This window comes from Erythranthe guttata, chromosome 11, assembly GCF_056151865.1.
Source record: "Erythranthe guttata isolate IM_541 chromosome 11, IM_541, whole genome shotgun sequence".
In the NCBI taxonomy this organism is placed as follows: domain Eukaryota; kingdom Viridiplantae; phylum Streptophyta; class Magnoliopsida; order Lamiales; family Phrymaceae; genus Erythranthe; species Erythranthe guttata.
In genome coordinates, this window is record NC_142543.1 from 12,976,966 (window position 1) to 13,037,913 (window position 60,948).

General features: G+C 36.4%; 2 protein-coding genes across 7 annotated transcripts; both read right to left on the reverse strand.

Annotated features, from left to right (window-relative positions):
* Positions 1 to 47,505: 47,505 nt before the first annotated feature.
* LOC105971154 (2-methylpropanoate--CoA ligase CCL4) lies at positions 47,506 to 49,433 on the reverse strand. Its single transcript, XM_012996001.2, has one exon. The coding sequence runs from the start codon at positions 49,366 to 49,368 to the stop codon at positions 47,572 to 47,574; it is 1,797 nt and encodes a 598-aa protein (XP_012851455.1). The 5' UTR covers positions 49,369 to 49,433; the 3' UTR covers positions 47,506 to 47,571.
* A 3,322-nt stretch (positions 49,434 to 52,755) lies between these two features.
* LOC105971142 (auxin response factor 8) lies at positions 52,756 to 59,947 on the reverse strand. Of its 6 annotated transcripts, none has more exons than XM_012995988.2 (14): positions 58,840 to 59,947; positions 58,598 to 58,710; positions 58,342 to 58,440; positions 58,163 to 58,219; positions 57,911 to 58,066; positions 57,752 to 57,836; positions 56,809 to 56,899; positions 56,512 to 56,676; positions 56,282 to 56,404; positions 55,848 to 55,923; positions 54,604 to 54,751; positions 53,613 to 54,502; positions 53,327 to 53,523; positions 52,756 to 53,213 (listed from the first exon to the last, which is right to left on the reverse strand). In XM_012995988.2, the coding sequence occupies exons 1-14, from the start codon at positions 58,880 to 58,882 to the stop codon at positions 53,039 to 53,041; spliced, it is 2,418 nt and encodes an 805-aa protein (XP_012851442.1). In that variant the 5' UTR covers positions 58,883 to 59,947; the 3' UTR covers positions 52,756 to 53,038. The 6 variants fall into 6 exon arrangements, with proteins under 6 accessions (XP_012851442.1, XP_088681535.1, XP_088681534.1 ...); XM_088825409.1 differs by having other exon boundaries at positions 58,328 to 58,440; positions 58,840 to 59,892; XM_088825408.1 differs by having other exon boundaries at positions 58,163 to 58,215; positions 58,328 to 58,440; positions 58,840 to 59,731.
* Between the last annotated feature and the right edge of the window lie 1,001 nt (positions 59,948 to 60,948).

Genomic DNA, 60,948 nt, shown 5'->3' on the forward strand with positions numbered 1-60,948 from the left:
TAAATGTTTCACCAAAGGAAAATGCAACAAAAATTTGCGGGGTTTTAATATAATTAAGAATGCATTTTTTTTATTTTATAACTACGTGTTGTGTACCGTTGAACTCAATAATATTACAAACCATATAATCCTAAGGTATATATAGAATAATAAATCCTATGGGGAATGGGATTAGGGAAAACAAGCAGACTAATTATTCAATAATAATAAAATTATAGATTATTATAATAATTATAATTTCTAACCCAACAGATCCACACTCGTATCTATGAAGAAGAACTCGATCCGGCTCAGTCCTCAGTTTTCAATCGTCCTCATCCAAGACACACTTGGCTGCCTCGTCGCATTCAGCGCAACCAGGCCGCCTTTCACTAGCCACGATCTCCATCTCACATCTCTCTAAAACCCTCAAAACCCAACCGAAAACCTCAAGCTCACGAAGCATCAAAATAAACAATCTGACCACTCTCACTCACACACAGATTCTCTCAACCCAGATTACACGTAGAACGAGAGAAATAATAGAGACAGGTTTCGATGGATTTCTTGGTATATCTTTCTCACACTGAGGAAGTATATATATGGCCACCACTCAAAACATCTAAGCGGAAAACCGGAGTCACCAGAGGACTTAGCCATGTATTCCGGCGACAGAAAAAGACCAGAAAGGAGAGAGATTGTAGCAGCGGCGAATTTTGGGTTTTAGGGTTACGAAATGGACTGAACAAAGAAAGGGGAGATAGACTTTATAAACCTGGAATCAACGGTTAGGATTAATCCCTCATATCCGATGGACAGGATTTAATACAACTCTCCTTGAAGTTGAGCTTCAATGATGGGTCGAGTCCAAGGAGAATGGGCTGCAGAGGTGGTTGGTAGTAGGACCAATTATGCTAAACTCATTTGGGCCCACATATACCAATGCAATCAATTATATGAGATTACCTCAGATGCAGGTATTCGTTGGCTTCAGATCTAAAAAAATCAGATTTGAAGGAGCAATAAACACAAGACGGTGACGTGGTAGAGGTGGATTGAAAAGAAATGGGGTGCAGAAGAAAAGTTTGTGGGTGGCGGCAGTTTGTTGCTGAATAATTCCTTAGATCTCGCTATGTTTTCGTTGCTAGCAGCACAGGAAACAAAGGCGGTGGTGGAGACAGACCAGTGACACTTCGCGGTGGTGGTGAAGATATTTTTCTTGGAGGCGGAGGTGAATAACTAGGGTTTTGAGAGACATGACAAAGAAGAAACTAGTTGGGTCTGCGAAACGTGATGTTAAAATAAATATAGGAAAAAATGTAGCTAGGGGTAAAATAGGTAGTTCATATGGAATGGGGCAATCACTAAAAAGGAGAGAAAAAAAATGGGATTTATCCAAAGACAACTTCCAAATGAGGGGGTTTTCCCTAATAATCCCATATAAAATACATATGATAGGAACTTGATATGCCTAATTGGGTCAACTCATTGGGTCTAAAATTTCTTTACCTAGTGGACCACGAGTCCAATTTTGAAGACCACTACAATGAAGGCCCAATCACCTTCAAATAAGGTTTGGACCCAATAATCTCAACTAATTAACTTCAGCCCAATGAACGAGGTATAAATAAAGATTTTAACTCATTTGTTAAGGCACGTTCAATAATCTAGCAATTCTGTTCTCTGAATTCCCTGTACAACCTTTGCAATCCACACGTCTGACTAGAGCATCGGAGGGGTTTCTGCCGGATCAACCCCCGGCTTAATTTACGTATTCAGGTGATCCAATTTACTCTTCCATCTCATCCTACCTCAACTATATCAGGTGATCTATCTCTAGCATCATCAGACTCTATTTCAACTATTTATCATTTCAGCCAATATACATACACTTTCAAATTTAACGGAATGCTCTCGTCAATTGATACGAGAAAAATTACTCGACACACGACTTGGAACTTGCCGCTGTTGTTTTTGCCCTCAAAATTTGAAGGCATTATCTCTACGGAAAGAAGTGTTCGATCTTCACCGACCACAAAAGCCTAAAGTACTTCTTCACTCAAAAGAAACTTAACATGAGACAAAGAAGATGGCTTAAATTGGTCGAAGATTATGATTGCGAAATACTTTACCACCTAGGTAAATCAAATGTCGTGGCCGATGCTCTTAGCCAGAAGTCCATGTGCGCTTTGATCATTGAACCGCCAGTACTCGAGTCGACTATCACATATGCCCAACTCCTTCATGATCAACTTCTAAAAATCCGAGAAAACTTATCAACCGATCGAAATCTCAATTTCTCGATCTCCGACGGCGAACTCTTAATATTCCAAGGAAGAATTTGCCTTCCGGCAATAAAGAAATAAACGAATTAATTCTTGGTGAAGCCCACAAAACCTCCTACTCTTGCCACCCAGATGCAACAAAATTGTATCAAAACTTGAATAAATTATATTGGTGGCCCGGAACTAAGAAACACATAGTCAAATTCGTGTCTGAATGCCTAGATTGTCAACGAGCCAAGACGGAACACCAACGGCCCGGCGGACTTCTTCAACCCAACCTCATACCCGAATGCAAGTGGGAGAGAGTAACCATGGATTTCGTTCAAGGATTTTCAAAAACTCAAAAAGGTTCTGACTCAATATGGGTGATAGTTAATCGCCTAACCAAATTCGCTCACTTTTTACCAGTCAAGACTACTTTTAGTCTCGAAAATCTAGCCAAACTTTACATCCGAGAAATTTTCCGACTCCATGGGATTCCTATATCAATCATTTTCGATCGAGACCCTCGATTCTTCAAAATTTTGGAAAACCTTGTACGAAACAATGGGGACCCGTCTAGCCTTTAGTACGGCATATCATCCCCAAACCAACGGTCAATCCGAGAGAACGGTCAAAACTCTCGAAGATATGCTCCGAGCATGCATAATAGATTTTGGTGGCAATTGGGAAAGCCGGATACTACTCATCTAATTCTCATACAATAATAGTGTGACACCCCTTTTCTAATTACACTTACTTAGTAATTTAGAATATACTAGCGGAAAACTTTTAGAAAATGAAGAGTGTGGAATGCTCGTTTCAAAAATCACCTTCTACAAATAGAAAATTACGCATAAATTTAAAATCAGAGGAAGAGTGTCCACATATTACCACATCATATACACTTAATCAATTATCACAAAAGAGGCATGCGTGACTATTAATTTAAAATATCAAGAGTAAAGAGAGGAATTTCTGACAGATTAGATAGATCAACTTCGAAAATTAATTACTCTTAAACCCTTCATGAAAAGACTTTGACATTTTAATTAAATACTCTCATATGGGTCTAAATGACTACTTTAAAACAGTTTTAAAATATAATAATCCATTTGAGAGAAATAATTAAAGACATGGAACTGTACAGTTTGAAAATCAAGAACAGGGGAGGGAGTTTTGAAAATTCTTTATAAATTTCCTACGTCTCTAAACACTACAAAATTTTGTACCAAAGAATAAACTTGAGTTAGGAACATATTCCAATTTAACTACATTGATTTGAGTAAGAAGAAAATCACATATTGATGCATGTTCTAAAATGACTCTGCATGTGTACAGCTATGGAAAATAATTCATAATCAATTCATGGCTTATCCAAATGATGCACAGGGCCTATCAAAATGACCCTAACAGAAAGAACTATGACACTGTAAAATTACATGCAATTACAAACATAAGGTATATTTAATACGTATTATCAAACAACAGGGCATAACACAACATATAACTAACCGATAAGCATTATATAGAAGTTTGGCAAAAAGAGGAAATCGTAAGCCTAATTATTATTAGATGTAATGTTCTTACTAATAAGAGCCCCAAGCGGTGGAAGAGTACGATAATAGATATCAAAGAAGGTATCAAAAGTCGTTAAATTTAAACTATATAAGTGAAACCACATGACTAAATTAAGAGGACACAAGATCCACACGCCTTCCATATGAACACATCCCTCGATCCTCGAACTCGACTCCAACTTTACGACTCGTGCTCGGGATTGAAAGTACCTACAAGTATTTCAACACCTATATGAGTCTTTTGGAATCAATGAGAATTTCCGAAGAGTATCGAATACACATAGGCAAACAAGCATATATTTATGATATGTATATATGTATATATCCCATCTCACATCGCACATATACACAATATAAACATTTCGATTTTACCTCAATCATCATTTCATTGAGGAACTTTCCCAATTTACCTTCACATTCTCGGATTACCTCTTAGACCTTCTCGTTTTACCTCTTAGACCTTATTTTCATCATTTCATAAGGAAATCCCTTACAAGGGAGTCGTCATTCTTTTACATATACATTCATTCAAGTGCTCATACAATGTGTGAGAAAAATATTTTTGTTCGGATATCCTTTGAAAAATCAAGTAAACCCATAGACAATAAGCCTTCATTTATTTGGAACCCGTTTCATAAGTGGAATCAAACCACACACTCTTCATCTCGTTTTTTTGGTACCGGTCCCTCATACCCGTGCTTATTCGATCTAAGTTTTACAAGATTTCCCAACTTCAAAAAAAAAATGTGCAAGTGAGGTTAGCATTTCACATATTCAAAGTTAGCTTAAACATACGCATATTAGGACACATCTCACAAAGGCACATATTTTTAATCACAAAATCACAAAATCACAAAATCAAGTAAGAGACATAACAACTCAAGCAAAGAGCATAGATCACATATTTTAGACATATAACAAAAGTAGCTCAAAGCATTCGATTATATATAGTTACTACCTCCAAGTTTCATTAATTAAAGTTCAAGCCTTCTTTCTCAAGAGACTTGAAGTTTTCTTTCAAAGTAGCACAAAATTTCCATTTATTTCATTTTCTTTCTAGATCTTCACATGTAAGATAAGATTAAGAGTTTTTCATACTAATTCTTGTAATTACTACATGCATTAGCAATTTAAACATTTTCCTCAAAAAAATAATTCGAACCATCAACAATTCAATCACACGAAATTCCATTTTTATTAATCTTGTTATTGGATCGTTCTTCGTATATCATCTTATTACTCCTAGATCATGAACCATGGATTGCAGGCTCCCTCAACCCGAAGGGAGTACACTTACAACCACGTAGGTCGATATATATACACATAGAAACATATACTTATATATAACACAAAGCGATTATAAATAAACCATGGATCAAGTACTTTCTTCGACCACGCAAGTTTACGAAAACCATGGATCGAAGTTTCCTTAAGATCACGCAGGTCTAGTATATATATATACATAAAAATAAAATCATTATTTTATTCTTACTTCTTCAAGATTATTTAATATAAATCTTAGATTTTACATGGATGATCAAAGCATAAATTTAACGCAAAAATTTATTTTCTTCCTCCTTTAGTTTTCGGTCATCACAATAACTTTAACAATAAATTAAAGAAAAGAAAAATACTATTGGTGTTGAAGCACCTGTAGCAAGAATTCAAAAATTCTCACCTAAATCTTCTTAAATAATTTTGAAGGGTGTTCTTTCCTTTCTACAAGGAGAAGGAGAAGAAATTTTAGAGAGCGAGGAAGAAGAAGCTTAGCTTCTTGAAATTTTCGAAAAATGAAGAAAAAGGTGTAAAAATGAAGAAAATTTTCGAAATTTTCGAAAAATGAAGAAATTTTCTTTTTATTTGTTTTTTCAGATGTAAAAAGGTGTTGGGGTTTTAGATTTTGCAACCCGCCCGCCAACCCGCCCGACCCGCTGAACCCGAAAAGGACCCGAGCCGAGCAGTTCGTAAACATAACTAGGCAGGTGCGGTTTGCCACGTTGTAAACCCGCCTATGTCGGGTCGGGTTGCCTTTTTGGCTCAAACCCGCCCAAACCCGCCCGTGTTCACCCTTCTTTCCTACACTACAAATTTCGAAAATGGAGAAGAAGAGAAGACATTTTGATCTTTGATCTTTAGGATGTGTGGAGAATATGAGAAATTAGATGAAGGCTTGGGTTCTATTTATAAAGTTGTGGGAGACTTGCATGCTTAATCAAGAATAGGGGAGTGGCCTTTTTGCAATTAGGGAAACTTAGGAATTATCTAGAGGGACTTCTTTCCAATTTCATTTAACTATCCAAAAAGAAATTCAAAAAGAAAGATCTTAATGCACATGGGCTCATCTAGAGAAGGGTTGTACTCAAGGAATGTTTTTGGTCATGTGTTGTACCATGGTCAAAATTGAGGGATAAATGAGAGGAAATTTTCTATTTTTATTTAAGCAAATATGTGATATAAAATTCTCCTTACAAATGAGTTCTAGCAAAATAAATGAGTATGATTAATCTCAAGATATAATAATTAACTAAAATGATCAATTTAAATTCGTCCAAAATTATTTTGGCCCAAATGCATTCTATATGAAATTTCACCGGTTATCACATAAATAAAATTTTAAACTAATGAACGCACATAAGAGATAAAATCATGTTAACTAAATAGATGCTAATTAATAAAAAATTAAATTATCGGAGACGCGGGGTGTTACAAATAGTTACCAATCATCGATCGTAATGGCGCCATACGAAGCATTTTACGGAATAAAATGTCGATCTCCAATCCATTGGGACGAAGTAGGCGAGCAAATATTATTGGGCCCCCGACTAGTCCAACACACCGTTGACCTACCTGCTTTAGCCCACAACGGCATTGATGCTGCCGCTTTTGCCGCCTACGCTGACAACAACAATGCCTCTATTTTATTTTAAGGCAACTCGTTGTTTTAATTTAATTGTGTTAGTCGCTACTTGTATAACAAAACAACTGTGCTTTTAATGCTGGTTCAATCATTTATTTTTCTTTTTAATCATCTTTTTGTATCTTACATTTGGGGTTGTTGGTTTTCGAAGCTCAATACTGCATTTCCTTTTTGTAGTAAAATAACTCAATAAGTGATGGATGAATATTTGTGGACTAATTTCTTTACTCATCTTCATGTATGTTGAATTTGGGGTTGTTGATTTTCGAAGGATTTCTTTCCGTACCTTTTTTTTAAGTTTCATATGGTGCAGATTTTTGACATAAATTGGCTGGGCACCGGCACAGCGCAGGGCGCGGTGCTCCCTCCACTATATATATATATATATATATATATATATATATATATATATATATATATATATATATATATATATATATATATATATATATATATATATATATATATATATGTGTGTGAAATGGGTTATACGGTCAGATATCCATATATTAAACGGGTATCCGCGCTCCATATAATAAATGGTCGGGTTCTCGGAACTAGTGAGGTAAAACCAAAAGCATACCAGAACCATGAAGGTTTGTATTTCTTATACCAAAACTATTACCAAACCCTAATGGCTTCGATAACGAGTTTTAAATGGAGTGGTTACCCACGGATAGCTAACGGTTCGGGTTTTTTTGCCATCTCAAGAAATACGTTTACTAATATGCTTATGTTAAGGTAACTTTGAATTTGTGAAATTAAAAGTATACGCTCACCTCACTTGCACGTTTTTTAAGTTGTAAAATCTTGTAAAACTAATAAGCACGGGGTATGAGGGGCCGGTACCCCTAAAATGCAATGAAGAGTGTGTGGTTTGATTCCACTTATGAAACGGGCTTCAAATAAATGAAGGCTTATTGTCTAAAGTTTTATTCTTGGTTTTCAAAGGATATCCGAATAAAAATATTTTCCCACACACCTAATCAACTTACTTGAAATGAATGTATGTGTAAAATAATGTCTCCCTTGTAAGGGATCTACTCTTATTCCTTGTGAAATCGAAATGTTTATATATATATATATATATATATATATATATATATATATATATATATATATATATATATATATATATATATATATATATATATATATATATATATATATATATATATATATATATATATATATATATGCTTGTTTGCCTATGTGTATTTGATACTTCGGAAATTCTCATTCAGTCCAAAAGACTCATATAGGTGTTAAAATGCTTGTAGGTACTTTCAATCCTAACCACGGGTCGTAATGTTGGAGTCGAGTTCGAGGATCGAGGGATGTGTTCATATGGAAGGTGTGTGAATCTTGTGTGCTTTTAATCTAGCTATGTAGTTCCACTTATATAGTTTAATTTTAAAAACTTTCGATAACATCTTATATATCTATTATCGTACTCTTCCAACCCTCAGGGGCTTTTATTAGTAAGAATAACATTTAATAATAATTAGGATTATGATTATCTCCTTTTGGTTAAGGGTAAGGCTAATCCATAAGTACTTAAGTAGCTCCATGGGCACATTTCGCCAAAATTAATGCTCATTGGTTATTTAGTTATATGTTGTATTCTACCATGTTGTTCGATAATGCGTATTAATTATATCTCTGTTTAGAACTGCATTTAATTTTACAGAGTAATAGTTATTTCTGTTATGGTCATTTTGGTAGGTCTTTGCATCATTTGGATAAGCCATGAATTTATTATGAATTATTTTTCATAATTGTACACATGCCTAGTCATTTTAGGACATGCACCAATATGTGAAGTTTTTCTTACTCAAAAGGATCCATTTCACTTGAAACAGATTCCTAACTTACTTTTCTAATTTGACATAAAATTCGGTAGTTTTTATAATAGTAGGGAATTTAGAAAGAATTTTCAAAGCTCCCTTCCTTGTTCTTGATTTTCAAATTGTACAGTTGCATGTCTTTTAACTATTTCCCTGAAATGGATAATGATATTTTAAAAATAATTTAATGGAGTGATTTAGACCCATATGAGATTATATGGTTAAATGTTCAAAGCTTTGCAAGACATGTTTAAGAGAAAATAATTTTCAAATTTAATCTATTTGATCTACCCGAAATTCCCCTCTTTACTCTTGATAATTAAATTTACTAGTCATGCATGCCTCTTTTGTGATAGTTGATTAAATTTATATGGTATGGTAATATGTGGGCACTCATCCTCTGGTTTTAAAAGACAAATTTATGCAAAACTTTCTATTTGTAGAAGGTGATTTTTAAAACGAGAATTTCACACTCATTATTTTCTAAAAGTCTTCCACTAGCATATTCTAAATTACTAAGTGTAATTAGAAAAGGTGTATCACATGAACTAACGGCGTATAAACCGCCGCTATCGCCCTCTCCTCGGTCATGACTCGATAGGCATCGCTCTCTTGGAAGCGGCGCTCAGCATCCTTCTCAACTGACTCTTTGAAGGCAGCTCCTCCAGACGAGGCAGGAAACATTTTCCCTGTCGTTTTCTCAGACTCATACTTCTTCTTCAGCAAGTTATAACACTTGTTGAGCTCATCGACCTCCCGTATACTGACTTCGAGCTCATCCACCCTCTAAGTGAGCTCTGACTGTACTGCCTCCAACTATGCGGACAGTTCCCCTTCCTTCGTCTCCCATCACACGCTCCTCCTCTTCCTTCGCTTCCGCTTTCTCCTCATGTTCCATGAGGAACCTCCAACTAGCTAGTGTCTGCATAAATACATCAACCATTAAATACTACAAGTAGTCAAGCAGCGAATGATATTCAACTAAAAATTTACTTACCCGACACATGTCTCCACTAATCAGCGCACGCAGCGCACGCACATGGGCGGGACCTTTGCCTGACATTTGGCCTTGGTCGTAATCTTTAACAAGACCCTTGGTCTTCTACATCGCCATGTCATAGTCTTTCAAATCCCATAAGGACTCCTTCCCATCCCGGTTTGCTCCATCAGTGAACAACTGCTTGCCTGCTCTACTACGAAACACAGAAGGCACCTCGGCGTCAACTCGGGGGCGCTTACCCATAACCACATATTCGACATCTCGGCTCGCGCTCTTCGCGCTTCCGACCTCTCACTCGCCATCACGACTTCAAGCATCCACGTTCTCCACACTCACGCGAGGGACCCGAGTCACCTCTTGAGGCCTACTTCCATTCGATCCCTCTGGCGCTGTGTGAACTTTCTTCGACTTCTTCTTTGAAGATCCATTCACCTTAGCCCGAAGCGCCGCGAAATCAATGCGATCACCTTCACACGATAATCAAATATTACTAGCACGGAAAAATATCATATCAATGCATAGACACTCCAACCATACAAACAGAAAGGAACATAATCACACTCAACAACATTAAAGTATATGTGTCGCTGACCATCCAAAATCAGATACATCAGACCAAACTCTACATCACACAACCCCGACTCCTTGATCTGCTTCGTCATGTTCCCTGTCATGTTAAAAGTCTCGCACGCGGGATTTCAGATAGAGGGAACTGTTGGGTTTCGGGCACGCGTACGCAGCGGAAAACAAAAATTTAATGTGAATTAAACGACTTTAAAGCACATAAGTACATGCCCGACAAATTAAAATCAATTAATTGCGTACCTTTGCGCTTCCAGCGAAATTAAAAACAACATACATGCTAAATAATTTAACCGAATTTAAATCAATTAACATGCTCGCGTTTAAACCAATAATCATGCTTGCAAAGATTAAAACGATTACACATAATCACATAAAATCATACAATAGCAAACATGAATTCATAGTTTAAACGTAAACGAATCGAAACTAGGGTTTCGTGTATTTACCTCTTGAAGCGTGAGGTAGGAGCGTTTAGCAAGTCGAGATTGCTACGGAAACCAATCCGTACAATCGGGGCAGCAGCGGTGCAGCGGCAGCAGCGGCGAATCGGCCACGGCGGCGCGTGAGGTACACGCGCGGTCTTCCGGGGCGGCGCGTGGGGCAGCGTGCGGCTTCGGCTCGTGCGCTGCTCTTCGATTCCTCGATCTTTGATCTTCCTCCTCTCGGATTTCACCTCGTATACTTCGATCTACTAAAACGTGGCACTAGACACGAAGTAGTTAGAATAAAACGGAAGAAACGAAAAGAGGAAAAGATTACCAAAGCAATCGGCCAATGGATGGCCGATTCCGGCGAATTTCCGGCGACAGCGCGGTGGTGGCCGCGGGAGGAGTTCGGCCGTGAGAGTGGGGTGAGCGGCTAGGGTTTTTATTAGGTCTTGTGTGTTTGTGCAAGGCCTATAAATCAAGTATTTATAGTCCCTTGCATAAAACCCTAACGGGCTTAAGTTGGACCGGGCCCAACAGCTTAAGCTCGTTAGTTCCTTTACTTGCTCGTCTCTCTCAATTCAATGATCGGAAAATTGCAACAATTACATTTTCGGAATCATTATAATATCCTCGTCATTACGAGTGCCAACTCTCATTTTCCAACTTTCCAAAAGTGGAAACCCTAGTTCAGTGCACTTTCTAAATTTGGAAACTTCCCGATTTAGAAAGTTCACTAATACGTTCGCCTATTCTTTTCCTTTTCTTATTCTCATTCATAATTCCAAATTACGAATGTTGGACTCAATCATATTGACTTCCAATCATGCAAAGATAAACTATTTTATCTCTGACCGTTTATTGAAAGATCTCATGTGCACGAGCAGTGTGACCCTCGATGGTTCAGGTGTAAGCTAGCCGTGGGCCCACAACTCTTTGTGGTCAAAACTCGTCCCTTAGAGTTACGATTAAGATGAAGCTCGTTTCACCTTAATCACCCAACAAATCAAGATTGGCGTCTAGCAACTACGCGTCATGATTCCCTAGATACAAATGAAGTGCCTGCAAGAACCTTCAGATATAGTTAACGTACAGTACGGTCCCTTCGATTCATATGTCCCGATCGAACTAGAGGCATTGGTTCATCGAGACCTCTTTATATGTTCGATGACGGTGCGATCGTTCTAAGTGTTGTAATCCTTACGTGCATGACTTAGAGAATCGAATTCTCTAATCATCACTTAGTCAGCTCTGGCCAGAGACTTAGAATGATTACAAACTTTCAGAACACACAGGACATCCAAGACTATTTTAGCAATCGAATCCCCGACTACAATGCACAGACCTCCCACTAGATTTCGGACTGCACGAACACTGGCCCTTGGGATGGTCCTCGGTGGAACTCAGGGACAGGTCACGATACAGCTGGTCCTCTAGTGAAGTCACGGTGATGTCTAGGTCATAAGGACTAATGGTGTACAACTATACCATAGATATCTCTACTCGATTATTGGGAACCACTTAGAGATTTCTAGGGTGAGGGAGTTCAGTGAACTCGTCAACTTACGAGCACCCACTTATGCATGCCGATATCACAATACCGTTTACTGATGAGATGCAGTACACATACACTAAGTGCTAGTCTTCATGGGAAAGGCCGATATCCTCATTAGTGGCGTAACCCTTCGACTAGGAACACGTTTAACAGTTATAATACTTAAGTAAATATCTCACGATCCTAACGATCAATTACTAGTACTTGTAATAACTGTAAGGACTATATCTATGCTTGTGACAAAGGGACAAAGATATAGAATGCCAAGATGTTTTATCATTAATACGAATAAAGGTTCGTTTATTACAATAATAAATACGAAAGACCACAGCCACAAGTTGGCTTGTTGGTCACCTACTCTAACAATCTCCCACTTGACCTAAAGCCAACTACCCATAAATCGTAATCCCATCGACTCTCGATGTTTCTCATGGACCGATCTCGGTAAAGGCTTCGTGAAGGGGTCTGCAACGTTCTCTTCCGAGGTGACTCATTCTACTTTAACTTCACCTCTATCAATGATCTCTCGGATCACGTGATACTTTCTCAGAATATGCTTCGACTTCTGATGAGATCTCGGCTCCGTAGCTTGCGCCAAGGCTCCGGTGTTATCACAGTACAACAGTACTGGATCACTAGCACAAGGAACAACACCCAACTCTTGGATGAACTTCCTTATCCAAGTCCCATCTTTTGCAGCTTCGAACGCTGCAATGTATTCCGCTTCGGTAGTGGAATCGGCCGTCGTGCTTTGCTTGGAACTCTTCCAACACACGGCACCACCATTAAGCGTGAATATAAATCCAGAATTCGACTTTGAGTCGTCCACATCCGATTGAAAACTAGAGTCAGTAAAACCCTCTAATTTCAACTCGGCACCCCCATAGACCAAAAATATATCCTTAGTTCTTCGCAAGTACTTGAGGATATCTTTCACGGCTTTCCAGTGAGCCGGGTCGGGGTTAGACTGATATCTGCTTGTGACACTCACAGCATACGCAATATCGGGTCTCGTACATAGCATGCCATACATTATGCTTCCTATGGCAGAAGCATAGGGCGTCCTTTTCATCTCCTCGATTTCACTAGGTGTTTGCGGACACATAGATTTCGAGAGACGAACCCCATGGGACATTGGCAAGAATCCCTTCTTGGATTCTTCCATGCTAAACCGTTTCATAACGGTGTCTATGTACAGGCTTTGGGATAAGCCAAGCATCTTCCTTGCTCTATCTCTATAGATGCGTATTCCTAATACGTAAGATGCTTCTCCCAAATCCTTCATTGAGAAACGTGTGGACAACCATGCTTTCGTTTGTTGCAGCATTCCTACGTCATTCCCAATGAGTAGAATGTCATCAACGTAAAGCACTAAAAATATTACTGCCCTCCCACTAACCTTCTTGTATACACAAGGTTCCTCCGGATTCTTCTCAAAATCAAACTCTTTGATAGTTGAGTCAAACCTAATGTTCCAACTACGGGATGCTTGCTTCAATCCATAAATGGATCGCTGGAGCTTGCAAACCTTTTGCTCACTTCCAGAAGATATGAAGCCTTCCGGCTGCGCCATGTAAATTTCTTCCTCAATATCTCCATTAAGGAAGGCGGTCTTCACATCCATTTGCCATATCTCGTAGTCGTACCACGCAGCTATGGCCAGCAAAATCCTAATGGACTTCAGCATCGCGACAGGCGAAAAGGTTTCCTCATAGTCAACACCTTGCCTTTGAGTGTATCCTTTTGCTACCAATCTAGCTTTATAGGTCGATACCTTTCCATCAACTCCAATTTTCTTCTTATAGATCCACTTGCAGCCTATAGGAACAATTCCTTTGGGTGGATCTACCAAGGTCCATACCTTGTTGGAGTACATGGAGTCCATTTCGGATTTCATGGCAGTTAGCCAACGTCCCATGTCCGCGTCCGATACGGCCTCATTGTATGTTCTTGGATCTCGTCCAAGATCAACATGATCTTCATCATTTTCGAGGAGGAATAACCTATCCGGCATTTTCCGAACTCTTTCGGATCTACGTACCGTAGGTTCAGGAGGTATATCAGTGGTTTGTTGTATTGGTTCGATTACTTGTTCTTGCGTTTGAACTTCACTTTGTGGTTCTTGAACTACTTCAAGTTCTATCATGCTGCCCTTTCTATCGGATAGAAACTCCCTTTCCAAAAAGGTGGCATTTCTCGAAACAAACGTCTTTGCTTCTTTGACATAGTAGAACTCGTATCCCATCGAGTCTTCGGGATACCCCACAAAATAGCACAAGTCGGATTTACTATCCAACTTATCTCCCACTAATCGCTTCACATAAGCGGGACAACCCCATATCCTAATATGTTTGTAGTTGGGTTTCCGGGAATGCCAAAGTTCATAAGGTGTGGATTTAACTGCTTTGGTGTTAACTCTATTCAGCAAATACGCGGCAGTACGAAGTGCATGACCCCATAAGTATGCCGGTAAGTTTGTGAACCCCATCATTGATCGAACCATATCTAATAAAGTTCGATTCCGACGTTCGGACACTCCATTAAGTTGAGGAGTTCCCGGTGGAGTCCATTGGGATTGTATCCCATTCTCTTTTAGATAGTCAATGAACTCGATGCTCAAGTATTCTCCACCACGATCGGATCGTAGCTTCTTAATACTTCGTCCGAGTTGCTTTTCCACTTCGTGTCTAAAATCTTTGAACTTTTCAAATGTTTCAGACTTGTACTTCATCAAGTACACATACCCATACCTAGAATAATCGTCGGTAAAGGTAGCGAAGTAGTTATATCCACCCTTCGCACTAACACTTAGTGGACCACATACGTCTGTATGGATCAAATCCAAAAGACCTTCGGCTCGTTCCATTTTCCCTTTGTAGGGTGACTTGGTCATTTTCCCTTTAAGGCAGGATTCACAAGTTTGTAGTGATTTCACGTCCTCCAAAGAGAACAATCCTTCACTGACAAAATCGTTCATCCTTCTTAAAGAGACATGACCTAATCTAGCGTGCCAAAGTTGTGCGGGGTTTTGATCTATCTCCTTATGTTTTGCTGATATAACATTAATAGGTATTTCATTTGGATTTAGTTCATACAAGTTGTTTAATAGTCGTCCTTTGCAAATTAAATTCTCATTCTTTTGTATAATGCAAATCGAATTTCCAAAAACAAAAGTAAAACCTTCAATATCTAATACAGGAATAGAAATAAGGTTTCTAATGAGCGACGGAACAAATAAACAATCGTTCAAAACAATAGGAAAACTAGAATCCAAAACATTTAAGTAAATTGTGCCAATGGCTTCAGCAGCAACTCTTGCTCCATTCCCCATCCTTAGGTAGGTCTCACCCGCTCTAAGTCTTCGACTTCTTGTCATTAGCTGCAAATCATTGCACAAATGTGAGCCACAGCCCGTATCCAATACCCAAGAAGAAGAGTTGACAGACAAATTTACGTCAATGAAATACGTACCCTTTTCAGAACCTTTCTGCTTTAGGTAAGCCTTGCAGTTGCGGCGCCAATGTCCTTTCTTTCCACAGTGATGGCAAGCATCATCAACTTGCTTACCAACCTTTGCTTTGGGGCCCCCACTACCTTCACCCACTTCGAACTTGCTGTTTGGGAAGGGAACTCTTTCCTTTCTCTTCTTTTGGAAAGAACTCTTCTTTCCAGAAGTAGCAGCAATGAGAACAGACTTCTCTTTCTTAATGGTGGACTCGAAGCTGACCAACATGTTCATCAACTCATCCAAGGGAGGATCTAGTTTGTTCATGTTGAAGTTCACTATGAACGATTCATAGGAACTAGGAAGAGACAATAGGATCAAATCCAACGAGAGCTCGGCCGGGAGGGTGACATCAAGATTCACTAGCTTTTCAAGGAGAGTGATCATTTTGAGACAGTGCTCGTGGACCGAAGTCCCTTCGCGCAGTTTCGCTGTGATCAACTCCTTTGTAGCAGCGTACCTCGATGCCCTAATATTCTCACTATACATGCTATCGAGATGAGCCTTTATATCGAAAGCATGCATGTGAGACTCATATTTCCTCGCAAGCGCGGGCTCCATGGCGGCTATCATATAGCACCTAGCATGAGTGTCATCTTTCTTCCAAACTTCATAAGTTTCCTTTTCAGCATCAGTCGCTGTGGCAGGTATAGTGGCGGGAAGCCTCTCGTTCAAAATATAGAGACGCCCCTCAACAGTTAGCATAAGCTTAAGACTACGCAACCAATCTAGGTAATTAGGGCCATTGAGTTTATTGTCGAGGATTGACATTATGGGATTCTTAGACATGATTATCTGAGACATATAGAGAAGAGGATTATTAGAGATTCGCGTTAAATGATTGTTACAATTAAATGTTTGGACTTATGTTATTTAATTGTTCTCCCACTAATTTTATCGAGTTCCACTTCCCTCTAGTAGACAAACGAGAAAACTGATTTTTCTTAATGGGCTTTAGGTCCAATAGACAAATATAACCCGTAGTTAATCTAGCCCGATTATATTTGCCCAAAGGTAGATCACAATCAATCATATCCACAATATGACCCTAAATTGATTTTCCTCACACTTGATAATGACCTAAGTTAATCTCGCGAATATCAAAATCGTCGTGTGTCAAGTCTAACCTACCAATCAAAGATGCTCATAGAACTTGATTATGCCAAACTAATGCAGTCCCTAGTTAATCTAGCCGACCACGTTAATCCAACATAACCCTTTTCTATGGCTACCTTCATCAATATGTCAATTGAATTACAGCTTACTCTACCATAGCACTCCCCGCTAACACGGCTTACTGCACTACAGTAAAGGGCTACACATAATCCAACCATTGGCAGAAGGAAAGAAATAACTCAACAGATTGGGTCATTCTTTATAGTTTGAAATGATTCTCAATTAGATTAAGAATGAGGGGTTTTATTAAAAGTTTTTTATCTCATCAGAAGGTTCGGATTGGTCTATGTGATTCCTACATCTATGTTCTCTAAAGGTATATGGAAACGCATATTGTCCTAAGAGGAACATATATATGACCTAACTATATAATTAATTACATTAATTAATTATCGGGTTTTTCAAAATAATTATAGAACCTCAACTAGCATAAATCATTCATATAATGTTGAGGTACTACTAATTAAGTTGAACTTATAATCAATATTATATTTGTGTTCTATTAATTGAAATCAATTTAACAATTTAAATCAATTTGATTAATCGAACACCTATTTACTAAAATAGATGATTGTTGATCCAATTATCTAATTGGGATTAATTGAAAATAATTTTCCAAAAATTAAAATCAATTTTTTTTAAGTTTAATTTTAGAAATCTGAAATAATATTTTTTTTTTTTTTTTTTTTTTTTTTTTTTTTTTTTTTTATTTTCAGTGAACCGGTTCGGCCCAACCGGTCTGACCGGTTCGGACCGAAGCGGTCCGGTTCTGTCCGGTCCAGCTGACCCAAATCAGTGGGCCGGGTCAGTCTGACCGGGAACCGGTCTGACCGACCCGAATCCACGTGGATTCGGTCAACTAAATCGCACACAACCATCGAACCGGCCGGTTCGACCGGTTCGATCCGAACAATTAAAAACCGATGTTTAAAAATAATTTCAGATCCGATTTTCCAATTTTAAACAATTTTAAAGCTGGAAAAATTCTAAACAATATTTCAAAAATATTTTAAACTTACGAAAACTCCCAATTACATAATACAACAATCACTACTTTAATAAATCGAACATGCATAAAATCATAGCATATTATACAACGCAATTAATTACGCAACGAGCTCTGATACCACTGTTGGGTTTCGGGCACGCGTACGCAGCGGAAAACAAAAATTTAATGCGAATTAAACGACTTTAAAGCACATAAGTACATGCCCGACAAATTAAAATCAATTAATTGCGTACCTTTGCGCTTCCAGCGAAATTAAAAACAACATACATGCTAAATAATTTAACCGAATTTAAATCAATTAACATGCTCGCGTTTAAACCAATAATCATGCTTGCAAAGATTAAAACGATTACACATAATCACATAAAATCATACAATAGCAAACATGAATTCATAGTTTAAACGTAAACGAATCGAAACTAGGGTTTCGTGTATTTACCTCTTGAAGCGTGAGGTAGGAGCGTTTAGCAAGTCGAGATTGCTACGGAAACCAATCCGTACAATCGGGGCAGCAGCGGTGCAGCGGCAGCAGCGGCGAATCGGCCACGGCGGCGCGTGAGGTACACGCGCGGTCTTCCGGGGCGGCGCGTGGGGCAGCGTGCGGCTTCGGCTCGTGCGCTGCTCTTCGATTCCTCGATCTTTGATCTTCCTCCTCTCGGATTTCACCTCGTATACTTCGATCTACTAAAACGTGGCACTAGACACGAAGTAGTTAGAATAAAACGGAAGAAACGAAAAGAGGAAAAGATTACCAAAGCAATCGGCCAATGGATGGCCGATTCCGGCGAATTTCCGGCGACGGCGCGGTGGTGGCCGCGGGAGGAGTTCGGCCGTGAGAGTGGGGTGAGCGGCTAGGGTTTTTATTAGGTCTTGTGTGTTTGTGCAAGGCCTATAAATCAAGTATTTATAGTCCCTTGCATAAAACCCTAACGGGCTTAAGTTGGACCGGGCCCAACAGCTTAAGCTCGTTAGTTCCTTTACTTGCTCGTCTCTCTCAATTCAATGATCGGAAAATTGCAACAATTACATTTTCGGAATCATTATAATATCCTCGTCATTACGAGTGCCAACTCTCATTTTCCAACTTTCCAAAAGTGGAAACCCTAGTTCAGTGCACTTTCTAAATTTGGAAACTTCCCGATTTAGAAAGTTCACTAATACGTTCGCCTATTCTTTTCCTTTTCTTATTCTCATTCATAATTCCAAATTACGAATGTTGGACTCAATCATATTGACTTCCAATCATGCAAAGATAAACTATTTTATCTCTGACCGTTTATTGAAAGATCTCATGTGCACGAGCAGTGTGACCCTCGATGGTTCAGGTGTAAGCTAGCCGTGGGCCCACAACTCTTTGTGGTCAAAACTCGTCCCTTAGAGTTACGATTAAGATGAAGCTCGTTTCACCTTAATCACCCAACGAATCAAGATTGGCGTCTAGCAACTACGCGTCATGATTCCCTAGATACAAATGAAGTGCCTGCAAGAACCTTCAGATATAGTTAACGTACAGTACGGTCCCTTCGATGCATATGTCCCGATCGAACTAGAGGCATTGGTTCATCGAGACCTCTTTATATGTTCGATGACGGTGCGATCGTTCTAAGTGTTGTAATCCTTACGTGCATGACTTAGAGAATCGAATTCTCTAATCATCACTTAGTCAGCTCTGGCCAGAGACTTAGAATGATTACAAACTTTCAGAACACACAGGACATCCAAGACTATTCTAGCGATCGAATCCCCGACTACAATGCACAGACCTCCCACTAGATTTCGGACTGCATGAACACTGGCCCTTGGGATGGTCCTCGGTGGAACTCGGGGACAGGTCACGATACAGCTGGTCCTCTAGTGAAGTCACGGTGATGTCTAGGTCATAAGGACTAATGGTGTACAACTATACCATAGATATCTCTACTCGATTATTGGGAACCACTTAGAGATTTCTAGGGTGAGGGAGTTCAGTGAACTCGTCAACTTACGAGCACCCACTTATGCATGCCGATATTACAATACCGTTTACTGATGAGATGCAGTACACATACACTAAGTGCTAGTCTTCATGGGAAAGGCCGATATCCTCATTAGTGGCGTAACCCTTCGACTAGGAACACGTTTAACAGTTATAATACTTAAGTAAATATCTCACGATCCTAACGATCAATTACTAGTACTTGTAATAACTGTAAGGACTATATCTATGCTTGTGACAAAGGGACAAAGATATAGAATGCCAAGATGTTTTATCATTAATACGAATAAAGGTTCGTTTATTACAATAATAAATACGAAAGACCACAGCCACAAGTTGGCTTGTTGGTCACCTACTCTAACAGGAACATCAAAAGTAGGATCTCTAACATAAAAAAACAGGACTTCCAGTCCCCCCATGTCGTCTTTATACCCTTCAAGAAACTAAAAGGGCGTGCAGAAAAATGGAAGATTATTCGGCTGATGTAACATGAACAACGCCTTGAACACGTCATCCATCTCCTCCACCCCGATCTGCGCATAACCGTCATCCCTCTCCCTTTCTTCAATTCGCGCTCCACCCAACATCGTTTCTCGACCACACATCGATCCATGTCAACCAGGTATCCCAAGCCAACCTCTATTCCTACAATTTCACCATGCATCTTGATGGGTTATTTTAATAAAAACAATATATTTTATCATAAAATATAATAATGACTTTGACCAATTTTATGAGGGTCATTAGACTACTATTTTGAAACCTTCAAAGTCATTATTCTCCTACATAAAATACTAGAAATTCTATATTAAAGTGAAGTTTTATGGGGGGTCATATTATATACTATATAAAGGGGGCATTATAGCTTGGTAAATGGAAGTGAAAAAAAGAGTACAAGAGATGATAAAAGAAATATTTTTTTTATACTATATACGTATACTTTGAGCTTTTGTTGTGTGTCGGGTGTAAGCTTCTTCTTCACTCGAACGTGCAATTTCGGTGAAGTTACAGCGGAGAGATAGGCTGGGCTGTTGTATCCCATAGGCGACACGATCGGAACCTTTTTGCACCTCATTAGAGAAGGGGTCGTGAAATTCATCTTAAGAGAGCGACCTAGTCCGCGCCTCACCTTGTCTATCTCCATTATATTGAGTATATTATTGTAGCTAATTATCAATTATGAAAAGGGAGAGCAAATAGAGTACGAGCTTCAAACCGCCAATTTCGTGATCGATCGTCAAAGTGCAGCCGAAGTTCCAACAATTTAAGACGAATTTCAATCCCATGAAGATAAGATTTTACGATGATCCAAAAGAGCAACCCTTGATGATGAAAAGGGAGATGATTCAATTTTATTTATTATCTTGTGTTGACTAAACAAAATTAATGATCTTATTTTTGTTGTAGGTGAATTTTTGTGCAATTCACGAGTTCATAATTTGAGGTCAGTTTCGGACCAGATAATATCCGAATTTGAGAATGTGTAAAATACAAAAGCTTTAGGCATTTCTGTTGGCTGTTCGAAATATCTTGAATCACTGAAATCGGACATCGAACGAGAGATATGCCCCAAATACTGAGCACTGTTTATCTTTCTGATTCTTCGATAAACGTATTGGGGCGTAAATGACTATCTCTTATCACATGTGATATAGAATACACATCCAAATTAAGCAAAGAATTCCTATTTGAATTTAAATGATTCAAAATAAATAGCATTACTCTACTCATATTGAAATTTAGAAAGTCGTCTTTTTGAAGATCCAAGAAATTACAGGACTTGGGGAAAACTTTGTAATCCCCCCTTCTGCAGCTGCCAAATTGTGCGCGTTTTTGAGGTATCGAAAGAATTCGTATAGAAATTCATCGAATCTGGTACGTTCTTCATTTCCAAATTAATTATGATATCTTGCAATACAATAATAAGTTTGTGATAGTTGTGTGAAGAATAATTGCATGATAAGAATAGTTGTGTGATTAAATAAGATCGAGTTGTGATGTCGAGATTCTAAATTAGACTTTGTAGAATGAAAAATTCACAAATGTGATAATACTCACGATTATATTATTGCATGTTAATTGTGTTGATGATTAGTGTGTCATATTAAAAGTAGAATATGCAAAGGTTTGAAGTACAACCATTTGCGTGAATTATTTGGTGGTTGTATAATTTGTTATATATGCTAGAACACTTCTGCATATTTTAATACCTACATGTTTCTGACCGTTTCATAATTTGTTTTAAGAAGTATAATGAGTACGCATTAACTTATCATAAAAAATAGTTTGACCAAATCTGGGAGATATGATTAAATTGTCGTTTTTTCAAAAATAATCTACTGATTTGTGAAATTAGTACTACTTGCTCAACCTTCATTTTCTAAAAAAAAAATAAAAAAAAAAAAAATTTACTTTGTGCCGTTCGTCTTTTGAGTAATTAATACACGAGTAAAGAATTAGTAATGTGTTGATTAAGGTGTAATTAACTGCATATTATGACCCCCTTGTGTTTTTTGATTTTCTTACCGTTTCTTTTAGAAATAAATTTGTTAAATAACACGCATGTCAAAATGTCATTTTGATATTACATGTATCATTTTTTTATGAGTGATAAAGAAGCATGGTCCTTTTTAGTTTTCGTTGGTTATCTAATTAAATTACTTAAATGTTTATGTGATACATGAAGAGTTTTGAATGCTCTATTATATTATTTTTGTGTGTTCACTGCATGGCTTACGTATTATCTATGAACGGCAGTATATTTACATGAGGTACTGGTGTTGATCAATGATTATCAATTATGGTGAATTATTAGAGCAATTGTTTATAAAAATAAATAATTTATTTAAATGGAGAATTATTGGGGGTGTTATAGTTTTTTCTAGTTGTGAAAATGAGCATGATATATTATATCTTGAATCTAATTCATCATGCGTGTGTTGAAACATTTGATGTGAAATGGTGGGTGGGGGTCTTAGAGAGCATGATCATATGATTAAACATTTTATGTATTGTTTAAATATTGAGATATAGTCGGGGGTTTTACCTCTACCTATATGAGCATATTATTGATTTTAACGCGATCTTTGTTTAAATTGCTCACTTTATGATTGCAACTTTGTATAGTAATAATGTGATAAATTATGTTTTATTTGCAATCTTGATTAGGCCGAAATATTATAGGCCTAAATTTGCATGTATGTGACATTGATGTGATTTACAAAGGCCTAATTGTGATTAATAAATTTGCTAAAAATATATTAGCAAATAAATTTGTGATTGGTGAAGTGAAACGTTTTTGAAAGTTTCAATATTGTTGATTATTGAAAATCTAAATAAGAGGAATTATATTCCTATTTAATTAGATTTATCACCTTGTGTGAATGACTATATGTTGAAAATTTAAAAGCCAAAATTCATATCAATTTTTGATTGATTGTTTTGACATTAACCTGTGAAGAGGTCGATTGATGCCTAATGTGATATATAAAATCCCGATGTGGGATAGATCAATGCTTTGTGCTTTGATAAATATGATTGAGAATAAATCAAATGCTTTGTGCTTTGATAAACATGATTGAGAATAAATCAAATGCTTTGTGCTTTGATTAATGAGATTGTGAAAAATTAATGATTTGTGCATTGATAGATGTGATTGAAAAACTGCAGTTGGCAAATATGAGAATCTTTTAATGGAATCCGGAACCATTAAAAGAAAATACAGTACTGTGAATATATGTGAAAATTCACGTGAAAATCTATGAGATATTACATGTAAAATTATTTGAGAATGGTTAATAAACCATTGAGTCTACGAGACTAAATGTCAGATATGCGCTACTAAATTTGTGAAATTATATTTCATATTATTCCAGAAATCATCTGAAATGCATCGAGGGGGATTGGGTTAAAGCCTAATATATTTTGTAAAGTTGTTGATGAGGATACAACCACCTAGGGACTGGAGATCCCAAGAACTAGGTTGGAGACCAACGATCTGAAAGCAACTTGATTGATTTAAAAGTGCACACTTTTATTATCCATCCCTATGGTGCGTGTGCACTAATAAAGCTCGTAGCGAATTGTGAGGTTGAGACTTTGATCTCTTAATTAGTTCTATAGCCCGGATAGGTGGGGTGTTGGAGTTACGTAAACATCCTTGATAGAATTCACCTTGTGAGTGTGGAAGTGGGGCCGCTTCCTATGAGAATTAAGGCTGTTCTCTAGAGCTCTCATGAGAAATGGGGTAAAGCGCATGGCCGTTAACGTGTTGGCTTTAGAAGCTTCGATCGGGACACTTTGAGTATTATGTGTGCAATATGATTCTACGTGCCCCAAGGGTCACTGTTTGAAGGCTAAGTCCACTTTGATTCTAGTACGAGAAACATATTGTACTAAGTGAAGGTTTGAAGGCATTTTCCACTTTCATTATGCATAATATTCCGCAAAAGCTCAAGTATATTTATATTCTTATTTTTATTAAAATAAGTGGGGGATTGTTGGGTTATTTTAATAAAAACAATATATTTTATTATAAAATATAATAATGACTTTGACCAATTTTATGAGGGTCATTAGACCACTATTTTGAAACCTTCAAAGTCATTATTCTCCTACATAAAACACTATAAATTCTATATTAAAGTGAAGTTTTATGGGGGGTCATATTATATACTATATAAAGGGGGCATTATAGCTTGGTAAATGGAAGTGAAAAAAAGAGTACAAGAGATGATAAAAGAAATATTTTTTTTATACTATATACGTATACTTTGAGCTTTTGTTGTGTGTCGGGTGTAAGCTTCTTCTTCACTCGAACGTGTAATTTCGGTGAAGTTACAGCGGAGAGATAGGCTGGGCTGTTGTATCCCATAGGCGACACGATCGGAACCTTTTTGCACCTCATTAGAGAAGGGGTCGTGAAATTCATCTTAAGAGAGCGACCTAGTCCGCGCCTCACCTTGTCTTCTCCATTATATTGAGTATATTATTGCAGCTAATTATCAATTATGAAAAGGGAGAGCAAATAGAGTGAGAGCTTCAAACCGCCAATTTCGTGATCGATCGTCAAAGTGCAACCGAAGTTCCAACACATCTCGTGCCTCTTCACCTCCTCTCACAATTTAATTATCAACCGTTTGGATTTCCCGCGTCACTCGTGATAAATATTATTTTATCTTACGAGTGCCTTAGCTAGGGAAAATTTTTACTCTACGAAAAATTATGCCAGCGAAAATAAATAAAAGTATGGTGAAGAAGCAAACTACTTGCCCATAATTCTCACGTGCGATAGTTGTTAATTGCTCCTTTTCACCTCGGATGGGATTCACTTTATATTACAGGAATTTTATATTTAAGGCTCTTAAATATAAATCCTTCTACCCAAAAAATGGGGGGAATAATAATATATTATTATTGTTATTCAACGACAACGACTAACGCAAAACTACAACACCCGATCTACTCTCGACACGATTCGGCACCCCTTTCGACTTGGCTCCCACATCGACTCGAGAGTGGGGGCTTAATGATATGCCCAATTGGGCCAATCCAATGGGCCTTCAATTTATTTACCTACAGAGCCACAAGCCCAATTTCGAAGACCACTACAACGAAGGCCTAAGCACCTCCAAATAAGGTTTGGGTCCGACAATCTCAACTTATTAACTTCAGCCCAATGAATGAGGTATAATTAAAGATTTTAACTCATTTGTTAAGGTACGTTCAATATTCTAGCATTTCTATTCTCTGAGTTCTCTCTCAACCTTTGCAAATCACACGTCTGACTTGAGCGTCGAGTGTAGGGGTGAAAGTCGGATGGATCGGATCGGAATAAGCCTTTTCGGAAAATTTCCAAAAACATTCGGAAGTACAAAATCAATTCCAATTCCAATTCCAAAATTTTCGGAATCTAAAAATTCATTCCTATTCCAAAAGGCTCGGAAATTTCGGAATTTCGGAAAAAAATCGGAAATCACATAAGCTTTAAAATTTCAAAAATTAGCCGAGATTTTCTAAAATGTTCATAATATTTCAAAAATAAGAACATTCACGTTGATAAAAGTAAACTAATAACTATTAAATTCAGTTAAAAAAATAAATAAAAAAATAAACACAACATAATATCCAATAAAACTTCTAACAAAAGTTCATTATGTCAAAATCCTAAAACAAAACTCACAGTTGTATTTTTCGGAAAAACAAGTATTATATAATATATATTATTTATAGGTGTATTTTTCGGGAAAAAATCGGATTATTTCGGAATTAATTCCGGAATTAAATCGGATCGGAAATCGGAAATTTCAAATTTATTTTATATAATTCCAATTCCAATCCAAAAAAATCGGAAATATTCGGAAATCGGAATTTCGGAAGTCGGAATGAAAAAAGTTGTTCCAAAATCGGAACTTTCCGGATTGAAACCGGTGGAAATTGAAAATTTCGTTCCAACTTGCACCCCTAGTCGAGGGGTTTGCACCGGATCAAACCGGCTTAGTTTACGTAGTCTCTGATCAACAGGTACCTCGGGACTATCAAGCTCGTGAGCCAGTGATCCGCTTTGCTCTTCCAACTCATTCTACCTCAACTATATCAGGTGATCTATCTCTAGCATCACAGAACTCTATTTCAACTATTTATCAATTTATGATAGACCTACAATTTCAAATTTGTTGGCGCCAAATTTCGGATGTTGCTGAAAGAAGAAATCCACCAAGCATTCGAAAATTAAAGATGGAAAAAAGATTTATTTTCAAGTTTATTTTTTGGAATTGTATAGTTTTAATTAGTTAGGACTGTTTGATTTATTTTCATATATTTATTTTAGATTAGATATTTTTTATACTTATCTAAAATAGAGGTACAAATTGTGTAGGATTGTGTTTCCTACTAAACTAGTATTTCACCCGTGCGTTGCACGGAGGTGAGTTTCAAAATGAGAAAAATAAACTTATGTAAATGACTATCTTTTTATAACAATACCTATTCAAGTAAAACAAAATGGAAGGAAATAAAAAACATAAACTTTATCTATTAATTTAGAGTTGTAACATATGAAATTAAGTTAAAGATTACAGATAAGAAAACATGAAGTGCCCAAAATACGATATAAAGATTAAGTGAAATCATTTAAAACATATGGTATAATTCTATTTCTTGGATTGCAATTTACTACACCATGTGAATCTTTTAGAAAATAACTAAGGTAACAACAAACAGGGTAGCAAAGAAGTAACACAATAGATATTCAAATAACCTGCAAGTTTATCACCAATATCGTTCAATTAGTGATGCACATTACTCAAACAACAATAAAACTTATAAATATTGCACACAATTTACTACACCATGTGAATATTCTACAAAATAACTAAGCTAACAACAAACAGGGGAGCAAAGAAGTAACACAATAGATATTAAACCTGCAAGTTTATCACTAATGTTGTTCAATTAGTGATGCACATTACTCAAACAACAATAAAACATATAAATATTGCAAAAGAGATATGATGTATACGACGCCACTACCAGTATTGATACCAATGTTGATACCAATATCGATACCAATATTGATACCAATATTGTTACCAATAGTGATACTAATTCGATTAATACTGATACTCATACTAATACTGATACTCATACTAATAGTCTAATACTAATACTAATACTAATACTAATACTAATACTAATACTAATACTAATACTAATACTAATACTAATACTAATACTAATACTAATACTAATACTAATACTAATACTAATACTAATACTAATACTAATACTAATATCGATACTAATACTGATAGTATACTAATACTAATACTAATACTGATACTAATTAATATGAATATTCATACTCGTACCAATACTAATACTAATACTAATAATAAAACTAATACTAATACTAATATTCATATTAATACTAATATGTTAATATTGTTAATGTTAATGCTAATGTAAATATTCTAATGTTAATACTAATTTTAATATTAATGTTAATCTAGATGTGCTTATGCTGATTATAATTGTAATACTAATATTATCCAAATCCTTATCCTATTCCTAATCCTATTCATAACACTAATCATGATTCTAATCCTAATCATAATTCTAATCGTGAACCTATTTCTAACATTAATTATAATCCTAATAATTTTACTACTAATAATACTAATGCTATGCTAATGTTAATTATAATAATAAGTCTAACCATAATCTTAATCCTAATGCTAATCATAATCATAATACTAATACATGTCACTAATTGTATTGCGAATCAATAATTATAATCTTAATTATAATTCTAATACTAATATTAATCATAATCATAATCCTGATATTAATTATAATACTATATTAATTCAAATCCTAATCCTAGTATTAATACTGATACTAATTCAAAGAGTATTAATTATAGTCATAATTCTAATGCTAATACTAATCACAATCCTAATTATGATTTTGTATCAATGCTTTTGCAATTATCTATTATTTGGTATAAAAAAATTCTATTCAATCTCGCAACTTTTATATCAAATTCCTACAAACACATATTAAATATATTAAAAATTAATATTTAATTATATTATCAAACTAACATTAAAATTATATAAAATAATATCAGGGAATATTATACCATTTATAAATTACGAAAATCATTGTTAATAGGATAAATTACGAAAATCCTCATGAACTTATGCTAAATTACGGAAATCACCCCCACTTATCGGTAACTACCAAAATCCCCCAGATGTTTGTTTATGTCTTACACGACCCCCTTATGGTGTGATTTTTTATGAAATATTTTTTATTCCATGTAATATCCCAAAAATTGTGGATTCTACCTTTGCAGACATGACATTTCTTTTATCTTACTTTTTAAATACAAAAATTTGTTGGGGGTCGTGCATGTATACGCAGCGGAATTTAAAATTTTTAAATCAAACTAATTTCGATTACATGCATAAACTAATCACATAGTCAACGTACCTTAACGCTTCCGCCATACATATGGTAATTATCGATTTTTATTAAAAACATGTAAAACCGAAAAATACAAAACATGCTTGTTCATCATATTACAAATATCGAAACACGTAATCACATATTACTCATGCTCGTAAATTAAAAATCATACAAACATGTTTGAATCGAATTACGAAAGTTCCGATTTAATTACCTCTTGTAGCGTGAGATTTCGACGAATCGAAATCCAAACTCAGACACGTACAAGCTGCGTTATACCACTCCTAGGGGCTGCAGGAACACCACCAAACGGCAGCTGGTCCGTAGATGAAGCGACGGCGGCGCGTGCGTGTCAGCGGCGGCGGCGCGTGGGCGGTGCAGCGGCGCGTGCGGTGGTGCAGCGGCGGTGAGGCGATTCCGTCGGGGCAGCAGCTCCTCTCCAATTAGGTTTCACCTCGAATAAACCGATCTCCCCCTACTGTAGCACTAGATACAAAGAGGTTAGATAACAAGGGAATACGATAGAGAAATGAGAGGGAAAAACCGGCGGATTCCGGCGGCGGTGCGGCGGGGCAGCGGCGGCCGAGAGGCTGGATGGCTAGGGTTTTTGGGGTGTAAAAATCTGATCTCAAACTCTTGTTTGAGGTCTATTTATACTTAGGGTTCTCAACCCTTGTGGGCTTAAGTCATTGGGCTTGACCCACTGATGCATTAAGTCCATTCCCTCGTCAGCCTCGTTTCTAATAAACGATCGTCCACAAAATTATAACAAAATTATATTTGTGACGAGATTAAAGTCCTCGTCGATACGAGTGCCTCTTCGAAATTTCCAATTTCCAAAAGTGGAAACTTCCATTTCAGTGGACCTGCTAAATCGGGAAACTTCCCAATTTAGAAAGTTCACTAATTTCCGCATGTCTCTTTCTCTACGTTTATTCCGACTCGTAATCCACAATTACGAATCTTGGACTCAATCATATTGACCTCCAACTTTGCAAAGATTAACATATTAACCTATGCTCATTGTTATCAAGGATCCGTGTTACACGAGAAGTGTGACCCTCAATGGTTCAGGTGTATGCTAGCCGTGGGCTCACAACTCTTTGTGATTCGAACAACACATTGTTCTTATTTGAACTCCTCCCAAGAGTCCCGATTAAAGTAAAACTCATTTTACTTAATCGCCGATCAAATCGGTGCCCAACGAATCAAGATTGGCGTCTAGCAACTACGCATCATGATTCCCTAGATACAAGTGAAGTGCCTGCAAGAACCTTATGATATAGTTAGCGTACAGTACGATCCATTCGCAGCACATGTCCCGATTGAAATAGAGGCATTGGTTCACCGATACCTCTTATAAAGTTCAATAACCGTGCGAACGTTCTAGGTATTATAAATCCGTTTGTGTGCGACTTAGGGAAACACATTTCCCTAATCACCCCACTATCAACTCTGGCCAGAGATTCCTTGGATTATAAACCGTCAGAACACACAGGACATCCATGACTACTCAAGCGCTCGAATCCCCTACTACAATGCACAAACTTCACACTTGATTTCGGATTGCACGAACGTTGGCCCTTGGAGCGGTCCGCTGTGGGACTCAGGGAAAGGTCACGATATAATCGGTCCTCTAGTGAAGTCACGGTGATGTCTGGGTCTTAAGGACTAATGGTGTACAACTATATCTTAGAAACCTATTACTCGATGAATGAGAACCACTTATAGATTTCTAGGGCGAGGGAGTTCAGTGAACTCATCTAGTATGAGCACCCACTCAAGTATGCCGATGTCACAACACCGAGGACTGATGAGACGCAGTACACATACACTAAGTGCTAGTCTCAAAAGGGAAAGGCCGGTATCCTCATTATTGGCGTAACCCATCGACTAGGAACAAGGTTTAACAGTTACATTACATTGCTGAGTTATCTCATGATTCTACTAGATCAACTCACAGTAATAGAGTAACTCGTTAGGACTATATCTATGCTACTTGCATGGGATAAGAGATATAGAATGCCAAATGAAATGTTTTATTATTACGAACGAAAAAAACGATTGTTTTATTACAAGATAAAAGGAAAGACCACTGCCACAAGTTGGCTTGTTGGTCACTTACTCCAACAATCTCCCACTTGACCTAAAGCCAACTACTCATAAATCTAAGTCTCATCGACTCTCGATGTTTCTCGTGGACTGATCCTTACAATGGCTTGGTGAAGGGATCTGCAATATTGTCCTCCGAGGTGACTCTGTCTAGCTTGACTTCACCTCTCTCTATGATCTCTCGGATCACATGGTATTTTCTCAACACGTGCTTCGACTTCTGATGAGCTCTTGGTTCCTTAGCTTGCGCTACGGCTCCGTTGTTATCGCAGTACAGCCGTACTGGATCGCTAGCATTTGGAAATACATCCAACTCTTGGATGAATTTCCTAATCCATGACCCTTCCTTTGAATCATCTGATGCTGCAATATATTCAGCCTCGGTGGTGGAATCAGCCGTTGTGCCTTGTTTGGAACTCTTCCAACACACGGCACCCCCGTTGACTTTGAATATATACCCCGAGTTTGACTTCGAGTCATCCACGTCCGATTGAAAACTAGAATCCGTGAAGCCTTCTAATTTCAACTCGGTATCCCCATAGACTAAAAACAAATCTCGAGTTCTTCGCAAGTACTTGAGGATGTCCTTCACAGCCTTCCAATGGGCTGGGCCGGGGTCGGACTGATATCTGCTTGTGACGCTCACAGCATACGCAATATCAGGTCGTGTACACAGCATGCCATACATTATGCTTCCTATAGCGGATGCATAAGGTGTCCTTTTCATCTCCTCGATTTCCTTTTGCGTTTGAGGACGCATGTATTTCGAGAGACGAACCCCGTGGGACATTGGCAAGAATCCCTTCTTGGATTCTTCCATGCTAAACCGTTTAAGAACGGTGTCTATGTACATGGATTGGGACAAGCCAAGTAATCTCCTCGATCTATCTCTATAGATCCGTATTCCCAATACGTAGGATGCTTCTCCCAAATCCTTCATCGAGAAACGTGTGGATAACCATACTTTAGTTGACTGTAACATCCCTACATCATTCCCAATGAGTAGTATGTCATCAACATAAAGTACAAGGAAAGTCACTGCACTCCCACTAACCTTCTTGTAGACACAAGGTTCCTCCGGGTTTTTCACAAATTCAAACTCTTTGATAGTTGTGTTGAACCTTTTGTTCCAACTACTGGATGCTTGTTTCAATCCATAAATGGATCGCTCGAGTTTGCAAACCTTTTGCTCATCTCCAGAAGATATGAAGCCTTCCGGCTGCGCCATGTAAATTTCTTCCTCAATGTCCCCATTAAGGAAAGCGGTCTTCACATCTATTTGCCATATCTCGTAGTCATACCACGCAGAGATGGCCAGCAAAATCCTAATGGACTTGAGCATAGCAACTGGAGAGAAGGTTTCCTCATAGTCAACTCCTTGCTTTTGAGTATAACCCTTCGCTACCAATCTAGCCTTGTAGGTTGATACCTTTCCATCTACTCCAATTTTCTTCTTATAGATCCACTTGCAGCCTATGGGAACGATTCCCTCGGGTGGATCTACCAAGGTCCATACCTTGTTGGAGTACATAGAGTCCATTTCGGATTTCATGGCATTAAGCCAATGTCCCTTGTCTGTATCCGATACAGCTTCGTTGAAAGTTCTAGGATCACATCCTTGGTCAACTTCATCAACGAGGAATAACCTATCAGGCGCTCTCCGAACTCTTTCGGATCTACGCAGTGACGGTTCAGGAGGTATATTAGTGGTTTGTTGAATTGGTTCATTATCTGATTGTTGTGCTTGAACTTCAGATTGTAGTTCTCGAACTTCTTCGAGATCAACTACACTGCCCTTTCTATCCGATAGAAATTCCTTCTCAAGGAACACGGCATTTCTCGAGACGAACACCTTTGCCTCGGAAACATAGTAGAATTCGTATCCCATGGAATCCTCGGGATACCCCACAAAATAGCATAAGTCGGATTTTCTATCCAACTTATCTCCCACTAGCCGCTTCACGTAAGCGGGACAACCCCATATCCTAATATGTTTAAACGTGGGTTTCTTGGAGTGCCAAAGTTCATAAGGTGTGGAGTTAACTGCTTTGGTATTAACCCTATTCAGCAAATACACGGCAGTTAGGAGTGCATGACCCCACAGGTATGCCGGTAGCTCGGTGAACCCCATCATAGATCGAACCATGTCTAAAAGTGTTCGATTCCGACGTTCGGAAACTCCATTAAGTTGAGGAGTTCCAGGAGGAGTCCATTGAAACAGAATCCCATTCTCTTTAAGATAGTCTATAAACTCAGTACTTAAGTATTCGCCACCACGATCGGATCGTAGTTTCTTAATACGTCTACCGAGTTGGTTTTCTAGTTGGTGTCTAAAATCTTTGAACTTTTCAAAAGTTTCAGACTTATACTTCATTAAGTACACGAAACCATACCTAGAATAATCGTCGGTAAAGGTAACGAAGTAGTTAAAACCACCCCTAGCACTAACGCTTAGTGGACCACACACGTCTGAATGGATCAAATCCAAAAGACCCTCGGCTCGTTCCATCTTCCATTTGAAGGGAGTTTTGATCATTTTTCCTTTAAGGCAGGATACAGAAGTTTGAAGTGATTTCACGTCCTCCAAGGAGAACAATCCTTCACTCAAAAATTTGTTCATCCTTCTCAAGGAAATATGACCCAGTCGAGCGTGCCAAAGTTGTGCGGGGTTAAGACTTATATCTTTTCGTTTTGCTGATATAACGTTAATTGGTATTTCATTTGGATTGAGTTCATATAAGTTGTTTATAAGTTGTCCCTTACAAATCATATTTTGATCCTTTTGTATAATGCAAATCGAATTTCCAAAAACAAAATTAAAACCTTCATTATCCAAAACAGGAATAGAAATAAGGTTTCGAATAAGTGACGGAACAAATAAACAATTGTTCAAAACAATGGAAAAACTAGAATCCAAAACAGAAAGATAAATCGTCCCAATGGCTTCAGCAGCAACCCTTGCTCCGTTGCCCATTCTTAGGTAGGTCTCACCCACATTAAGTCTCCTACTTCTTGTCATGAGCTGCAAATCATTACAAAGATGTGAGCCACAACCAGTATCCAATACCCAAGAAGAAGATTTAACGGACAAGTTAACTTCAATTAGATATGTACCCTTTTCAGAACGTTTCTGATCGAGGTAAGCCTTGTAGTTGCGTCGCCAATGGCCCTTCTTTCCACAATGATGGCAAGCGTCATCAACTTGCTTGGTGACCTTGTCATTCTTCACTCCGCTCGATTCGCCCTTCTCAAGTTTCTTGCTCGGGCCGAAACTCCTTTCTTTCCTTTTCTTCTGGAAAGAACCTTTCTTCGCAGAAGGAACAACTAGGAGAACAGATTTCTCCTTCTTGATCGTGGACTCATAGCTGACCAACATGTTCAACAACTCATCCAATGGTGGATCGACCTTGTTCATGTTGAAGTTCACTATGAACGATTCATAAGAACTAGGAAGGGACACTAGGATCAAATCCACCGAGAGCTCGGCCGGGAGGGTGACATCAAGGCTCACCAGCTTCTCAAGGAGAGTGATCATCTTGAGACCGTGCTCGTGGACCAAAGCCCCTTCACGCAGCCTCATGGTGATCAACTCCTTGGTAGCTGAGTACCTCGATGCCCTAGTATTCTCACTGTACATGCTTTCAAGATGATGCTTGATATCATAAGCATGCACGTGAGACTCATACTTCCTCACGAGCTCTGGCACCATGAATGCTTACATGTAGCACCTCGCATGGAGGTCGTCCTTCTTCCATGCCTCGAAAGTGGCAGTCTCGTCAGCAATAGCAGTCGCAGAGAGAGCAGCGGGGGGACGTTCATTGAGCACATAGAGACGCTCCTCGACTTGGAGCACAAGTTTCAGATTGCGAAGCCAATCCAAATAGTTTGGACCGGTGAGTTTGTTTTGGTCGAGGATAGAGGAAAGGGGATGTTTGGACATTGTTGCTGAGAAAATTTTAAGAAGACAATAATTAGAGTTTAGTTCGTAATAATCGTTACAATTAAAATTTTGGACTTTTATGTTTTAATTGTTCTCCCACTAATTTTATCGAATTCCACCACCCTCTAGCAGACAATCGAGAAAACTTATTTTTCTTTAATGGGCTTTAGGTCCAATAGCGCTAATGTAACCCGTAGTTAATCTATCCCGAATACATAAGCCTAAAGGTAGAGTACTATCAATCACATCACTATGTGACCCTAAAGTTTGTTTACCTCACACTTGATAATGACCTAAGTTAATCTAGCGAATATCAAAATCTTCGTGTGTCAAGTCTAGCCTACCAATATGAGATGTCACAGATCCAACTATATCAAACTAATGCAATCCCTAGTTAATCTAGCCGACCACATTAATCCAATATAATTTTATCTATGACCGTATCTCCATCTAATGTCAATTAAATTACAGCTTATCCCTCAATAGCACTCCCCGCTAACACGGCTTACTGCACTATTATGAGAGGCTACACATAATTTAATTGTTGGTAGAAGGAAAGAAAAATTCAACAATTTGGTTTTTTCTTTATAGCTTGATAATTATTCTTGATTAAGAATGAGGGATTTTATTTAATAAATCTTATTAGCTCATCGGAAGTTTTAGGTTATGATCGTTTGTGATTCCTACAACTATGTTCTCTAGGTATGTGGAAACGCATATTGATCCTAAGAGAGACATACGATCATCATCGTACTTAATTACAATCATTCATCTCATGAATTAATTAATTAATACGATTAATTGCAAATATAATTAACGGACTCCCTTCACTCATAAAACAATCAAATAAGAATGAAGTCCATTAATTATTTGCCATTTAATTTGTGTTCCATTAATTAAACTAATTTAACGATTAAATTAAATAATTAATCCAACACTATTCTTTGAATTCAAATTAAATTAATGGATCAATTATCTAATTGGGTTTAATTGATAAATAATTTCAAAAATTAAAAATCAATTAATTTTAATATTAATATCAGAAAATCAATAATTTTTTTTTATTTTTTTTTTTGTGTGTGCTGACCGGACCGGTCAGACCGGTCCGACCGGACCGGTTCGGTCAGCTGAAAACCGACAGCAGTAGCAGAAAAATCCGAGTTTTTAAAAATAAATAAAATTTTATATTTTCTGAAATATTCAAAATATTTAATTAATATTAAACCACCCAATTTGATAACACCAATAATTCAACAATTCAACAAATCAAAGCATGCTTTCGAAAGCGATAAACACGTTGACAAATAAACGATTAACCCGTGGCTCTGATACCATTGTTGGGGGTCGTGCATGTATACGCAGCGGAATTTAAAAATTTTAAATCGAACTAATTTCGATTACATGCATAAACTAATCACATAGTCAACGTACGTTAACGCTTCCGCCATACATATGGTAATTATCGATTTTTATTAAAAACATGTAAAACCGAAAAATATAAAACATGATTGTTCATCATATTACAAATATCGAAACACGTAATCACATATTACTCATGCTCGTAAATTAAAAATCATACAAACATGTTTGAATCGAATTACGAAAGTTCCGATTTAATTACCTCTTGTAGCGTGAGATTTCGACGAATCGAAATCCAAACTCAGACACGTACAAGCTGCGTTATACCACTCCTAGGGGCTGCAGGAACACCACCAAACGGCAGCTGGTCCGAAGGTGAAGCGACGGCGGCGCGTGCGTGTCAGCGGCGGCGGCGCGTGGGCGGTGCAACGGCGCGTGCGGCGGTGCAGCGGCGGTGTGGCGATTCCGTCGGGGCAGCAGCTCCTCTCCAATTAGGTTTCACCTCGAATAAACCGATCTCCCCCTACTGTAGCACTAGATACAAAGGGGTTAGATAACAAGGGAATACGATAGAGAAAGGAGAGGGAAAAACCGGCGGATTCCGGCGGCGGACGGCGGCGGTGCGGCGGGGCAGCGGCGGCCGAGAAGCTGGACGGCTAGGGCTGGACGGCTAGGGTTTTTGGGGTGTAAAAATCTGATCTCAAACACTTGTTTGAGATCTATTTATACTTAGGGTTCTCAACCCTTGTGGGCTTAAGTCATTGGGCTTGACCCACTGATGCATTAAGTCCATTCCCTCGTCAGCCTCGTTTCTAATAAACGATCGTCCACAAAGTTATAACAAAATTATATTTGTGACGAGCTTAAAGTCCTCGTCGATACGAGTGCCTCTTTGAAATTTCCAATTTCCAAAAGTGGAAACTTCCATTTCAGTGGACCTGCTAAATCGGGAAACTTCCCAATTTAGAAAGTTCACTAATTTCCGCATGTCTCTTTCTCTACGTTTATTCCGACTCGTAATCCATAATTACGAATCTTGGACTCAATCATATTGACCTCCAACTTTGCAAAGATTAACATATTAACCTATGCTCATTGTTATCAAGGATCCGTGTTACACGAGAAGTGTGACCCTCAATGGTTCAGGTGTATGCTAGCCGTGGGCTCACAACTCTTTGTGATTCGAACAACACATTGTTCTTATTTGAACTCCTCCCAAGAGTCCCGATTAAAGTAAAACTCATTTTACTTAATCGCCGATCAAATCGGTGCCCAACGAATCAAGATTGGCGTCTAGCAACTACGCATCATGATTCCCTAGATACAAGTGAAGTGCCTGCAAGAACCTTATGATATAGTTAGCGTACAGTACGATCCCTTCGCAGCACATGTCCCGATTGAACTAGAGGCATTGGTTCACCGAGACCTCTTATAAAGTTCAATAACCGTGCGAACGTTCTAGGTATTATAAATCCGTTTGTGTGCGACTTAGGGAAACACATTTCCCTAATCACCCCACTATCAACTCTGGCCAGAGATTCCTTGGATTATAAACCGTCAGAACACACAGGACATCCATGACTACTCAAGCGCTCGAATCACCTACTACAATGCACAGACTTCACACTAGATTTCGGATTGCACGAACGTTGGCCCTTGGAGCGGTCCGCTGTGGGACTCAGGGACAGGTCACGATACAATCGGTCCTCTAGTGAAGTCACGGTGATGTCTGGGTCTTAAGGACTAATGGTGTACAACTATATCTTAGAAACCTATTACTCGATGAATGAGAACCACTTATAGATTTCTAGGGCAAGGGAGTTCAGTGAACTCATCTAGTATGAGCACCCACTCAAGTATGCCGATGTCACAACACCGAGGACTGATGAGACGCAGTATACATACACTAAGTGCTAGTCTCAAAAGGGAAAGGCCGGTATCCTCATTATTGGCGTAACCCATCGACTAGGAACAAGGTTTAACAGTTACATTACATTGCTAAGTTATCTCATGATTCTACTAGATCAACTCACAGTAATAGAGTAACTCGTTAGGACTATATCTATGCTACTTGCATGCGATAAGAGATATAGAATGCCAAATGAAATGTTTTATTATTACGAACGAAAAAAACGATTGTTTTATTACAAGATAAAAGGAAATACCACAGCCACAAGTTGGCTTGTTGGTCACTTACTCCAACAAAATTACCCTTAGGGAAGGTAATAGTAATACTAAAAAGTTGTGAATATGTTATTTAAGAAGAATGAATATTTCGTGTAAAGTCCCCTTTTGGGTAATTTTTGTCTTTAAAAAGTACCATAAACAAATGTCGTGTGCATGGTAGAATCTGCATTTTCGGAGAATATTCCACGTAATAAAAAAAATTCCATGAAAAATCATACCATAAGGGGGTTGATGTAAGACGAAAACAAACATCAGGGAAATTTTGGTAATTACGAATATAATATTAAATTACTAAAAAAGATAAACATATTCTCTGGTCATGTTCATGTAAAATGTATAATATCAAATGATTTATTCTGCAATATTTTTTTTATATAATTAAATCCAAGTTTATGAATTAAAATACAAAATTTTCGTAACACCATCAATCATACAATTTTAATAAGTGAAGATTTCAAATTGAATTTAAATAAATTTAAATTAAATTAATTACAATTAAAATTAAATTAAAAATAAAACTATTTAGAATTTCCAAGAAAGTTGATATATTTAGAGGATTTTATAAATGGTATGATATAAATATATAATTAAATAATAAAATATTTTTTTAATTTTGGAAAATGGTGACATGTTTTTTGATGATTTATTTTCACCAACCAATTTGCCACATGTGATGAAATTGAATACATGTCACCAATTGAAATTGCCATATGTCAATCAATTAGGTGTGCAATTCAACTTTTATATATTATATAGATACTAATTCAAAGAGTATTAATTATAATCATAATTCTAATGCTAATACTAATCACAATCCTAATTATGATTTTGGATCAGTGTTTTTGCAATTATCTATTATTTTGTATCAAAAAAACTCTATTCAATCTCGCAACTTTTATATCAAATTCCTTATGTTACCTGAAACTTCAAGAAGCACATATTAAATATATTAGAAATTAATATTTAATTATATTATCAAACTGACATTAAAATTATTTAAAATAATATAAGGGTATAAGCAAGCAATAAGACGTGAAAATAACGATAATCGTTGTTAATAGGATAAATTACGAAAATCCTCATGAACTTGTGCTAATTTACGGAATCACACCCACTTATCGTTAATTACCAAAATCCCCCAGATGTTTGTTTATGTCTTACACGACCCCCTTATGGTGTGATTTTTTTTGAAATATTTTTTATTCCATGTAATATCCCAAAAATTGTGGATTCTCTACCCTTGCAGACATGACATTTTTTTTTATCTTACTTTTTAAATACAAAAATTACCCTTAGGGGAGGTAATAGTAATACTAAAAAGTTGTGAAGATGTTATTTAAGAAGAATAAATATTTCGTGTAAAGTCCCCATTAGGGTAATTTTTGTCTTTAAAAAGTACCATAAACAAATGTCGTGTGCAGGGTAGAATCTGCACTTTCGTAGAATATTCCACGTAATAAAAAAAATTACATGAAAAATCATACCGTATAAGGGGGTTGATGTAAGACGAAAACAAACATCAGGGAAATTTTGGTAATTACGAATATAATATTAAATTAATAAAAAAGATAAACATATTCTCTGTCATGTTCATGTAAAATATATAATATCAAATGATTTATTCTACAATATTTTTTTTATACAATTAAATCCAAGTTTATGAATTAAAATACAAAATTTTCGTAACACCTTCAATCATACAATTTTAATAAGTGAAGATTTCAAATTGAATTTAAATAAATTTAAATTAAATTTATTACTATTAAAATTAAATTAAAAAATAAAACTATTTAGAGTTTCCAAGAAAGTTGATATATTTAGAAGATTTTATAAATGTTATGATATAAATATATAATACAATAATTAAATATATTTTTAATTTTGGAAAATGGTGACATGGTTTTTTTGATGATTTATTTTCACCAATCAATTTGCTACATGGGATGAAATTGAATACATGTCACCAATTGAAATTGCCAAATGTCAATCAAGTAGGTTTGTAATTCAACTTTTATATATTATATAATGCTAATGTTAACTCTAATTATAATTTTAATTCTAACCATAATCGTAATCCTAATGCTAACATAATCATAATACTATTACATGTCACTAATTGTAATACTAACCAATAATCATAATCTTAATTATAATTCAATTACTAATATTAATCACAATCATAATCATAATCATAATCATAATATTAATTATAATTAATTATAATATCATATGAATCCAAATCCTAATCCATCCAAATCCTAATCCTAGTATTATTACTAATACTAATTCAAAGAATATTAATTATAATCATAATACTAATGCTAACACTAATCACAGCCTAATTCTGATTTTGCATCAATGTTTTTGCAAGTATCTATTATTTTGTATACAATACAATTATATTCAATCTCGCAACTTTTATATCAAATTCCTTATGTGTGTACCTGAAACATCAAGAAACACATATTAAATATATTAGAAATTAATATTTAATTATATTATCAAGCTGGCATTAAAATTATTTAAAATAATATAAGGGTATAAGCAAACGTTAAGACGTGAAAAGAACGTTAATCGTTGTTAATAGGATAAATAACGAAAATCCTCATGAACTTAGGCTAAATTACGGAAAGCACCCCCACTTATCGGTAATACCAAAATCCCCCAGATGATTGTTTGTCTTACACGACCCTCTTATGGTGTGATTTTTTACGGAATCTTTTTTATTCCATATAATATCCCAAAAATTGTGGATTCTACCCTTGCATACGTGACATTTCTTTTTATCTTACTTTTTAAATACAAAAATTACCCTTAGGGGAGGTAATAGTACTACTAAAAAGTTGTGAATATGTTATTTAAGAAGACTAAATATTTCGTGTAAAGTCCCCCTCAGAGTAATTTTTGTCTTTAAAACGTACCATAAACAAATGCCGTGTGCATGGTAGAATCTGCATTTTTAGGGGAATATTCCACTTAATAAAAAAAATTCCGTGAACAATCATACTGTAAGGGGGTCTATGTAAGACATAAACAAACATCAGGGAAATTTTGGTAATTAAGAATATGATATTAAATTAGTAAAAAAGATAAACATATTCTCTGGTCATGTTCATGTAAAATGTATAATATCAAATAATTTATTCTGCAATATTTTTTTTTTGTATAAAACCAAGTTTATGAATTAAAATACAAAATTTCCGTAACACCATCAATCATACAATTATAATAATTGAAGATTATAAATTGAATTTAAATAAATTTAAATTAAATTAAAGTTAAATAATACTATTTAGAGTTTCCAAAAATTGGTATATTTAGAGCATTTTATAAATAGTATGATATAACTATATAATAAAATAATTTAATATCTTTTTAATTTTGGAAAATGGTGACATGTTTTTTAATGATTTGTTTTCACCAATCAATTTGCCACATGGGATGAAATTGAATACATGTCACCAATTGAAATTGACAAATATCAATCAATTATGTGTGAAATTCAACGTTTATATATTATATAGACTTTTTTTTTTATGTAGTACTATGAGCTTTGACTATTATTTGTTTATTGAACTATATGGTGTGTGAATGAATAGGATGTGTTTCAAAAGTATTATAATAGGCTATTGGGCTAGTGAATGATAAATATTAACAATAGAAGGGCTTACATACATTTAACTATACTTCTAGAAATTTACAAAGTAGTACATGGTAAATTAACAAAAAAACATTTAAATAACTAAGTGGCACTTTGTTTCTAATTATATACAAATATTATGACACAATTTTAAATAATAATTATCATCACGTGTATACATGATAATATATATTTATTTAGGGTTTTTTTGTATAAGCAGCTAAAATATACATGGATATTTTTGTACTGTTATTTCATCGTTGTAATTTTGCGTGTAGTATTGGTGATTCTGCGTGTAGTATTATTTAAGCAACGGACGTTTGTATTTTTTTTATTTTAGCTGCAAAAAAAATCAGTAGATTGTGTTGGATTTGGTTTCCAGTTAGTATGGTAATTTTATATAAATCCTATATTTGGTACATATCACAATAATATATGATCTGACGGCGGTGTGCGTGTTTATCTGTGTGTGTTATACTTCAATTTGAAGGGGGTGTGTGTGTTTGTGTTCGTAGCATATATATATATATATATATATATATATATATATATATATATATATATATATATATATATATATATATATATATATATATATATATATATATATATATATCAGATCACAATAACATATGAACGGTGGTGTGTGTGTGCTTGTGTGTGTGTTATATTTCAATTTGAAGGGTTAAGGGCAAGTTGTAAATATGTCACATTATTTTAATAGGGATGTTGAAGATCAGGGACTGAAATGATAATAGTTAACTTTACACAATCATGTTAAAATTATTTTTAATTGCAAACTGGCCCTCACACATTTCGAAATGTACATAACTTTTGGGAGGTAATTGCAATTTTAGAAGTTGCATTTGGAAACAATAATTCTTCTTCTAAAACCGGCTTCCTCACCCCCGAACATATTTCACTTGCCATCAGAATACATCTGAGCGAAAGTGAAACGAACCAAACCAAACCAAAACCATACTAAACCGAAGCATTGCAAACCAAATCCGAACCGAATCAAATAGGATACTGAATACTCACGTGATCTATTTTATCGCTTAATTTGTTCACTGTATATTGTTGCAAACTAACATCATATTGAAAGGAATATAGAATATTTTTACCATGAAATAAACAAATGCCATTAATGTGAAAGTACCAAACATAACATAAAAACAGATCGAAAATATCGAGACCAATGTAGCACTTTAAAATGAAATAGAAAAAACAAAAAATATCGTAATAAATGAAACGATTCAAATGTGAAAGAACCAAATGGAATGTCTGCAATATTTTTAATATCGAGAGAAATTTGTCGCCCGTTCAGTAAACGAATTAGGCAGTATCATACGACCTTGTAACGGCAAAACATTCGCCTCTCCGTTCAAAACCGTGTATGATAATCCCTTACAATTCCCAAATACCAATTCTTTGTTATGCAAACCAAATACCAATTCTTTGTTATGCAAACCACCGTCTGTCAATCAGGACGATTCAATCATATTAAAAGTATAAGCGAGGAACATGTCTTTCCTAAACCCATCGAACGTAGCTTTCGAGAGGATATTCATCTGAAAAATACAATAAAATTTAAATATTAATTAGTAAGAAAAACAAAATAAAACATATTGGTAAAATCATGAGATAAAGATGATTCATTCATGTATTTATACGAACCTATGTGATTCTTTCATAAAATAATTAAAAGTATAAACACCAAATTTGAGCATAAAATATATTGAAATTATAACTGTGAAATTTTGGAGATAATACAATATTATAAAATTAAAAATGAAAGAAAAATCATCAATAAAAAATAACGAAAGAACTAAATAACAACATTTGCAAAAAATCAAGAAAACCTAATTTATCAAAACAAAACGCACATAACCATACGTTTTTTATCGAATGAAAAATGATGGTGGAATAAAATGATGATGGTGAAAAATATATATATATATATATATATATATATATATATATATATATATATATATATATATATATATATATATATATATATATATATATATATATATTTATATTAAAACAAGATCGTACTTAATATATCAATACTATCCTGTTGGATCTTTTAGAAACACAGATAGGATATTACTGAGGACATCCAAAGTCCATAAGTTAACCTGAAAAAAGCTTAACGCCCGAAAACGCCTGCGCCTGGAATCGGCAAAACGGCAAACAAGGCAAGCCCACATGGTTAACTTGTGAATATCACTGGAAACCGCATACCTTCTGGTCAAACCAAACTCTACCTTTGATATCTTAAATGAAATAAATTTTACATTTCACAAATGCACATGATAGTAAAGTAATGTTGAGTCAAGCCATGATTTAATACAGGAAACCTAGCCGGCCATTGAGGCGGCGATCATAAAAATAAAAGACTAAGGATGAAAGCAAAAGTACCTTAAAGAACACCAAGAACTTCAAACCAACTAATATTTCACACGATAATTATACAAGAGAGGAATTAAGAAAAAAAAGAGAAAGTCTCGAAAAGTCTGTCCTAAGGAGTTGGAAACTCCAACAATAAATAGAAAAGAGAAAGAGCCGGACATCAGCCCCGGATTTCAAAAAGATAAAAAAGTGTGAATAGTGTTTTTACTATTCATGAACAGTGCTTGGTCTGCTGGTGTAAGCAATGACGAAATTTAATTTGTCGGATACTGTAGATGCATCTTGCTGAAATGCTCTAAGATAAAATTTTCCTTAAATCGCCATTAAAGAAGCTTGTTTCTTCAGAAGTCTTAGAGTCTTCTTAAAATCTTTTAATGACTGGACAACAAAATTGTTTCTCTGCCTAATCCCTTCCCCAATTAGAATAGAATTTTCAAGGGCCGTAATCTTCTTTCTAAGAATCCTGAGATAATTATTACCTGTGATCTCGTTAGATTTTTCATCGAACCTAACATGAAAAGGAACTTCCCAGCTGTTCCAATCTGGTGATGAACTGAAGCGTACGAGATAAATCTCCCAGTCATCCATTAACTTTTTCCTTCCTTTACTTTCTCTTTAAGAGAGGATTTTAGCAAATCAAAACTTTCTTGTAAAGAAAGATCTTGATAATCTTCGTTAGGATCCTGAGCATCTTGGAGGTCAGTAACAGAACTCATAGAAGCATCTGATTTTGAATTAGAAAAGTCAATATCATTGAATAAGTCCTTCTTAATGTGGTCCATATAAAGATCCATAATTTTTTCTTTAGAGAAAATGTCAAAATACTGCTTGGAGAACTCAGAGAACGAAGGAAGACTATATGAAGTCCTCTTAGCAGAGATCTTCTTATGATCTTCCATTTTAGATTTAATCCTACGAATATTTTCCTGTAAAGGTGACTCATTGGAGCCATGAGTAATAACATTTAGATTATTCCAAAACCTAGTAGTATGAATTCTCCATAAACACGGCGTACCATTGGTCGTGAACCCGAATTATGGTTTCCATTTCCAAACCCATGGAATTCCGGAATCAACAAAAAACATACAAATAGTTTTACTACATGTATTGTGAGTTTTAAAAGAAGAAAAACTAATAGAGTATTCTTCTAGGAGAGATGTAATCTCTTCAGGCAAAATATCTGCCATTGCACCAAAAATTTCCCACCAAAAGAAAAGTCAATTTGGAATTTGATTCATACTGATATTATCACAATTTTTTATAAGCCATGTGTGAGAATGCTTAGGATTCTGATATAAAAGAGTTTTATAAAAACTATGTAGGTAATCCCAATAATTGTACTGGTAAGCTGACCTAGTAACCTCATTAGTAATGCTTTTCTCAGCAAAAGGAGAAGTCCCCCATTCATGGATGGAGATGATCTTCTTGATAATGAACTTGGAGTAGTTAATCACCTTACTCTTAGGAGGATAGTGTTGAATATCAACACTTCCCAAGCTGGTGAGGATATTCTCATAGAATCCTCTCGTTTTGTAAGTCTCGACCTTCCAACAATTTGCCGGGAGATACTTATCCATAAGAATCCATGGGGACTCTTTGAACGTCTCATCGTCATTTTCAATGACTAAAATTAACTCTTTTTTAGGGGAGTCAAAGAATTTGTATTCTTTCTGAGCAACTGAAGAGTATGATTCTTCCTCTTCTGATTTTGAGGAATTGTCCTCCATTGGTATATTCTTTCCTCTTTGTCTGAGGAATTCCTGGAACTTCTTTTGGACCTCGTCTCCTTTTGAAGAAGAACTAACACCGGAAATATGCTGGTTGTAAAGGGATTTCTTCCCTTGCTGAATAATAGGGAAACCTCTGCCTCCCCTTTCTCTTTGAGAGGAAAAAGGGTTTCTTCCAGAATAGCTCATTTTTGTCATGAAGAAATATATTCACGAGTTAAAAAGGATTAAGTGTAAATAAAGGTTTATAATATATACGATAGCAAATACACATAATTTCAGTACCAGGTATGTAATTATAACCATGAGTTTTAACATTTAATGTTAATGATTCAAAAATATTACTATCTGATAAGGATAGGGATAAATTAGGATAGGCATCAAAATACACCGGTCCTAAAGCTAAGCTAGACTCAATAATTCCCATAAGGGATTGTTTCCAATTAAGATTTCTACCATCTCTAAGGGTAGCAAGGAAACTTTCTGGTAATCCGTTCAAAGTAAGTGGCCTAAAGGCAACTTGAACACAACCAATATGTAAGAATTTATGAGTTCTTTTAAAAGGTAAAATATCATTTTTACTAAGTAATTTAATAACCATTTCAGAATCATGAAGAGGTATAGAAGATTCAGTGGTTTTAACAATTTGTTTGAACCCTAATTTTTCAAAAATACCAAGTTTATAAACCATATTAGGTTTAATAATTGGAATAGTCCATCTATTTAATAAATCAAGATTCTCAGGAACATCATATTCCTGGGTCATACTATTTTTAACAGTATCATGATTCTTGAAAATATTCATCATCAATTGAAATGTATTAAATCACGACTTAAGAACAAAACATATATATATATATATATATATATATATATATATATATATATATATATATATATATATATATATATATATATATATATATATATATATATATATCATACGCATGACTTTTTATATGTTAAATGTGATATTTATGATTTGATTGGTAATTTCTATATATGCAAATTAATGACATGTACAATTATACAAATGATGACATGTTTTTTGCTTAATTTTCGTAACCAATCAAATGGACACGTGGGATGAAATTAAAGACATGTCAACATTTGAAATTGACAAATGTCAATCAATTAGGCATGGAATTCAACTTTTATATATTATATAGATGGTTTATTTAGGTTCAAGAAAGGTTTGTTGAAGGTTGATTTTGTGCTTGTATAAGCCTCACAAGCCATTTCCTACGTGCTTTTTATTGGAGAAAACCACATGGAGAGTTTTGTAGCGTTATTAGGGCATTTTGTGGAGCAGTGCCCTCGCTATGAGCATATAAATCAACAAAATTCAATGTTTATTTCAACTGATCGATAAAACAAACTACATTCTTATATCAATAAAGATTAAAAGTTCCCCAAATGTTTAGCCATATCTCTAAGCAAAAACTTTTGGAGTTTACCGGTGGACGTCTTGGGAAGCTCATCCTTGAACACCACCATTCTCGGCACCATATAAAGAGGCAGCCTTGCCTTGCAAAACTCCCTTATCTCTTTCTCAGTCGGCTTCTCCGCCACCTCATCCTTCAAGCTCACAAACGCGCACGGCGTCTCCCCCCAAAACCTGTCCGGCCGTGCCACCACCGCCGCCTCATTCACCGCCGGATGACTGTACAGAACCGCCTCCACCTCCACACTGCTCAGATTCTCTCCACCGCAAATAATCACATCCTTTGATCTGTCCTTCACCTCCAAGTACCCATCGGGATGAACCACCCCGACATCTCCGGTATAAAACCACCCATTCTCTCTCATGCATTTCGATGTCCCCTCGGCATCTTTCAGATACCCAAGCATCAAACTGCCGCCTCTCAGCACGATTTCCCCCATTGTCGACCCGTCTCTCGGAACGCTCTCGCCGGAGTCCGCCTCCACCACGTCCATTCCGGTGAATCCGACGGTCCCCACGCCTTGCCTCGCCTTGAGCCTAGCTCTCTCAGCTCCTTCCAAATGGTTCCACTCTTGCTTCCAAGCACACGTCACCACCAGCCCGCCAGTCTCCGTCAGCCCGTACCCGTGACTCACTACGAACCCTAGGGATTCAGCACGGCCAAGCACCGCCGCTGGCGGCGGCGCTCCGGCGGTCATTATGTTGACGGGATTCTCCAGCGGTTTGCTGCAGGGATGGTTGGTCAGCATGTTGAGCACAACTGGCGCCCCACACATGTGTGTTACTTTGTAACTCTCTAATGCTTGGTAGATGGAAGGCGCATCGACGCGGCGGAGGCAGACGTTAGCGCCGCCCACCGCCGCCATGCCCCAGGTGTAGCTCCAGCCGTTGGCGTGGAACATGGGCAGCGTCCACAAATACACCGGCTGCTTCGGGACAGACCAATCGAGCAAGGAGTTCACGGTTATCAAGAAAGCTCCACGGTGGCTGCTCACCACTCCCTTGGGAGAAGACGTGGTCCCCGATGTGTAGTTCAAGCTGATCGGGTCCCACTCGCTTTCGGGTCGAACCCATTTGAATCCCGGGTCGCCATTTTTCACCATATCTTCGTAACGACAAACACTAGTGTCATCGTTGATGAGGACTAAATCCGGGCGGTGTAGATTTGGAGGGAACAAGGAAACTGCTTCTTCCACAAGAGACGAAGATTGGTGGTCAACGAAGACGAGCTTCGAGCCGCTGTGCTGGAGTAGATTGGAAACGGCGTTTGCGTCCAAACGGAGGTTGACGGTGTTAAGGATTGCGCCAGCCATGGGGATGGCGAAATGGAGCTCGCACATGGCCGGGACATTCGGCGCAACTACCGAAACGACGTCGTTCCTCCTGATGCCGAGGGAAACAATGGACGAAGCTAGTTTCAGACATCTTGTATGGGTTTCGGACCATGTGCGAGAAGTGTCATTGTACAGAATTGAAGGGCAGTCACTGTAGACTACAGCAGCCCTTTCCAGGAATTCTATAGGTGTGAGAGGGCATGAGTTTGCAGATGATGGTTTTAAATTATGAAATGTAGTGCTTTCGTTTTCTGGAGAGATTGTTGTTGGCGTATAATTTTTTTTGGAAGATTGGGAGAGGGAAAATGAAATTACTGAAGAGGAGTTGAAAATTGGAGGAGATTGTTTTTGAGGTAGTTTATTATGTTGGAAGGGTGTGGAAGAAGAGAGAAGAGAGAGAGTTTGTTTAAGGGAATACATATTTTACTTGTACTGCTTTTTCTTTGTGCATGCGCTTTGTGAATATATATATATATATACATACAGCTTTCTTCAATTCACATGTGTACATAAGAATAGATAACTTCAATTTCCTTTTTCCTTTTCTTCTTCGTTTATGTCTCACTTCAATTACCTACATGTACGTAGACAGAGATGCTACACACTAGTGAAATACATTGGTTGATTTTGTACCATAAATTTATACAAATAAATATCCGTTAAACACACATATTGTGTTATTATGTGCATATCAATAGTGGAAAATCAACTGGTGTATTTCACGGGGTGTAGCACCTAAAACACCGATGAAATTCATTGCGTGTAGCAGCACCGTATAAATTGGGGAGGGGAGTAAACCGTTTTCGAAATATATTTGTAGTTAATTGTAAAAAGACTTCACCCTATTTCTTGTAATTATATTGCTAAAAAATATTATTTTTTATTACTGAAAACTGTCTTGTGATGCAATTCTTTTAAACGAAAACGTTTTAAACTGTGAATTTTTCTGTAGCAAAAATATCAACATCTTAATGTCGAGAAAAGTAACAAAAATTTCAACACCAAAATGTCGATTTTTCTGTAAAAAAAATTGACATGTCGAAAATTTACCCACAAAATCAACATGCAAATGTTGACCAACGACACAAAAAATCGACATTTGTAGGTCGTGGATTTGATAGTTTTCAAAAAAACCATCCATTGTATCCTTAAATTGTCAATTCTTCAACATAATGATACAACTGCGTACTCATAAAGACTTCTTAATGACATTTTGGCAAAAAAACTTCAGAAAATATCGATTGTTGCAAAAAAACCTTTTCGATTTTTCACATTTTTTTAAGATTTCGAAAATCATAATCTTGGGCATCGGTCGGTGTTGGACGGTTTACTCCGGTGGTTATGAAGGACAGTTCCGGCGGCTTTTGCTTTGGTGGTGATGGGTTTTGTTTTGTCTAATATTGCAATGTTCCTTTTTTTTTTTTTTGGTTTTGCAAAAAATAACTTGTCCTTTTGATCATATTATTCAGTTTCAACCTTACAATGGATTGATTGATCCGAACTCATGATTAATTTAATGAAAATGTAAATATGTTAGTTTAAGAGAATTGGCATTATAGCCTTACCAATATTTAATACGTTCTGTATGTTTTATTTAAGTGTGAATTATTATCTATATAGTTATTCCTAACATAGATACTAACTAGGTCAGCTGTCTAAATGCTTCACTTAATTACAAGAATTAAATTAATATTAATTGTCATTAGCACTATTGGCTGCTTACTCTATACTGGCATTACTAGCCGTTCTATAACCATTAATAATGTAACTACTTTTTTTATATCCGTTCTGTATAGCTTATTTATATTTATTTTTTTTATTTCGAAACCAGTTATTTAAAAGTACTTCAGCCTTAAAAAAAATTAATTTTAAATTTATGTTTTTAAAGGTTTCGATTAAGTCACTCGCACGTCGTTGCGACAAAAATATCATCGTATTTTCTTATTTAGAAGAAGTCCTCCGCCCTAACAACGACGACGTGAGCTTATAAAGTATATTGAGGTTCATTGTATCGATGTTAACTATAGTAACTTACTGCTAACAAGAATGATAGCAATTTTACTACATTAGTATAAGGCTTTGTTTGATTGTTAAGATAAGATTAAACAATTTAATGAAAACCCAATTATTTTATCAAATTTCGGGACGTCCAACAAAAAAACTACCTAAAAAGTAAGGCAGACCATGATAACTATATTTGTTGGTCGACCAGACAAATTATTGAGGATATAAAACATCAAACAAAAAGTCCAATTAGTTAGTTAATAATGACTGATATTCCCAATCAAAGGAGACCTAACTAGACTTATGAAAGGGTTGAGCAAAGTGAAACGTGCAGGTGTATTTAGAATTGCGATCGCTCAGTGCTTGTAATCATTTGTTGCAGCCTAAAGCGACAACAAGATCAGACAAAGCCCCAATCATGTATCGGATCGGGTTATTCAGGTTACGACCCGACCCGATCGGGTTTTACCCGACCGAATTGGGTAATTTTTGAATTAACTGGGTTTTTCTAGGTTCAAGTAACCGGTGCTCACCAATCGGGTTGGGTCCGGGTATTAGCAATTCTACCCAGATACCCGATCGGGCACCCGATTAAAAAAAAAATCCCACATATTGAGCCAACTTGCACGGTTGCACCCAAGCCCAATTCAAACTCAGTTTTATATTTGTAAAAAAAAAAACAAATGAGAACCCCAATGTTGTTGTAAAATAATTCCCATTAGCTCCTTTATTGACTATATAAAATTGAATTCGATAGTGATATAATATTACTAGTTTGCGAGGGGTTATGGTTTGAGAAATGCATGATGAAATTTCCACTATGGCAAATTAAATACATAAATAGAAATATAATTGTGTATTTGTGTTAGTGGAAAAAATAGAAACACAATATAGAAATTGTAGAGCAAAATATATTCTTTTATTAGATGTGCAGAAGTGTACAATACATTTTTCTTCCTCTATTTAACACAAGAAAATGCTTGTCACTAAGGACACATGTCCACACCTAATTGTTCATTGCTCTAAATAGTTACACATGTAAAGGCACATGTCAAACCCATATTTTCAATGTGCTAAAGTCCATAGTTTATAACAAATCTTATATTTATATTTTATATAGAAAAAAAAGTCAAAATAAAAAAACACAAAAAACATAAGAGAAATAAAAAAGGGCACGCCACGAACAAAAGAACTGTTTCAGTTCTTCTACTGTTCTCCTCTCCACCAATTTCCAGTTTCTTCTCCGGCATTGTGACGGCCTAACGACGGTCCTCACTTCTCTGAATTAGTGAGTTCTTCACTCTTTGATTTTTCCCAGTTTGGCTCTTTATTCTTTTTTCAAATTAATTCTTCACTCTCTGATTTTCCCCAATTTGTGACTATTGAATATTTGAATTTGTTATTAAAATTTGGAAGTTTGATTTGATTTTGTTATTAACTTTTATTATGTATTAATAATGACTAATATTCCCAACCAAACGAGGCCTAAATAGACTTATGAAAGGGTCAAGCAAAGTGAAACACGCAGATGTATTTAGAATTGCGATCGCTCAGTGCTTGTAATCATTTGTTGCAGTCTAAAGCGACCACAAGATCAAACAAAGCCCCAAGCATGTATGTACTATGTATTGTTGAACGGAGCCAGTAATCGAGTATATACGAGAGGTGTTCGATGTGGGGAGTGCGAATATAATGCCATGTGGGATGAGATCAAAAAGTTGGTTCATATTATATATTTTTCATAATAGTTGCCTTCGATAAGTTATAGGCGACCAAGGACCGGGGTAACATAAGCGAAGCGCATTAAGACGAAAACATAGGATAGAAACATCCGAGGAATTACAGTAGAAATAATGTATCGACTCTAGCATAAGAGCTACCTGATTCACAAGTCTAATATGATTTTTCAGGTCCAAGTTCTCACTACGAGGGACATTACACCGAAATTACATTGAGCGTCTGTCGGCATGTTTTCCTAAATAATAATAATGTTCACACACAAACACAAAAGAAACGATAAAAACGAGCAACCCTCTTAAGCCACACGCGTTAAGAGAGAGAAAGAAAAAGCACGAGTTCGGTGGTCTCAGTAATCGAGAGATCCTAGAGATGGGAGGCCAGGAATTAGGGTTTGGGCATCAGCATTGTTTATCCTTTGGTCTGTACTACTTATGTTCAATGACTCAGCCTCCTCTTTTCCCAGCTTCATCACATCTTCGGGCGACAGGATCTTGATGTACCACACATTATTCACAAATGCCCTGTATGTGTATACATATGTGCGTGTGTTTGTGTGTGTTAGTCAGTTCACATATATATTGCACAAGCAAAAAGTAAAAAAAAAAAAAAAAAAAAAAAAAAAGGAAAAACGTACTCCCACGGGTCGTCACCAAGGAGAAGCACATCATTCTCCCTGTCGACGAATACAAGCTGCCAGCCTGATCTTTGACGATGATGGTCTTCAAGCAAACCTTGAATCCCGAACATCTCTCCCAATTCGTTTCTCAGCTCTTCATAGCTGTTGAATCTCCCTATGTCCAACGACCTACCCACCGATCCTGTTTTGTACACCTATTACACCAACCAAACAAATATTAAATAAAAAATAAAAAATAAAAAATAAAAAATAAAAAAATCTGAAAAAAGTCGAAGAGAAAAACCTTAACAAAGGTAGGATTCGGTGTTTGTTGGTCAACTTGTGCTGCAGCGTGCAGCATGTTGTTGTCGGAAGAATCTTGCACATACCCATAAAGAGGAGTAGTTTGATACCCGACCGATGAGCCTAACGGCATCGAAAACATCATATCAGCACCCATACTCGAAACAGTTGTGGGTAGCAGAAGGCCAGACGAGTCCATGTTAGCTCCGAAGAGAGCAGCTTGATCCTGCTCTTGCATTGAAGCAGCATCTTTTCCCGTACCACCCCTGACTGGTGATTGGCCGAATTTCGCTGCCCACGATTGTTGCGCTGACTGCTCGTTGACTATGGGATGCTGCTGATGCTGGTGGTGACCGGTTATTGAGAAATTTACGAGATTGCCACTCCCCGAGCCCAACATGTTTTGCATGCCGGAATGTGACGAAAACTTGTTACTGTCCGAGTTTGCGAAATCTGATTTTGTGAATGAAGGTGAGGGAATATCCGACGGCAAAAATGCTTCTTGATAAGTGTGTTGTTGTTGTTCAGAGGGGTTGTTTTCGACTTGGTGCGGTGGTGGTACTATGAGTGTTCTCTGCATATTATCGGACAGCATTTGTGTTTGCAGAGGAAGAATGTTGGAAGGTACGGGCGAGTGTTGAAGGTAATGCATAGGCTGCTGCTGCTGCTGAAATTGTAGCAATTGGTTTTTGAGTAAATCTCGGTGATCGTTTTGAAGTCCAGCTGAAAGCATTGCCTGATACTGGTTCGGATCGTTTCTCAAGGCCGATGGATCGAATCTCTGTTGCATCCACGGAAACGTGCCTGCAGATTGAAAATTCATTGGATTGAAACCACCACCTTCGTCCCCTCTCAGCCATGCCATCCCGTTCATTGTTTCGTTGCTACCATCTAAAACACACAAGATTACGATTTTGTTTTCAGAAATAAAATCAATCAAGGAAAATAAAGGGTATGATCGTCGTTTAACAAAAACAAGCATTTTACAATACCTTGAAAAGATGATGCACCGGGGTACCAGGGGCGTTTGAGCCTAAGGGGGAATAAAGAGGGGTACATTGGGAATGTTGTCAAAGGCTCGATTTCCCATAGTGATACCCTTGGCTGCCTCTCACCTGCTGTCGATTCATCCCATCCCACCTACATATAAATACATCAAATCATATGTTTAGTGGACACAAACACTAATAATCATTTCACAAGTCGAGAAGTTGCTCCGCGGGCTCATCCATTCAGATGAGATATATATATATATATATATATATATATATATATATATATATATATATATATATATATATATATATATATATATATATATATATATATATATATATATATATATATATATATATATGTATATAACATATATAGAGTAGAACGATGAATACTAAGAAAACCCGATTTCAAGTTGATGCATGTTTACAATGAATTAGAATAATATCATCACTGGACAAAGTCATTGCTTCATAGATGCCTAGCTATACATTGTACCCATCGGTAAAGATAACTCTATACTAAAAGAAACAATGTACAGGTGGTTTAGCTTAGAAACGAAGGTCGAATTACGAGAAAAAAAACCCCTCCTGTTTGGGTAATTACAACCACCCTCCTCAACTATGAATCTTCTTACACGTTCACCCTTATGGTGTCAAATTCAACATAATCTTCTAAATTTCGTGGAATGTTCTCAAGTTTGGTACTCGTTTTGTGCAAAACTGCAGTTTCTAATGCACCACAATCTGATATTTACAAGTCAAGATACACATCTTATGATTATCTAGTTTCAAAATGTGGAGCTCGAATGAGGTAAAACGGTTACCAACTAAATAATATTCCACAGAATCTAGAAGATTCCACTAAATTTAACACTGCAAGGGTGGACGTGTATGAAGATTCATAGTTGATGGAGGTGGTTGTAATTACCCAAATGGTTTGTTCGTAATTTGACCTTACCTCAGGGGGTCGCCGTAATTTACCCAAGAAACTAACTACTTAGACAAGTATGATATATTTGAACCATAATTTGATCATGTATTTGAACCATAATTTTGTGCGTAAGTTCTTATGTTTTAACAAAATTTAATGGGGAAAATCTTCGTATTCTGGTGTTCAATAAGTTTTAGTTAATCAATACGACGTCGTTGCATGTCTGACACGATATAAATAAATACACACTCTCGACCAATATATATTGTTAACAACTCTCATCAAGCAAAAAAGAAAGTTTGATTACCTTAACAGAACGCCAGTGTGAGTTTGTCCAACGAACAGGATCTAAATCACCAATCCCAGTAATTGTTCCCATGTATCTGATTCATGCAAGTTGACAAATCCAAACATTATTATTTGCTAAAGAAACCAGATTTGTACAATAATTATAGTAATTTAATATTTACGCATTTATTTTGAGATTTTTATTAGCTATTTCAAAAAGAAAAAAAAAAATTCAATTTCACTCCATTTCAATTTCATTAAATGTTGTCGAATACGAATCTCATACACCAAAATATAGAAATTAAAAATATATTCTAAATATTGTGCAAATATTGCACTTTCAAAATCCAGACAACATACATATTTAACTTGCTGTCAACTTAATAACTTAATAAATAATTGCGGAAATTAAATAGAGACGAATTCATTTGAAGAAGTTAAGCAAAAACGTACCTGCGGACACTAGATTCTTCAGTCTCAAACAGCATCCTAAAACGCATTCCCACCGAAACACGCGTGTGATACACAGCTTTTGCATACTTAGATAGAGGTATCACAAATTCAGATGGACTAGCCCTAATGTTAACATCAACTTTCGGTAAGAAGCAGAAAATAAAACATTTAAAATTGTAATTATTAATAATAATAAAAATAATGATAATAATAATAATAATAATAATGACCTGGGGTTATAAAAGACAGTGAAGCAGCTATTAGTAGCAGCAGCATGAGCAGCAGCGGCAAGCAGTCCAATGTGCATACTGTCGCTGGAAAGAACAGACGACGGCATCACAGTTTGAGGTCGAGTTGCACGCCGAATTCCTAAAAGTAGCTGATTTTTCTCATTCCTAAAAAATTCAAACATGTCTTATGATTCATGCATAACATGGAAATAAGATTTTCCAACTATTAAATTCTTACAAAATTAATTATTGAAAAAATATTAAAAAAATAAAAAAATCAATATGTTTAAATTGCACCAGATGAAAAGAACGGAATCCCCAGCGACGAGTCTTTTAGCACTGACAAAGACGCTCCATCCAGTAGTTAGCAAGTGACGCTTTGGCTGACCTGAGCAAAAAGAAGCACCCACGGTATCAGAAAAAAAAGGAGATACAAAATATGCAAGTTTACTTCTTTCCTTGTTTAAAACTCGAGAGTTGTATCAATTTACTCACAAAGTTTCTGTTTGTAGAGTGATTGTGGAATTCAAGAATACTATATATACATTATTCTCTTCGAACCCCGAATCTTGCCCCCTCTTTCTAATTAGACATAACCATTTTCTTGCAAAACAAAACCACACAACAAAATGACACCGTTTTACGTTTTGGCATAAAATATTTCCCTTTTATTCATGTAATTTATTTTTCCTTTCAAAATGATGATTTAACAGCATTAATTGACATTGCTATGCGTATCCGTCGTAGGTGATAGATATACTGCATTAGAAAGCTTATTTTAAGAGCACCTAATCGAGTTAATATGCCCCATAAGTCTGTACGCACTCAGTAAACTTGGCAAGTGAGCATCAAACGTAAATGATTTTGCTTTACCAATGAGTTCCAAAATAGCAAAATTGTTATATAACAGTGAAAAATCTGATAATTAACTAAAAACTATATTATTTTTGATTTTATGTTTATTTTCTTATCTCCTAGAAATAAATACATCGAAATAGTTTTTACCAAGTAGTAGTTTTATACCAAAATACAGCTAATATAATGTAAATTGCAACAGGAAAGTTACATAAAGGACTCGGCAAACTACCAGATAATAAGAGGTGATGGATGTACTTGTAATGTAAATGTAAACGAGCAAAATTGCATAAAGGACTCGGAAATAGGGTTAACATAAAATCCGAAATATAATAGCATAGCGTAAACATTAAGAGGTTTCTGAATTCGAAAGACTGAAAGTTACCACGAAAGATATGCCTAAACTTCCATTCGACGTCATGGAGATCCCTAGCAATAAGTTCTTGAGCAGGTGGCGTTTGTGAGAAATCCTGTACGGCACCGATTTATAACACCCAATTACATGTATTCAACACCGTAATTATTATTATTATTAATTTATTACCAAAGGCGGGAAGACTTTCTCAGCAGCACGACGAGGAACAGAGAAGCCGCCATGTGTACTCGTATCGCTTGCTGTCAGTGTCTTGCAAAAGTAGTTTGTCGGTTGTCTGCTCCCCATTCCTAGCTCCACCGGTAGATACGCATCTTTTTGTTCTTGCTGCATTTCATTCAACCAATCAATATTTATTTCAATACCCCCCCACATCAAAATAATTAGTCGATCAAAATAACGGCATATAGGTTTGAAAAATACTGGAGTCAACGGCTGCAGAGTCATCTGAGCATACACTTCGTCCGTTTCAACGTCTGCCTGAGGTTCAAACATATACGAAAGATCGAATTATTCTAAACGTTTATTCAACTTAAAAATCATTCTTTCTCTTTTTTTTTAAGCAAGATAGGAACAAATAACATCTACCGAAGAAAACCCACATGCATTGTAACATTGTGGAGTTGGCAGATCAATTGGGGCGGCAAGCTCGGGTAATTCGGTATATGGGCATCGATTTCTTTATTAGTCGTCGCAGCTACCTGTCGACGAAAAATTCCCAATTAAGATCTCTCTATTGCATACATACATACATACATACATACATACATACATACATACATACATAAATACATGTACAACTAACTACTAAGAAGGAAAAAAAATTCAAGATTAGGAGAAGTAAAATTGAATTGAAACCTGCTCACTGTGGCCCTGAGGGAAGTAAACGACTCGACTACCGACTGTTGGCAGAGAAACCAACGGACCGGCGCACGCATGCCATAGCTCAGAATTCAAACACTTCTTCTCCCCTTCCATTAGCCCAAAAACAATAAACAAATCCATCAATATAACCCGAAACCCGAAAACCAGAAAACCCGAAAACCATAACTAAGAAATTCATACACTAAGAAAGCAATGAATTAAAAAATTAAAGGTACCTTCATGAGAATGCTGACCCATCCCTGATGTTGAAAGCTTCATAGTTTTTTTTTTTTTAAATTACACTTTCACTCAGATACAAAATATTATTTAAATCAATAAACAGCTACAGGTTTTTATTTATTTTTTATTTTTTTAATTTTAGTAGGTAGCAAAAGATTAATCAGACAAAACCCTCACTCGTTATCCTTAACACATGAAAATCTGTGAGCTTCAGCACTCTGTTGCTTCCCAGTTCACACTTGCCCATCTCAAATCTTAAAGAAGAAGAAAACCCACTAAAAATGAAAACCTCGGAATCATCAAATTTTGCAGCTCATCGTCATTAATCATGAAACCCCAAGAAAATTGAGCCATTTCTCTGTATTCAACAAGAAACCCATTAAAATAAAAAATTGGAGAAACCCCCCTCTAGGTTTTGCTGCTGAAAGTTGAGAGCTCTTTTCAGCCAGTCGTTGTCTCTCTCTCTCTCTCTCTCTCAACTTTTCTTCAAGAAAATCTAGTGAGAGAAAATAAAGAGAAAAAAAAAAAGGGGAAAAAAACGATAGACTGTAGCTTTCTTCTTCTTTTATAGTCCACCCGACCAAGCCCGACCTGGTGGCAGTCACTCCAGGGAGAGAGAGAGAGGAGAGAGAGAGAGAGAGAGAGAGAAAGGCAGAGAGTGTGTGTGTGTGGCAAAATACTGTAGTACTGCTGTGCTACTGTGCAAATGGCTCAGCGAGTGTACATCTCTTTCTCTCTCTTTTGGGGTATGATGAGAGAGAGAGAGAGAGAGCTGAACAAAAAAAAGAGAGAAATCTGAGCCGTTGATTGAACCGTACGATGGATCCTGGCCTTTCCACGAAAAAAAATGATTTGACAGGAGGCATGTGCCACCATCCTTCAGTGGTCGTTGTCAGAGTACGGACATGGGGAAATATATAATACTTCTCTCTCTCTCTCTCTCTCATCACTCATCACAATCAATATGAATGAATGAGAGAGAAAGAGTTGTACACTACGCATATCCGTGTTGTACCATCACATTTCTGTAGGTGGCAGTAAGAAATCTTGACGAACTAAACTATAGATGAAATATTATATATACGGGGGTTGCTTTTCATCCATACTGGAAAAATTGTACCTTTTTTTTTTTCTTTGACTTGGAATAATATATTAAATTAATATTATTTTTTGTAAAATAATGGACATGGAATTAAGAATGTGGACCTTGTGGGCATGGTGATATGGTCCATGCCTTTGGGACTAATAAGGGGGGGGACCATTTGTTTTGGCACAAGTTATATTTTATGTGATCTTTGGATGAATTTCATGATAGATAGATACATTAGATACCTATTTTGTTTAGGAAGTAGTCTTCTTCTTGTGAGGGAAATTTTGTTTACACTTTCTTGATAGGGAGAATAAATCTATCCCCCCATTCAATTTTTTACTCATTTGTACCAAACACCTCCTATTTTTTTAACCACTAGTTACTTGAGTTTGAAAATAAATACCCTCCAAATTCAACTATGCAACTCATTTACGAAAAATAACATGTGAAACCTAATATATGAAATGGGGTGGTGGTAGATAGATAGCACTTCTTCCAATCCATGCTCTCACTTTTAGAAATATAAAATCAATCCAAACTAGTGTTTTGAAACCCGCACAGGACCGACTGGTTAAATTCGTTAAACTGCGAATCGTTGTCTTGTCTGATGCGATTTAACCGGTTGATCGGTCATATCGGAATCCGAGTGTAAATTGGATTTTTTTTCGCACAAAATTGTGTTTTTTTTTTTATAAAAATAAACAAATATAATGACCAAAACGACGTAAAATGACCAAAAAAACCCTCTTATGCACTTTCGTATGGCACACTTGCCGAATTTGCGACTAGTAATGATTTTTTGAACCTAAAATGACATAATTACCCCTCAAATTTATTAATATTCAATTTGGTGGTTTTTTTCATAAATCCTTCCTGCCGTCCACCCATGACCGCAACACAACACAATGGCGGCCATTTCTTTTTTTTTCTTCCTCACTTCATAAATAATCCACAGTAAAAGAGAAAACTCCTTCATGGAGGAACAAATTGAGCCAGCCGCCCATCCCAATCTCGA

Bases quoted from the DNA above. Each gene is read 5' to 3' on its own strand.
- LOC105971154 (XM_012996001.2), bottom strand. From the start codon at position 49,368: ATGTATTCCCTTAAACAAACTCTCTCTCTTCTCTCTTCTTCCACACCC.
- LOC105971142 (XM_088825406.1), bottom strand. From the start codon at position 58,882: ATGAAGCTTTCAACATCAGGGATGGGTCAGCATTCTCATGAAG. The intron at 58,441-58,597 runs GTTTCAATTCAA...TTTCGTCGACAG, and splicing joins CTCAGGGCCACAGTGAGCAG to GTAGCTGCGACGACTAATAA. The intron at 55,924-56,281 runs GTACGTTTTTGC...TGCATGAATCAG, and splicing joins GAAGAATCTAGTGTCCGCAG to ATACATGGGAACAATTACTG.